General features: G+C 38.2%; 2 protein-coding genes across 2 annotated transcripts; one reads left to right on the plus strand and one right to left on the minus strand.

Moving 5' to 3' along the window:
* The first annotated feature begins 4,861 nt into the window (after positions 1-4,861).
* Positions 4,862-5,311, plus strand: LOC140877649 (uncharacterized). The gene has a single exon (XM_073281191.1). It carries the CDS (start codon positions 4,862-4,864, stop codon positions 5,309-5,311), a length of 450 nt encoding a protein of 149 aa, XP_073137292.1.
* Positions 5,312-27,057: 21,746 nt separating this feature from the next.
* LOC140877712 (uncharacterized) lies at positions 27,058-28,773 on the minus strand. Its single transcript, XM_073281269.1, has 3 exons — positions 27,736-28,773; positions 27,189-27,557; positions 27,058-27,105 (listed from the first exon to the last, which is right to left on the minus strand). Exons 1-3 carry the CDS (start codon positions 28,771-28,773, stop codon positions 27,058-27,060), a joined length of 1,455 nt encoding a protein of 484 aa, XP_073137370.1.
* Positions 28,774-72,089: the final 43,316 nt, after the last annotated feature.

A 72,089-nucleotide genomic window follows, 5' to 3' on the forward strand; every position in this document is an offset into this window, starting at 1 on the left:
AAAAATACTAACCATACACCGTTGGAAAGTGGCTGGTGCATTGCAAAGTCCAAAGGGCATTCGTCGATATGCAAAGGTGCCAAACGGGCATGTGAATGTCGTTTTTTCCTGATCCTCTGGCACGATAGCGATCTGAAAATAACCAGAATATCCATAAAGAAAACAATAGTAAGGATGACACGCTAACCTTTCAATCATTTGATCAATAAAGGGTAAAGGAAAGTGGTCCTTTCGGGTTCCGGCATTAAGCTTCCTATAGTCAATACAATCCCTCCACCCATTTTGAATATGGGTGGGAACCATCTTATCATCCTTATTCTTCACCATAGTGATTCCGGTTTTCTTGGGCACCACTTGAACCGGACTGACCCACTGACTGTCAGAAATTGGGTAGATAACCACAACTTCAAGTAGATTCAGAATTTCAGCCTTTACCACCTCCATCATCGGTGGATTCAGTTTGCGTTGCGACTGACGTGAGGGATTCACTCCTTCCTCCATTAAAATTCGATGCATGCATGTGGAGGGGCTAATTCCCTTAAAGTCTGCTATGGTCCATCCAATAGCAGTCTTGTTCTCTTGTAACACCTTGACTAATCGCTCCTCTTGATCGACTTCCAAACTGTTGGAGATGATAACCGGTAGTGTTTCTCCTTTACCAAGAAAAACATACTTCAGATGGTTTGGAAGCATCTTCACTTTGACCACTGATGCCTGCAAAACAGATGGAAGACGCCTAGTATTAGAGATTGGCAAAGATAAGTAAGAGACATTACCTGACTGAGGTAGCTCAAGTGAACTATTCAGAAGTTGCTCTATCTCTTCCACTTCTTGACTGCATCGAATCCCATCTTGCGTCTGCATAATGGGTGCTGTAATAGCCACCTCTAGCTCATCTTTCCTTGCATGCTCACAATAATCTTGGGCCAAGAAATCCACAATATCAACAGAAAACACACAATCATCACTATCAGGAAATTTCATGGCATCATAAATATTAAATTTCACAACCTCGCCATCGAATTTCATAGTAAGTGTGCCACTGTGAACATCAATTTTTGTCATGGAAGTTTTCAAAAACGGTCTGCCTAACAAAATAGGACTATTATGATCACCGTTTTTCATGTCTAACACATAAACATCTGCAGGAAACACCAATTCATTCACTTGCACCAACACATCTTCTACTACTCCCCTAGGGTATGCGTTAGACCTATCAGCTAACTGAATAACAATTCCAGTTTTGTTCAATGGGCCAAGTTTCAAGGATGAATAGATGGAATAAGGCATAACATTGATTGATGCTCCTAAATCTAGCATGGTCTTCTCAAGTCTAACATTCCCTGTGGTGCATGGGATAGAAAACATACATGGATCCTTACATTTTGCGGGCAACTTTCTTTGGATCACAGCAGATACATTCTCACCAAGTTCCACTTTTTGACAGCCCTTCAATGTCTGTTTCCTCTTTGTTGTGCACAGTTCCTTTAAGAACTTTGCGTATCGAGGCACCTGCTTAATAGCATCTAGCAACGGAATATTTACCTCACATCTACGAAAAGTTTCATAAAGGTCCTTTATCCCTTCATCTTTTCTAGACTCCTTAAGTGCTAAGGGAAAAGGGGCGACAGACTTATATTCAAAAAGTGGAGGAAACTTACCTCTTGGCGCTTCTTCCTTGGATGCTTCTCCATCAGTTTCCTTCGGCTCTTCTAGATGTTTCTCATTGGGTGAAGTCTCCACCTCTTTCTCCTTGATCTTCAACTCCTTCCCATTACTTAGAGTGATTGCACTTGCATTTTCCCTTGGATTTGGAATTGTTTGAGATGGTAGAGCATTGGAATGCTGTGCTTCTAGCTTGTTGATGGCGGTGGCGAGCTGTCCCATCTGGGTGTTCATGTTCTGGATACTTGCTCTTGTTTCCTGTTGAAAAGTTGCAGTGTTAGTGGCAAGTTCCTTAACTATATTTTCGAGAAACTTACCTGGCTTTGGTATTTGTGGTCGCTGCTGTTGTTGTTGAGGGTATGGCCTCCTATAACTTTGATTATGTGGTGGTGCTTGAGGCCCCGATTGATTTTCTTGAGGATTCCCATATCTTAGATTTGGATGATCCTTCCAACCAGGATTGAATGTGTTGGAATAAGGATCATATTTTCGCTGGGGTGGTCCAGGAAATCCTCCAGTAGCGTTGACCTGTTCAACTGATTTTTCTTGAAGTGTGGGACACATATCAGTAGCGTGTCCCACTACAGCACAAATTCCACATGCCTTTGCAGTTTGTCCATTCCCTACATCCATCTGACGCACAAGAGTTGTCAATTCAATTAATTGCTGTTCAAGGGAAGAGACATTTACCTCGTTGTTCTTCTTGGGTGGATGCTCGTTCCTGATGGTGCCGAATTGTTGAGAATTGGCAGCCATATTCTCTATCAAGTTTCTTGCTTGTACCGGAGTTTTGCCAATGAAAACTCCTCCACTGGCTGCGTCCAGCATGCTCCTGTCATGAGATAACAAACCTTCATAGCAAAATTGGATCAATTGGTTTTCACTTATCTGATGCTGCGGACAGCTAGCACAAAGCTTCTTGAACCGCTCCCAGTATTCATGCAGTGACTCCCCGGAGTATTGCTTGATCCCATAGATTTCCTTCCTGATATTTGCAGCTCTAGAGGCTGGAAAATATTTCTCCAGGAAGGTTCTTTTCATCTCCGTCCAAGTTGTGATGGAGCCAGAGGGCAAGTAGTATAGTCAATCCTTAGCAGCACTCTTCAAAGAGAAAGGAAAGGCTCTCAGCTAAATATGTTCCTCTGTCACTCCATGGGGTTTCATACTAGTGCAGACCACGTGAAACTCCATCAAGTGTTTATTGGGATCCTCACCTGCAAGACCATGAAAATAGAGTAATAAGTGAATTAAACCAGATTTAAGTTCAAATGTATCATTATTTTCTAATGTCGAAAAAGTAATGCATAAAGGCTGTTGATTGGGATCAGGAGTGCCCAATTGTCTAAGACTCAAGTTCGCATTAGCATTAGCAGTCATCTTTTCTTCAGAAAAAGCAGCTCGAGCAGCGGCTTCTTGTTGTTGCCTACGGAGTTCTCGCCTTCGTGTATGCAAAGTTCTTTCGATTTCTGGATCGTAGAAAAAATCCTCTTCAACAAGATCACCTGAAAGCATGAACTAGAGAAATCTAGAACCAAAGAAAAGAGAAGAGAGTGAGAATAATTAAATAAAACAAAAAGAAAACAAAATAAAAAGAACACAAAAAATTAACACCGTTCCCCGGAAACGGCGCCAAAATTTGGTAGCGCTTAATCGTGTCATACCCAAATTACCCGACTCAATCGGATAAATAAATAATGTAGTAGTGTGAGTAGGGATCGTTCCCACGAGGAAAGGTAAATTCAATGTGTTCTTAATAAATAAAAATGGGGGTTTGAGGTTGAGATTAACTACTAAAACTTTTAAACAATTAAAATTTACTAACATGCAAAATTACATAAAAGACTGGAGAAAGTCAATAGGAGATGAGACTTGGTATCGGTTGACTACACCCTTGATATTCATTCATTCAATCATCGATTCTCTAAAAATAATTAATCTTATTAAATATTCGTCATTGAAAATTCAATTCCTGTTTCACCGTAATTTTAGTTAATTAGAAAACAGCATTCTAAATTAACCCTTGCCAATAAATTAACCCGACAACAGAAATCTAGATTTAAATCCACGGTAGCATTCAAACTAGTAAAACTGACGAACCTAGACAACACAAACACCAGCGGTTGTATTTAGCTTAGTCAATAATTGATCCTACGAAATAATAAATTCAACAGCAGAAATTATCACGCGTAGTTGCTTCGCAAATTAGTTTATTAAAACAATTACGGATTTGAACTCTAATTTAGCTATCGCTTGCAATACAAAATCCTAAGATGGCCAATCCTAAAATCTCACAAACAAACATAAAAATAAAATATATCAAAGATTGATACTTAATAAAGAATAAACACTACAAATCGAATCTCATGAATAAAATACATCAAGGTTTCGTCTCCCTCAACCAAGTATAAAAGCTTAGCTACAACGATTCATAACTAAAGCCATAAAAATTCGAAGGAAAGAAGAAAACTAAAATTAAGAATTCAAGAATAAAACCTAGCCTCCAAAGTAATCTCCAAAAGTCTGATAATGATCCTCCAAAATCGGAATAAAAGTCTAATAAAGGCTAGGAACTAAAATAACAAAGTTACCAAAAATAATATTTTTTTTTCCGACAGACTACGCCCGCTCGATCGGTAGGATGTTGCGGATCGAGCGGCGTGAAAATCACTAACTCTCTGCCTGGCGTAAATGCGTGTCGCTCGATCGGTGAACTTCTGCGGATCGAGCGGCACAAAAATCCCAAAGCTACTGTATCCATGTAAAGGCTCCCGCTCGATCTGCAACATCCTGCGGATCGAGCGGTGAAGGAATCTTCAGAATTTCCCAGCATTTCCCTTGCTTCAAAGCTCCGTCCTAGTCCGCCAAAATATGCGACCTGACCACAAAAACGAGAATCCCATCATGCAAACACGGAAAATGCAAAACTAACAAAATGCAAAAAATAAAACATGCAACTAATGCAAAACAACAAAAAAATGACACTAACAAATGCAATAAAAATACAACTATCTGCTACCAGGGCTGTGATCAGCACGCGCCTAGTCGCAAGAGACCATACCAGGCCCCACCTTAGGGCAGACCACAATAGCAGTCGCAACCATGACCGCAAGGGCCGTGGCCAGCGGTGATTAATGCCCCAAAAACTACTAATGGAGCGGCTTGTCAGAAGTGTGGGATGATTTACTTAAGTCAATTTATGTGTGGATCCAATGTTTGCTTTCTAAGGAAGAAGCAAGGACACTATCAGAAGGACTACCCCAAGATTAAGCAGCCGATCAAGGGAAGAGTTTTTTCAATGAATCATGATCAAATGGATCCAAACTCTGCGATTGTCACAGGTATGATTAGTATTGCCAGCTTCCCTGCTCATGTTTTGATAGATACTGGAGCTACACATTCTTACATGTTTGTGAAATTTATGACTAAGTTGGTATTAGTACTGCATAAGTCTCTTTCGGGGTTTGGTGTTGTGTTGCCTTCAGGAGAAGAATTGAGGAGAAACAGTGTCGTGAGAGATTGCAAAATTCAGATACAGGGTCACAATTTATGTGAAGATTTCATTGTTTTTTATATGCCAAATTTCGACGTAATAGTTATCAAGCTACTATTGGCATTACTCTTTATGAGGAATTGTGGTAGAGCTTGATCGTGTCATGCCCAAATTACCCGACTCAATCAGATAATCACTAAAAATGTAGTAGTATGAGTAGGGATCGTTCCCACGAGGAAAGGTAAATTTAATGCGTTCTAAATAAATAAAAAGGGGTTTTGAAGTTTGGACTAACTACTAAGAAATTTAAGCAATTAAATATTCAAATTATCACTATCATGCAAGCTTGAAAATTAAACTGGAGAAATCAATAAGAGACGAGACTTGGTATCAGTCGACTACACCCTTGATATTCATTCATTCAATCATCGATTCCCTAAAAATAATTAATCCTATTAAATATTCGTCATTGAAAATCAAATTCCCGTTTCACCTTAATTTTAGTTAATTAGAAAACAGCATTCTAGATTAACCTTTACCAATAAATTAACCTAGATAACAGCAATCTAGATTTAAATCCACGGTAGCATTCAAACTAGTAAAACTAACGAACCTAGACAACATAAACAACAGCGGTTGTATTTAGCCTAGTCAATAATTGATCCTACAATTTAATAAATTCAACAGCATAAAATATCAAACGTAGTTGCTTCGCAAATTAGATTATTCAAACAATTACGGATTTGTATTCTAATTTAGCTATAGCTTGCAAAACAAAATCCTAAGATGGCCAATCCTAAAATCTCGCATACAAACATGAAATAAACCAGATCAAAATTTGATACTTAACAAGGATTAAACATTACGAATTGAATCTCGAGAATAAAATATATCAAGGTTTCGTCTCCTTCAACCAAGTATTAAAACTTAGCCACAACGATTCATGAAAATTCAAGAATAATTCAAAGAAAAGAAGAAAACTTAAGAGAAAATCGAAAAACAAAACCTAGCCTCCAAGAGAGAGTCACAAAATCTGATGATAAAATCCTCAAAAACGGAATTAAGAGTCTAATAAAGCCTAGAGTCTAAAATAACAAAGTTTCCAAAAATATAAAATTCTTCCCGGATCGCGACGCCCGCTTGATCGGTAAACATTGGCTAATCAAGCGAGCCAAAAATTCCAAGGCTACTGACTTCAAAACATGCGCGCCGCTCGATCGGTAAACTTCTGCAGATCGAGCGGCCAAAATATCCGAGCCTACTGTCTTCATCATAAAGCACCCGCTCGATCGGTAAATTCCTGCAGATCGAGCGGCCAAACATTCTTCAGAAATTCCAGCATTTCTATGACTCCAAAGTTCCTTCCAAATCTCCGCAAAAATGCACAACCTAACCACAAAACCGAGAAACCAATCATGCAAACACCGAAAATGCAATATGAACAAAATGCAAAAATAAAACACGTAAACAAATGCAAAACGACAACAAAATGACACTAACAAATGCAATAAAAACATAATTATCAAACTCCCCCACACTTAATCCTTACTCGCCCTCGAGTAAGCCATGCAAAACAAAATGAAAGAAAACAAACACATAAGTAAGGAGAATTATGCAATAATATAGCCTCAGAGAAAACCACTTATATTTAAAACAAGTTCATAGCTACTCTCAATCATCAATTATACACCTTTAGTCGAATGCAAACGTGTGTGTGTGTCATGTTACCCCAGCTACATGCAAATTCAAAAGACAAAGTTTCAAGACTGTTCGCCGACCTATAACAATTCAGTGTAAGCCTCACCATCAAGAACTCTCCTCCCAACAATCCATCAACACAACACAACTGCCTTGAGAATAATTACGCACCGTCGGATTTGCACCCGACATTTTTAAAAAATCCCAATAATTACCCGCAGACTTAGCTATAACTAGATAGGATTCGTATTTCAATCCCCTCGTCTATAGCCCGGATGGAAATACAATCCCATTAGGTCCGCAAACTTAGCTATGAAATAGTGAATAGAATTTCATTCACATCTCACGCCCGAATGGAATTGTTATATTATTTTGTCAAAAGAATAACCCCATGTAATCCGCATACTTAGTTACAAACAAGATGAATAGGATTTCAAACATCTCGCTCTCAACCCGGATGGAGTTAATTGGTTTTTAAAAAATTTGTTTCTCTTTTTCATAAAACAAAAAATTTTAAGGTGCGCCCAAGAAACTGTATGCCATATCAAAAAAAATCAAGATTCAAACACTATCAAATTTCACAAACACCTATTATCGTGCAATGGTCCAACAGCCATCCAAAAAATCTAATCCATCACTACACTTCACTGGTTAAACATGTGTGCTTAAGAATATTCAACAATCAACCTACGGTTTCTCATATCCCATCAAGAGTAATTTTTTTCAAAAATTCATAATTTTTCAACTATCTCATCATAGGCAGATAACTCATCCTCAACTTATGCATTTTGACAACATAAACAACAACTACAACAACAATACGATGCATAACAACACAAGAAAAATGCAATACAAACAAAGGAAAAAAAATGCAAAAAAAAAAAAAAACATTGCATACAATGCAACCCCCCACACTTAACCTAAGCATTGTCCTCAATGCATTACAACACAAAACATAAACAAACAACTAAACAGAATGAGATGCGAAAATTGAAAACAGAACTCCCCTGGTTTAACGGTCGGCGGCGTTTTCCTCTTCAGCCTCCGGAGGAAGGACAGGAGCGGCATACTGAAACGGGAAAGGCGGCAGATATGGCAGAGCAGCCGGAACGGCATTTGGATCAAGACCAAAGTGCAATGTGAGATTTCACAATAAAGCATCCACAGCTTGCGCATAATGAGCCGCCACCGTATTATATGCATCCTGATGATGGGCGTAGGCAGTGAGCTCACAGATGGCATCGGCTTGAGAGTGACGAGGAGGTGGAGGTGGCCTTGGCAGGGCTGGCAGTTGTTGAAAGTGGTCGTCCCTCATAAAATGCTTAACACGATACGCCCTCTTGGCTTCGATAAATGCGGCGTCGAGTGGTCGCTTAGGCTGTAACCACTCTTCATCATTACGAATGACAACTCCGGCGCGTATGCATAGAAAAAAGATGATCATGGGAAAGTAGAGGCCCACTACGACATTTTGGTCGACCGGTGGATCTCGCTATGAAGGACGCGCCCCACATTAATTGGCCATCCCATATCACGCGCGTAAAGGAGGAGAGCGCTCTCAAGATTGACCTCGCTAGAATGTAAAATCGGCATCAGACGCTGAGTCACAAAAGCATACCAAGAAGCCGAAAGCACACGTAAAGAACGCTCCTTGAAATTCACTACGGAAATGGGGTCAATCCACACAGCTCCAGGGTAAGCCAGTTGGTCAAGCAACTCATCCAAATCCGGGTCGATTTTCAGGCTTTGATAGAAAGTGTAGTAGCCCGAACCCTAATTGAGTAATTAAAGGATTAATGCTAATTAAATAAATTGGGGATTGGACGGATCGGAAGCTCCGAAGGGACGATCGGAAGCTCCGATCGGGATCGGAAGCTCCGATGAGGATCGGAGGCACCGATGATATTACGTCATCCATGACGTGTGGCTGGATCGGAAGCTCTGATCAGGACCGGAGGCTCCGATCACCCCTATCCGGAGTCATCAAGTGATATTTTGACACGTGGCAGATCAGGATCTTCGGAAGCTCCGATGGCAGGATCGGACGTTCCGATCCAGGTTCGGACGTTCCGATCGAGGATCGGAGGCTCCGATCGTTGTCTATAAATAGAAGGCCGAGACTTCATTTCTCCTTGCCAATTCCGGATTTCCTCTCTATTTCTAGTCATATTCGAGCTGTTCTAGTCTTCTTAGGCTTGGTCCGGAGGTCGGAGAGGCGTTCGATAGTCGTAGCAGAGTTGTGCCCAAGTTCTGGAGGCATCGACATCAAAGGGCTAACGACGGATGAAGGTATAGCTTTTGCTTCCTATAAATATTTAGGAGTATGCAATAGCTTAGTTAAGGCTTTTAGAGCACTTTGATGATAGTGGTATCATTTCGCTGTGTAGGCGGACTTTAGGCTTGGACTTAGAGCTGGTAGTGCCTACCTGGTATTTGAGGTACGAAAGTACTGTTCGAGATATCCTGACTGAGTATGCATGTATTATGTGACCGCATGATTTATATGCCATGATATTATGCTGCATTCATTTGCATCTTGCTGTATCTCCTTCGAGATGTCTGTTAGTAGGGTTGTACCCTATCCTGTTAGTGGATGGACTTCCATCGATTTGGGTCCGGTGTTTCCACGGTTATCTCGGTATGGGAGCCACCTCCTGAAGCGACGGCACAGCGTGCTACATACCAGGGCCGGTCTGTCTCTGTTATCTGATCCTTGACCTCGAGTCTATAGGGAGTTCACTTTGCATGCATGTATACTCATACTCTCGCACTGAGCGTTTTATGCTCACGTCTCGTACTCTGTATTTTCTGGACACCCTATTCCATGGGGCAGGTTTGCGATTGGACGAGGAGGGTGGATCCAGGAGGGGCTAGTCAGTGGTTGGCCAGCTGGAGCTTCGTCTAGGCTTTATTACTGTTGTTTTGGGTTTATACAGCTATTCGATTTGGTTGTATATTATTGGATAATTACAGATTCCTTTACTTGGGATTGTATAATGTTAATGGTTTCCGCAGTTTTATTCTGATATCTGTTTTATTAAGTTAATTGCATGCCTAAGTTCTGTTTAGTAGGTGATCCGGGTAAGGGTCACTACAGAAAGAATCATCCACCTCCAGAATTTCAAATAAAGCATTCAACTCAGGGGGTAAAAAAGAAATCAGTTTCCCCCTAACAACTGCCTTACTATCTGTCCTCTCCGCCGCATTAGCATAAAATTTGCGAACAATCGGTACTATGGCGGGGGGAGGTTGCTCGCAGAATTTTGTCCAACCCCGCTCTTGAATCATCCCGAAAATTTCACTATCGCCCAATTCTAACTCAAAACCGCATTCAGGAATGGGGGAACGATTTACCTTGGCGGTGATGTAACGATCACGAGCAGCGTCATTGACAAAGAGCCCAGTGAATTCAGCATAAGAGCGATCGACGTCTCGAGAAGATGACTCACCTTGAACGCGGGTTCGTTTAGGTCCCATGGAAAAGTAAGAAGATGATACAGATAGTAAAGATGCAATACGTCGAACACCTGACGTGCGACAAAATCCCGGTAGATCCTTGAAGAAACGTGAGATAAACAGGAAAAGAACGAAGTCCGGTAGAGGTTCCTGAGAGTATGGATGGCCTAAGAAAGGTAATCTCCGATGAGGATAAATTCCGTGAGAGGCTGACTGGCGGCGTGAGAAATTTCTCGAAGAGAGAGGAGGCCGAAAAAGATGATCTGAGATGATCGTGCCCGGAGAGTCGTGGTGTTGCCTCCAAGAAATTCCCTGCGGATTAAGAGAAAGAACAATGAATCAGACGAGAGAAATTGGTAGAAAGGGTTTTGTGGATTTAGGGATTTGGTACAAAAGAGGGGTGAGATGGGATAGAATGGAAGGGGGGAGAAGGGAAATCTGCGTTTAAATTAGTGTAAAAAGCCTGTCGCTCGATCGGCAAGATGTTGCACATCGAGCGACACCAAAAAGCCCAACTCACTGCCCGAACAAAAGCGCTCTCGCTCGATCGGTAAGATGTTGCCGATCGAGCGAGAAAAAAAATCAACTTACTGCCTAAATTTGAAAGAGCGCTCGCTCGATCGGTAAGATGTTGCCGATCGAGCGAGCCAAAAAAAAATTTTGGATTTTTCAAAAATTCGGAAAAACAAGAAAAAACTTGGAAATAAAAGTAAAATTAAGGGAAAAGAAACGAAAAACCACTGGGTTGCCTCCCAGTCAGCGCTAAATTTTCAGTCAGTTTATAGCTCGACTGCACGCCGTGATTTAGTCGACATGTGGCGGAGCATCAAGAGTGATATCATGTCGCTTTCTCTGACATGTTCTTGGACTCCTTCATAATAGTGTTTAAGCCGGTGGCCATTCACCTTGAATGTTTTGGATGTGTCCAAGCTTTGAATTTCGACTGCACCATGAGAAAAGACATTAGTTACAACAAACGGTCCATTCCAACGCGAACATAACTTACCTGGAAACAACCTGTAGTAACCCGTATCCAGAATTAGCGATTAATGAGTATATTAATCATGTAATCATGTTTAGATTAAGTAAAACATGATTAAAGAAATTTCAAAAGGGTTAACGAAGTTCATAAATGGATCCAGGACACTCGAAAATGGCTTGGAAGACCCCAAGACTCGAGTGGGATCAGAACCACCTATCCAGGATCGGAGCTTCCGATCTTGGTGACATCGGAACCAAATCGGAACCACATCGAAAGCAAGGAGATCGGATCTTCCGATCAGCAATCGGAGCTTCAGATCGACTGTCGGTGACAGGTGTGTGGTTGCATGTGGTTGAGATTGACACGTGGCATCGGAGCTTCCGATCGGAGGAACGAAGCTTCCGATCTACATGTTCGGAGCTTCCGATCAGGGAACGGAACTTTCGATCGACGTCTATAAATATAGGGTCCGAGCTCCTCATTTCTTGCCAATTCCGAATTCCTCTCCTTCGCCCTAGTAGCTCTATTTTGGGCTTTGGGTACACTTATTTTAGAGTTGGAGTGGGAAATATACTTTAATATAGTCAGACAGTGTCTGACATAGTAGCGGAGCAGTGCTCGAGGCTGTGGAGCTGCAGCAGGGGTGTACCTCTACTTGCGGAATAGTCGCCATCAGTGGGCTGACGACGGACGCAAGTATAGCTATGGTCTCCTTAAATTATTCAGGAGTATGCAATAGCTTATTTAAGGCTTTTAGAGCTTAAATATTGATGCATGGGTAATTGCATTGTAGAGCTGATATAGGCTTGGAACCTAGAGTGGGACTGCTAGGAACTGCCTGTAGTAAGGTACGCAAGTACAGACTGAGATTTCCAGCGGGTTTTGCATGCTTATATGTTGCATTTTGTATGTTATTTATTATGCAGCATGTGCATATCATATTGTGCCTGTCCATCTTGTGAGATGAGCCATGTAGGGCCGCTCAGCCCTGTCTGGACGGTTGATGTCTAGGGCCCAGTGACTGACGGGTCATGGGTGATAAGCATCTGGGGACACAGTCCACGTCCTGTAGGAATGAGCAGTGTACGCAGGGTTTGCTCCCCGGGTTGTACCACTCATGTCCTAGGCGCCATTACTGAGCAGTTATATACAGTTATCCCAGATATGGATACCCTATCATTTGCATTCATCATATTTGTATGTTTTATCCAGTGCTTTCGTATTGAGCTTAGAGCTCACGTTCAGTCTTTTTTGTGTATCTGGACACCCCATTCGACGGGGCAGGTGTAGGTGTAGGATTGAGCACCAGGAGCTTGGAGTAGCCAACGACCAGTGAAGACAGCAAGATTAGCTGTAGGTTTTGCCTTTAGGGTTTATTTATTCGATTGGGTTGTATAATCGAATTTATTTAACCGGTTGTATTCTGCTGGTCTGTTTTTATTTAAGTCTTCCGCAGCGATTTATTTAATGCATGTTTAATTATGCTCTTAACTCTGATTAGGTAGTGGATCCGGGTAGGGTCACTACACAACCGAAGTCGGGAATGATAGAGCAAAACTTTTTGACCGACTTCGAAGTGTCGTCTAGAGATCATCTTGTCGTGGAAGGCCTTTGTTTTGTCCTTGTAAATCTAGGAGCTGGCATAGGCATCATTGCGTATCTCTTCCAATTCTTGCAACTGCAGCTTTTGATGCTCGCCACTCTCATCCATCTGCATGTTAAAGTTTTTTATAGCCCAATAGGCTCTATCCTCCAATTCCACCGGCAGATGACAAGATTTTCCAAAAATTAGCCGATATGGAGACATTCCAATCGGTGTCTTGAATGCGGTCCTATACGCCCACAAGGCATCATCCAAACGCAAGTTCTAATCCTTTCTAGTAGGATTCACGGTCTTTTCTAAGATAGATTTGATCTCTCTGTTCGAAACCTCAGCTTGACCGTTGGATTGTGGATGATATGCAGTGGAGATCCTGTGCATCAGATGATACTTTTTAAGCAAACTCGCCACAGTTCGGTTGCAGAAGTATGTACCTCTATCACTGATAAGGGCTCTCTGAATTCCAAACCTAGAGAAAAGGTTATGCTTGATAAAATCTGCAAAAAGTTGAGAATCGTCAGTACGGGTGGCCTTTGCTTCCACCCATTTCAAGACATAGTCCACAACAAGTAATATATAGATAAACCCATATGAATTTGGAAAAGGTCCCATGAAGTCGATGCCCCAAACATCAAAGATCTCACAAACTAGAATAAGTTGTTGGGGCATCTCCTTTCGTTGGGAGTTGTTACCTGTCTTTTGGCATTGAGCGCACGACTTACAGAACAGGTATGCATCTCGAAATAAGGAAGGACAGAAAAATCCGTTGTCCAACACCTTCCTTTATGTCCTTTTCGCTCCGAAGTGGCCACCGCATGCATAAGAATGACAAAATGTGAATATAGGGATTACCTCGCTCGCGGGTACACATCGTCGTATGACTTGATCAGCGCAGTGTTTCCACAAGTATGGATCATCCCACACATAATACTTCGCATCGCTCCTCACCTTGTCCTTTTGCGCCCTTGAAAATTCAGAGGGAAACCCATTAGTAGCTAAATAATTCACAATGTTTGCGTACCAGGGTAATTCGGCGCTTGCTGAAAATAATTGCTCATCAGGAAATTCTTCTCGCAAATTCAGCTCCTCATCAACATCCAAAGGGCAGGTGCATTGCAAAAATCCAAAGGGCATCCGTCGATACGCAAAGGTGTCAAACGGGCATGTGAATGTCGTCTTTTCTTGATCCTATGGCGCAATAGCAATATGAAAATAACCAAAATACCCATCAAGAAAACAATAATAAGGATGGCATGCTAAACGTTCAATCATTTGATCAATAAATGGCAAAGGAAAGTGATCCTTTCGGGTTCCCGCATTTAACTTCCTATAATCTATACAAACCCTCCACCTGTTTTGAATGCGGGTGGGAACCAATTCATCATCTTTGTTTTTCACCACAGTTATCCCGGTTTTCTTGGGTACCACTTGTACTGGGCTAACCCACTTACTGCCAGAAATTGGGTAGATGACTCCAACATCAAGTAGCTTCAAAATTTCAGCCTTGACCACCTCCATCATCGGTGGATTCAACTTCCTCTGCGGTTGACTTGAGGGATTTGCTCCATCCTCCATCAAAATTTGGTGCATGCATGTGGACGGGCTAATTCCCTTGATGTCTGCTATAGTCCACCCAATGGCAGTCTTGTGTTCTTGTAGTACCTTGACTAGTTGTTCCTCTTGGTCGGCTTCCAAACTATTGGAGATTATGACTGGTAATATTTCTCCTTCACCAAGAAAAACATACTTAAGATGGGTTGGAAGTGTCTTTAGTTCGACCACTGGTGCCTGCAAAACAGATGGAAAACGCCTAGTGTTAGAGATTGGTAAAGATATGTAAGAGACATTACCTAACTGAGGTAGCTCAGGCGAACTATTCAGAATTTCCTCAATCTCCTTCACTTCCTCGCTGAATCCAATTCCATCATTCTTCTGAATGGGTGCAATAATAGCCACCTCTAGATCATCTTTTCCTGCATGCTCACAATAATCTTGTGCCAAGTAATCCACAATATCAACAGAAAACACACAATCATCACTATCAGGAAATTTCATAGAATCATAAATATTAAATTTCACAACCTCGCCACCAAATTCCATAGTAAGTGTGCCACTGTGAACATCAATTTTATTCATGGACGTTTTCAAGAATGGTATGCCTAACAAAATAGGACTATTATGATCACCGTTTTCCATGTCTAGCACATAAAAATCTGCAGGAAATACTAATTCATTTACTTGCACTAACACATCCTCCACTACTCCCCTAGGGTATGCATTAGACATATCCGCTAACTGAATAACAATTTCAGTTTTGTTCAATGGACCAAGTTTCAAGGATGCATAGATAGAATATGGCATAACATTGATTGATGCTCCTAGATCCAACATGGCCTTCTCAAGTCTAACATTCCCTATAGTGCATGGGATAGAAAACATACCTGGATCCTTGCATTTTGCGGGCAATTTTCGTTGGATCACAGCAAATACGTTCTCTCCAAGTTCCACTTTTTGACAACCCTTCAGTGTCTGCTTCCTCTTTGTTGTGCACAATTCCTTCAAAAACTTTGCGTATCGAGGTACCTGCTTAATGGAATCTAACAACGGAATATTCACCTCACATCTACGAAAAGTTTCATAAAGATCCTTTATCCCTTCATCTTTTCTAGACTCCTTAAGTGCTAAGGGAAAAGGGGCAATAGGCTTATATTAAGAAAGGGGAGGAAACTTACCTCTTGTCGCTTCTTCCATAGATGTTTCTCCATCACTCGCTTTCGGTTCTTCTTGTGGCTTCTCCTTGGTTTAAGCCTCCACTTTTTTTTCCTCGATCTTCAACTCCTTCCCATTCCTTAAAGTGATTGCACTTGCGTTTTCTCGTGGGTTCGGAATTGTCTGAGATGGTAAAGCATTGGAGTGCTGTGCTTCCAGCTTATTGATGGCGGTGGCGAGCTGTCCTATCTGGGTATTCAAGTTTTGAATACTTGTTCTGGTTTCCTATTGAAAAGCTACAGTGTTAGTAGTAAGATCTTTAACGATATTTTCAAGAAACTCACCTGGATTTGGAATTTGAGGACGCTGTTGCTGTTGAGGATACGGCGGCCTATAAGTTTGATTGTGCGGTGGTTCTTGAGTCCCCGATTGATTTGCTTGAGGGTTTCCATCTCTCAGATTCGGATGATCCTTCCAACCAGGATTGTATGTGTTGGAATTATGATCATATTTCCACTGTGGTGGTCCAGGAAATCCTCCAGTAGCATTGACCTATTCAACCAAATCTTCTTGAAGTGTGGGACACATATCAGTAGCGTGTCCCACTGCAGCACAAATTTCACATGCCTTCGCAGTTTGTCCATTCCCTACAGCCATCTGATGCACAAGAGACGTCAATTCAATTAATTGTTGCTCAAGGAAAGAGACATTTACCTCGTTGTTCTTCTTTTGTACATGCTCATTCCTGATGGTGCAAAATTGTTGAGAATTGGCAGCCATATTCTCTATCAGATTCCTCGCTTGTACCTGAGTTTTATCTACAAAAACTCCTCCACTGGCTGCGTCTAGAATACTCCTGTCATGAGGTAACAAACCTTCATAGAAAAATTGTATTAATTGATTTTCACTTATTTGGTGTTGCGGACAGCTAGCACAAAGCTTCTTGAACCGCTCCCAGTATTCATGCAGTGATTCCCCGGAGTATTGCTTGATTCCATAGATTTCTTTCCGGATGTTCGCAGCTCTAGAGGCTGGAAAGTATTTCTCCAGGAAAGTTATTTTCATCTCTGTCCAAGTCATGATAGACCCAGAGGGCAAGTAGTATAGCCAATCCTTAGCAGCACTCTTCAAAGAGAAAGGAAAAGCTCTCAGCTGAATCTGCTCCTCTGTCACTCCATGGGGTTTAATACTCGTGCAGACCACGTGAAATTCCATCAAGTGTTTATTTCGATCCTCACCTGCAAGACCATGAAAGGAAGGTAGTAAGTGAATTAATCCATACTTAAGCTCAAAAGTTGCATTATTTTCTAATGTAGGAAAAGTAATGCATAAAGGTTGTTGATTGGGGTCAGGAGTGCCCAATTGTCTTAAACTCAGGTTAGCATTGGCAGCCATCTCTTCTTTTGGAAAAGCAGCTCGAGCAGCGGCTTCTTGTTGTTGCCTTCAGAGTTCTCTCCTTTTTGCCTATGCAAAGTTCTTTCAATCTCCGGATCGTAGAGAAAGTCTTCTTCAGCAAAATCACCTGAAAGCATGAACTAGAGAGAACTAGAAACAAAGAAAAGAAAAGAGAGTGAGATTAAACAAAATAAAACAAAAAGAAAAAGAACACAAAAAATTAACACCGTACCCCGGCAACGGCGCCAAAATTTGGTAGCGCTTGATCGTGTCACGCCCAAATTACCCGACTCAATCAGATAATCACTAAAAACGTAGTAGTGTGAGTAGGGATCGTTCCTACGAGGAAAGTTAAATTTAATGTGTTCTAAATAAATAAAAAGGGGTTTTGAAGTTTGGACTAACTAATAAGAAATTTAAGCAATTAAATATTCAAATTATCACTATCATGCAAGCTTGAAAATTAAACTGGAGAAATCAATAAGAGACGAGACTTGGTATCAGTCGACTACACCCTTGATATTCATTCATTCAATCATCGATTCCCTAAAAATAATTAATCCTATTAAATATTCTTCATTGAAAATCAAATTCCTGTTTCACCTTAATTTTAGTTAATTAGAAAACAGCATTCTAGATTAACCCTTACCAATAAATTAACCCAGATAACAGCAATCTAGATTTAAATCCACGGTAGCATTCAAACTAGTAAAATTGACGAACCTAGACAACACAAACAACAGCGGTTGTATTTAGCCTAGTCAATAATTGATCCTACAATTTAATAAATTCAACAACAGAAAATATCAAACGTAGTTGCTTTGCAAATTAGATTATTCAAACAATTACGGATTTGAATTCTAATTTAGCTATAGCTTGCAAAACAAAATCCTAAGATGGCCAATCCTAAAATCTCGCAGACAAACATGAAATAAACCAGATCAAAATTTGATACTTAACAAGGATTAAACATTACGAATCGAATCTAATTAATAAAATATATCAAGGTTTCGTCTCCCTCAACCAAGTATTAAAACTTAGCCACAACGATTCATGAAAATTCAAGAATAATTCAAAGAAAAGAAGAAAACTTAGGAGAAAATCGAAGAACAAAACCTAGCCTCCAAGAGAGAGTATCAAAATCTGATTATAAAATCCTCAAAAACGGAATTAAGAGTCTAATTAAGCCTAGAGTCTAAAATAACAAAATTTCCAAAAATATAAAATTCTTCCCGGATCGCGACGCCCGCTCGATCGATAAACATTGGCCAATCGAGCGAGCCAAAAATTCCAAGGCTACTGACTTCAAAACATGCGCGTCGCTCGATCGCTAAACTTCTGCAGATCAAGCGGCCAAAATATCCGAGCCTACTGTCTTCATCATAAAGCACCCGCTCGATCGGTAAATTCCTGCAAATCGAGCGGCCAAAAATTCTTCAAAAATTCCAGCATTTCTATGACTCCAAAGTTCCTTCCAAATCTCCGCAAAAATGCACAACCTAACCACAAAACCGAGAAACCAATCATGCAAACACGAAAAATGCAATATGAACAAAATGCAAAAATAAAACAAGTAAACAAATGCAAAACGACAACAAAATGACACTAGCAAATGCAATAAAAACATAACTATCAAATTGTATGGGAAAAAGTGTAGGACTCCCTTATATTGGGATGAAGTTGGAGAAAGAGTTGTGTTGGGACCAGAGATATTGGCACAAACAGTGAGTCTGATATTTTTTATTAGAGAAAGAATGTTGGCAAGTAAGAGTCGACAGAAAAGCTATGCCAATCAGCGGAGAAGAGACTTGGAATTTGAGATAGGTGACCATGTATTCTTGAAGGTGTCACCTTGGAACGAAATGATGAGGTTTGAGAAGAGAGAAAAATTGAGTCCAAGGTATAGGACCTTTCGAGATCCTAAATAAAGTTGGGCTCGAGCTTATCGAATAGCGTTCCGAACTTGGTAGGAGTACACAACGTTTTTCATATTTCCATGCTGAGGCAGTATGTTTCGAATCCTTCCCATGTGATTCGCCACGAACCAGTACAGTGGGAGCCAAACTTGTCTTACGAGGAGATGCCGGTTCAAATCTTTGAAAGACAAGTTAGGAAGTTGAGGAACCAAGAAATAGGAATGGAGAAAATTATGTGGCGTAACCAGTTGGTAGAAGAAGCCTCATGGGAAATTGAGGATGATATGTGTAGTCTCTATCCAGATTTGTTTGGTAAGTCTAATTTCGAGGACAAAATTCTTTTAAGGAGGGTAGAGTTGTAAGGTCCAAAAGTTTACTAGCTCAATCACGAAAATTTTAAATGAATTATATGGTTTTATCAATTTTAATTATGGAATTTAAATGTTATGTTAAATTTATGTGATTCTATGATATGTCTGATATTTAATGTTTTGCAAGTTAGTTTAATATTTTCAGGTTTGGGATTAATATTGGACTGAAAGAACGAGACTAGCCATCAAATGAAGTCAAAGGAAAAATATTTTATGTTATGTAAGTTTAACGATGTATCACAATTTAAATATTTGAGGGGAGGAAAAACTTTAAAAGTTAGTGTTTGAGACTAACAGGCCGACTTCTAAGCCCATTGGTCACTAACTGATTAGGCTTCAAAAGTTTTTTTTCATTATTTTTTCTCCTAGACGCTACCGCCTTCTCCCCTTTTGCCCCCTTAACATTCAAAAGCTGAGTTCAAAAGCTAGGGAAAGTGTTGGGTTGCTAATTGTCCCTGCTGGTAGAGCGGTCAAACCATGGATCTTGGGATGCTGTGTGGTTTAAAAGATTTGAGTTGCACCATTACAACTAGCTATAGCTTGTGGTAAAGTGGCAAGCGCTTGGTCCTACAATTTTTATCAAAGCCAAGATCATGGGTTCGATTTCTATTGATTGCAAGGAGTGCAATTATTGGGAGGGAGATTGTTGGGGTGCAATAATTGTCCCTGCTGGTATAGCGGCCAAACCATGGCGCTTGGGCTGTTGTGCGGTTTAAAATATTTGAGTTGCACTATTACCACCAATTATAGCTTTTGGTAAAGCGGTAAGCGCTCGGTCCTACAGCAAGATTCTTCACTTTTTGAGGCTAGATCGTTCCCAAGGTGCAGGTTAAATCCAAACTTCAGCAATCAGACAAGTTTTTATGTTTTGAAATCACCATTCAAGGGTATAGGTATTTTTAATATGAAAATTCATGTGTATTTATGTGTATATGTTGTATTATTCATGATTTATGAGAGTTTTTAAGATTCATGATAAAAATTGTGAAGCGTGATTCGTTTTTGACATTTTTGGGTGCAAAAGTTTAATGAAGTTTAGATTTGAGATGTTATTGTAGAATTTTGGTGTGTTTATGGTGTATGTGGAGTTTTGAATCAAACTTTTGAATGATGAGATGTTTTGGATGGATTTATACCAATTTTTTATGCTCTCTCGGGTGTATACTCGTTCTTTTCAAAGTGTGGATGAGTAGTTTCTCGAAAATGTGTCGAAAGGGGTTGAAAGAGGTCGGGATGATCGCTTTTTTGTCCAAGTCGTGCCGCTCCGACCTGCCTGGAAACCCCAGGCGGATTGCCTCATGCTCAGGCACGATTTTCTTGCGCCTACCTGCGCTGGGGTGCTATGCGCTGGGGCGGAAATAATTTTCCGTCCTGGCGGGAAATGTTCTGTACAGAACATTTTTTTTGGCATTTAAAGTCCAAAATTCAATTTTATGATCTTTTAAGCTATTTTAATTGTTTTTAAGATGTTTTATTGGAAAAGGTTTAAAATTCAGATGTTCGGGACAGACGGAACGACTCATGTTGATCGATTAAGCTATGTAATGCATCTATATGTACTTTTCTTCATGGTAGCAATGTTTACTATGAAAGTCATGAAATCTTATAAACTACTATATGCATGAATGAGTTTACATGAGTTTTAGCATGCATGACGTTTAACACAAAAATTTTAAGAGCATGAAATGATGAAGTTATGACATGATGATGTATGAAAATATTTTGATGTTGTATGTGACTTTGTGGTAGCAATACAGGATTTTCACTCCGGGATGAGCTCCGAGGAGCTTTTTCAAATTATGTGGTCACGGGACGAAAATACAGGATTGAACTCCTGGGATGAGCTTCGGGAGGGCCCTTCCAAATGACGTTCTAATGAGATGGAATGTTAAGACTAGCGCCCTAGGAAGAGCTCCGGGAAGGCCTTTCCAAATAATGAAAGTTTAAATGATATTCGATGCCATATGATACACTACAACAAAAATTGCTTTTCGCAGCGCGCAAATTGGCTTTCCGCAGCGCACAATGCATGCTTCACAAATCAAAGCTGTTGATAATAGACATTTATTGGCAGCGCAGAATGTACGCTGCCGATAGTTACATCCGCAGCGCATAATACACGCTGCGATTTGTCATTTCCGCAGCGCAAAATGTACGCTGCAGATAATTACATCCGCAGCGTACATTACGCGCTGCGGAAATGACAAATCGCAGCGTGTATTATGCGTTGCGGATGTAACAGCCACAGCGTTCTATGCAAGCTTCGGAAAGTAAAATATCAACAGCACATATTGCATGCTGCGGAAAGAAGTATTAACAGCTCGCAATGCATGTCGTAAAAAAATTATGGACAGCGTGCAAGCAAACACTTCGAAAACATATCCATAGCTTTCCATAGCCTACAATGTGCGCTGTGATTTATTTTTTACAGCAACAATGAAAAAATAATTGTGCAAGAATATTGATCATTAATATCGTTCTATGATTCAAATGTAACAAAAAATTCAACCTATAAAAATAAAAACTAAGTAAAAATATTCGACCGATAAAAATAAAAAACTAAATAAAAATATTCATATTTCATTCATGAAAACCATAAAAATAAGACTTTTGCACAAATTATGTGCAAACTTAGCACTAATATATATAAAGTTGCTAAAACTAACTTATTTGTCCATCCTACCAACATATATAGAAGTCTTAACATAAAAAACAAGACACAAAATCCCTCATAAATGTATATCAATCACACAAGACAATAAATTTTGATAGCCATGCTACTGTACTTCCTATTGCATCCTCAAGAAAACGCATTTTGTCGTTTGGTCGAATCAAGTCCACCTTCTCCTCAAAAACTCTATCAACCCAAACTTTCCAACAAGATCCACCAAGAGCAACATGATGCACTTTTGCATTTGGATCTGTAGATGCAATTCTACCTTCTGCAACAGTTAATCCTTCAACACACCAATGCAACAGCTTACATTTAGTATTATCACGAATTTCTCCACGACTCGCATTCTTCAAATTTGACTATAAATAAAAAAATAAAAATTTATTAATTTTACCATGCCTAATATTAATATATCGCAACAACTTAGTGGTTTAGATGTTTGTTACCTGAACAGTAGCTAGATGTTTGTTAACATTATCAAAATCACCATTTTTTTTTGCACCAATATTGTTGATATCACTACTGCTACCAAATTCATTCCCAACACCGCTAACAACGCCGCCACTAGCAACCTAATTTTACAAAAAAAATCTTTCAAACAATTTCATCATGATAATCCAAGAATTTAAGTGTGCATACCATATATATTATATATGTTGTTTGATTACTAACCTGTTCTTGATGATTTAGTTGGCCCATGTTTTGTAAAAACATGGACCTCATTTCTTGCATCATTTCTTCTTTCATTCCTTGCCTCATTTCTTGCATCTCATGTTGAAGATTATTCACCATACCTTGAAGTTGTTTGACATTTCCATTTTGTTGTATAGAAGCTCCAACCAAAGATGGTGTAACTCCAAAGCCCATTCCTCGCACCCGACCTCGAGCTTCCTTACCAAACACGATGCTAATTGCATCTTTTGCAATGTTTGACGTGTTTTGAGATTCTAGTGGGCATTGTTCTATTTCTTTCTGCAAATAACAAAGATAATTTATGAGAAAACAAAAAATTCAGGTTTTCCATATTTTATTTTGACATTATGCGAAAAAAGTAATTTTTTTTACCATTTTCTCTCCAGCAGCTTGACTACAAGGTTCTCCATTTTTTATCTTGTGACCTTCAATCCATACTCGAGATCTTGTAATTTTTGTATCTGTTGAACTTTCTTTTTCCTTAAATATAGAAATATATATATATAATCATCATACACAAAATTCAAAATATTTATCATTAATTACATAATAAAATTAAATAATATTTACCATGATGTGAGCCAGACGAGCATAACCTCTTCGGCTCATTGTGTGAATGTGATCTTTTTTTACTCTCATTGCTCTAAATTTGGCACTCTTTCCTGATATTTAACAAACAAAGAAACCAAGACATTAATATAAAGATTAGAAAAACATACAATTAAATTGAAATCTGAAAATTGCATAGTATATGAAGCTAGACAAAGAAATAAGTTCTGAAACAAAAGATAAGACACTGCACAAAGAAGGTAGATGCTTCTCAATGAAAAATGCAAATAATGCAGAAAGTAGTTAAATGGAGGTACATACCAAATTTATTTAAAGTCCATATCAGATAATAATTTCTCCACCAAAACAACAACAAACACAAGAAAATATTTTCCAGCAGCTCAAATTCAGTCATAACTCATCATATGACCTTTCTCATGAGACGCTGCAGCAGCATCACCATGATCTTCCGCAACAGTTTCTGCACTCTCCTTCACAACCTCATTATTGTCATCCCGAAATCCAGAAGTACTCACCTCCTGATTTGGCAGCTCACTATCCCACAACGCAGAGGTTTCTTCTTTATTATCCAACCCATGTTCCCCAAATACACCATCGACCCACTGACCATTCCATAAACCATCATAAGTTTTCCTCCTTAGACAGATATTAGGCATAAATACATCCCTTGCAAGGACAGAGTCATTTGCCAAATTATCAACAACAAGATTAATAGCAAGAACAGACTCCTTGACAATATCCTCAACATCAAGATCAGCCAAAAAAGGATCAAAACTGTTAGAACACAACTATCCCTTCTCAGGGCTTCGCATCACCATCACACCCTCATCCACCTTTTCTTTTCCCTTCCTTGTCCCAATTTTAACCCATTCCAGACGAGGAAAATCCTGCTTTTTAGGAATTTTTGAGGTAGCACCTTGAGCACGTGTATTACTTATAACAGTTCGTAAATATTTCGGCAAAGTTTTTGGTGTAGGCTTCGGATTCTTACCATTCTCATAGCAAGAATCAGCATCATGCCAAACATGACAGCACTCTTGACAGTATTTTGGAAGAGTTTCATATATAACACGTTGCTCTACAACATTTTGGCCTATTCCAATAAATATTTTGTGATGAAGAGATTCCAGTAAATCAACCTCAATGCATACCCTAGCCAAAGTGAGGCGTTTGGCCTTCGAAGTCATAACTCACAATACAGAGATCTGCCCCTGTTCCAGCAGCTTTAGGTAATATTTTCCAGCAGCTACTTCATATCATTTAACAAAAGTCCATTTACAAAGAAAGAGAATTCTATCACAAATGTAGTAAATTATTATCACACATCAAATCCTATATAAAAAAATGCACAAAACTGAATATGCATGATTCAATAAAAAAAATGATGAGCAACAAGGATAATTAAAGAGCTTCTGATCACAAATACCAGCATGCCCATCATCATCACCATATAAGACTTATTCTCAAATATTTGGGTTGAATACATCAAATGTGTAGAAGACCATCAAGTTGTAGTTTATACATCAGAAATTCTAGCAGTAGCAAGAATCCAAAAAAAAAAAACAAGAAAATTCTTCTAGTTCTTTTTATAAAAAATAAATGCTTACTTGAAAGGTAGGTTACAGTGTCTTCTTTATAAATATTTCCCATTGATTTTGGTCCATATATTCAGGCTTCAAAATACTGAGATCTCTTGAAGCCCCTCGACCTGCATCAACCTCTCGTACAAGTATTTGAAGCTTAGACTTTCTATCACGCAACAATTTGGCTAACTTTTGAAATACTACTTTTTTTTCCCAATCCTCAACTTTAAAATGCATCTGTACATAAAAAAAAAGTAAAGAAAATATGTCTAGATTTTCTTATAGAATTAAAAGTGAAAAATTCATTTATTGAAGATATTACCTGAAGACAACTCCACATCTTTTCCTTCACTTCTTCTTCTATATTATTCCATCCATCTAATGTGTAAGGCACAAATTCTTTTATCATGCAACCTAGAAAAGAAGCGTACTTAACTGAATTATCTCCAACCGGTTCTCCGAACTCATTACGCTCTAGCTCTTTGCATTTCTGTTGGCCAATACCCACTTTCAACTTTGATGGACCTCGTCCCTTTTTCTTTATTGTTTCCTCAACTGGTTCTTTACCATTTAAATCATGTGATAAATTAGGCGGAGTGTCCGAGTTCCTTTTTGATAAACTATCAGCTATATTTTCCTGTAAAATAGCAAAAGAAGATGTTGAAATATGCAAGTTTAATTTATTAAAATAAACAAAGATTTAAAATAAAATACAATGTCACCTGAATTTGATCTACAGATGCTTTGTTGCGTTTTTTCCCAATTTTGCTCATCTTTTGAATGCTATGTAAAGACCTGATCAAACATGTAATATGACAAGAAACATCGCTGAAAATAAAACATGCAAAAAAATATATTGCAAAAAACAAACTTGAGAAGAACATTTATCAATCCAAATAATTAAATAAAATTTCTAAAACTAAAAATCCCAATCATGTCTCAGTCACATCAATTCCCTCACACTCATTCCTTGAGTAAGGTTCTTTCTCAGTAATGTTAATCTCAAGTTGAGACACATCAAGAGGTGTTGATGACGTATATGCATCCTCTTCCAACACATCCATAATAGTACCTCGAGGCGGTGCTTTTAACAACACATACCAATTTGATTCATCATTGTCCCTAGAATAGAATACTTGCTTTGCTTGTGATGCTAGAATGAAAGGATCACTTTCAAAAGTTCTTATTCCTTGGTGTAAGTTGACCAATGTAAAACCATCCTCCATTTTTATACCAGTGCTGGGATTGGCCCAATCACACCTAAAAACAGGCACTTGAAAAGAATAGTAGTCCAGTAAAATAATATCTCTTATAACCCCATAGTAGGATAGTCTTCCTACTGTGTGCGAAGAATCATTACCACCAGATTGACAAATAGTGTCGGCTACAATTGAAACACCACTGTCTTGTGTCGACCTTTCAATATCAATTGTGTGGAACCGATGTCCATTTATAATATAACCTGTATAAGATGTAACATGCTTTCTTGGACCATTGGCTAGCCATTGAATTCGGCCTGAGGAGTTACCACAAACATGTTTTGATAACCAGTGAGCAAATGTTTCCATATACTGCTTCTGTAACAAAGTTTCATTGTTTACAAGACGATGATCTGTTTGTTTAAGCTCCTCAATGTGCATCCTATTTAATTTAAATATTTTAAAAAGAGATGTTAGAATATACAAATTATGTAATATATCAAGTGTAATAGAGTATGAAATTAACTATACTCACTGTAAGTAAGATTCAACTTCTGCAGTATTAAACAACACATATCGATGTGCAACTTGCAACACATTTTCTTCTAAAATCTTTTCTTTTCCCTGAGAAATTGGGCGACCTTCGACTAATCCATTTTCCAAATCCTCATTCCGATTATAACGGACACCAATACTAGCAGCTTTTTTTTATATAAGCACTACAAAATCGCATTCGTTCATCTGCGAGGTAACACTCAGCTATGCAACCCTCTGGCCTTGCTCGGTTCTTCACATACCCTTTAAGTGTTTTCATAAATCTAAATCACAAAAAAATTACCATTAAACAAGTACTGATAGAAAAATCTAATTTGTTTCATAATATAAAGTTTGTCAAAAAGATAAATTAATATTTATTTTTATTACCTTTCAAATGGATACATCCAACGGAAGTGAACTGGCCCACACAAGCGAGCCTCTCTTGCTAAATGAATTGTCAAATGAACCGATATGGTAAAGAAAGCTGGTGGAAAGTACCTTTCCAACATGCATAGAGTTTCAGCAATACTCTCCTCGAGTTGCTCTAAAAGGTTCCTGTCTAACACTCTTTGACATAATTCATTGTAAAATGCACTCAGCATAAGTAGAGCATTACGTGGACCTTTTGGTAAAAGATTTCTTAATGCTACAGATAGCAATTGTTGCATTAGAACATGACAATCATGAGATTTCAGCCCAATAAGCTTATGGTCTGCTAAAGAAACACAATTACCAATATTTGAACTGTATCCATCTGGTAACTTTATTTTCTTCAGCCTCGAGCAAAATACATCCATCTCTTTTTTTGACAATGTGTACGGTGCAGCAGGCAAGTGATATGTATTTTCTCCTTTTTCTTGAGGATGTAATTCTTTTCTAATTTGTAAGTCCATCAAGTCTTTGCGAGCATTAATACCATCTTTTGATTTATTCTTCACGTTTAACAATGTTCCTATGATATTCTCGCAGACGTTCTTTTCAACATGCATGACATCTAAGTTATGACGTAGCATCAGCCCCTGCAAGTAACCATAAACACATTTCATCCTCTTAGTTCAAGATTAAGAACAATTCATGAAAAGAAATAACATATTTATAAATGTAATATAATGAAGATGGTGCAAAATAACTTACGCTTCAATATGGCAAATCGAAAAAGATTGATTTTTTCTTCCACATTTGAACTGGTTTCTGTACCTTCTCTGAGCTATCTAGCTTCTTCCTTTTCCTTGTATCATTAATTGTCTTTCTTTTCTGCTTTTTCCCCCAATCATTTTCAATGTCTTTTACTGCCGTCAGAATTTCCAACCCATTCAAAAGTTCAGGTTTTCCTTTACTCTCTTTTTTTCCGTTAAACCACTTTTTTTTCTGACGAAATGGATGACCATGAGCAAGATATCTCCTATGACCCATATATGCAAACTTTTTACTGTACTTAAGCCACATAGAGCATACATCTTCACCACATATTGGGCAAGCAAATCTGCCTTTTGTGGTACATCCTGATAGATTTCCATAAGCTGGAAAATCATTGATTGTCCACATCAAAATAGCCTTCAAGTTGAACATTGACTTGCTAAATGCATCATATGCCTCCACACCCGTGTCCCACAACTTCTTCAAATCTTCCACAAGGGGCTCTAGGTATACATCTATATCATTTCCTGGTTGCTTTGGGCCAGGAATCAGTAATGTCAACATAAGATTTTCCTTCGCCATGCACGCCAATGGAGGAAGGTTGTAATTTACCAAAATAACCGGCCAACAACTATATCTAGAACTAAGGTCACCAAAAGGATTGAATCCATCTGTCGCAAGACCAAGCCGGAGATTTCTAGGATCCGATGCAAAATCTGGCCACTTATGATTTATTGTATCCCAAGCTACTGAATCAACTGGATGTCGCATCATATGATCTTGACTTTTGTGGTCAGCGTGCCAAATCAAGTCTTCAGCCATTTCTTTTAATTTAAACATCCTTTTCAATCTTGGTATCACTGGAAAATATCGTAGCACTTTTTCAGGAACTCCTTTATGAATTTTGGCGGTGACTTTGTCCGCCTTCCATCTAGAGGAACCACACTTTGGACATGAGTCCAAATCTTTAAGCTCATTTCTGAATAAACAACAATCGTTTGGACAAGCATGAATTTTCTCATATCCTAGAACAAATGGTTTTAAAAACTTTCTTGTTGAGTAAACAGAGTCTGGAAGCGTGTGTTTCTCTGGAAGCATGTCACCTAAGATCTAAAGGAGCTCATTGAAACTCTGGTCAGTATGGCCATTAGTAGACTTGTAATTGTATAGTGAGACAATTGCTGACAACTTTGTATAAGTTGTACAACCAGGGAAAAGAGGAGTTTCTGCATCTTCTAATAAATCATGAAACTCATAATCTCCTGCCTCAGCCATAGTGTGTCCAACATCTTCATTCGGCACGAAGGAATCTCTGAATAAGTTATATGCATCTCTAGTTTTATCTTCTTCTACTTGAACTCCATTTGAACTACCTTCACCTTGAAGTTGTGAGTTATATATTTCACCATGAAAGACCCATGTAGTGTAAGAAGGATCGATCCCCTTAATGATTAAATGATCATACACTTGGTCAAATTTCAAATACTTCTTATTTTTACATTTCTTGCAAGGACATAAGATAACTTCACGTGTTTTGGCATAGATCCTAGCTTGTGCAATAAATTTTTTAACTCCTTCTTCATACTCTGGTACAAGCCTTGAAGGTAGATTCATCCATTCCTTATCCATTTCGTAATGACCCAAACCCGGAGATGATGACTAAATATGGACAACTAAATAATAAATAATCAAATAAAGATTTGAAAACAATTCAAATTACCTAATTCTCACTGTGTAAAGTTTTGAATCAATACACTAAAATATTATTATTTATAAAAAATTTGAAAGATTTCACTATATTATATGGTTAAGAAATTTGACTATTGAGTGGTTCGGTTCAAAGTTTTACTTGTTAAAAAAGTGTAGGAAGTAAAAAAATTAAAGGCAACAATTTTTTAGGAAAATAGTTTCATAACTCTAAAAGTTTTTCATAAAATAATCCATTTGAGTCTCATGAGCAACATAGAATGCAGAGTGTTTACCAATGAATTCGACTTAAATATAAGCAATTATATTATTTAAATCTCTCCATAAATTTTCACTTAAAAATTATTTGAACAATATCAAATAACTACACAAAAAGCAAGCAAAAAGTATAGTAAAAAAAATAGGGGAAGAAACACTTAAGTGACACAATGATTTATCTCTCTATATATAAAAAAAACAGAACACACGACTACTGAATGAATAATGACCAGATTTAGCAAGAGCCTTAGATTTACAAAGCAGGACTGAACATCGCATTTGCAACTAAATGTTTAAGGCAAAAAAAATCAGGAAATAACACGACACTATAAAATTAAAACTGAATATACTAAATCATGCATTTACTCACGAAAAAAGCTAGCATGTATTCGCACAAGTGACATGTACACTCAGAACTATGCAATAGCACTTATTTATCACCAAGGAACATTTCGAATAGAAGGTCCTCAGCTGATATGTTGTAAAATCCCTAGGAATCCTCAAGCCCCTGCACCCAATAAATTATCAAATTAATATATATATATATATATATATATTAATGTATAAATAATATTCCTCATCTGTATATAATATAATGTCATACTTTTGAAAAAGATCGGGTCAATGTTGTGAGCTTTGACTTCTGACCTTAGCTGGTTGAACAAGGAAAAGAATTGCAAATTAAATTTTTTTTCCTTCAACATCTTAATTAATTACGAAAGTTTTGAGTTTTTAATCATGGTTACTTCATCATAGAACTTTCCATAAGAAGAAACACACTCTGATGTTTATCCAATCATCTATATGTAAGCTAATGAATCTTGCAATTAAAGTCACACTAAAAGCAGAAGCTAGCAGAGAAAGTCAGAAATTTTGATTATTTTACCATCCATTATACAAACCAATACCGGACATCTTTTTCAAATTTCCAATTACAGTAAACATTTACTCAACTAGAAAAAAAAATCTAGATTGGATACATATGAAGTATTCAGCAAGGAGACACATGCGATTAATCATATCTAAGTGTTAAAAGGATAACAAAAGCTGCTGCACAGATTTGATCTACCCCAAAGTATAGATTTCTGTTTCATGGTAAGTTCACAACAAATGAATATTCATAATCGCCCTCATACTCTGGGATGGAAAATTAAAAACCACAGGTTTATAAAGACGAATTTTTCCAAATAGATAAAACTGAAGTTTGCATTTGTAACACTATGTAATAGATTAAAAAACTCCCTAGGATTATGGCAAAGCGCAATTGAATGCTGCAATGGTAAACTAACAATTTTTTGAAACTGTTTAGACCAAAACTTCTTTAGATAGCTAATACAAAATATCTTTGGCATACATCATGTCATGCCCAATATCAATGTTTTAAAGATAAACTTCTTCATATGTAGAGTTAGACATAACTAAACCATTTTCTGTTTTTGGAGGGCCAACAAGACAGAAATGCTGCTTCTGTCAGCAATGCAACAACAGTCACATTGTGCAGGATAGATGACCATCATATGGCTTTTCATAAGATTCTAAATCATACTTCATGTACAGAAAGCTGAAGTTTGTGTCGAGTAACACGTCATTCTCAAAGCTGGACACAACACTTCTAGCTTTGAATCATTTAAAAAATTGTGTGAATCTCGTAGTAATTAATGAATTAAGTACTTTTTCTAGTTTGAGTTAAACAATTAGAAACAGATTAATTGGCATGCACCATAAACTTACAAGTCTCACACGGTCAAATTAAAACCAAAAAATTGAATATAACATAAAAATAATATTCTTATACCAGTATCTCATCGATCCATGAACACTACGCATGAACAACATATATCACTATGAACCAGTGAAATCTATCACATATCCGACTATCACAAACTGAAATTTACACCAAAACTTGAACACTAGTGATAAAACTCATTGACGGTTATCGAAAGAGACCACAACATACTACAACCAATCAACAGGAACTCACACCCGATTTGACAACCGATTTGCAGAAAAAGAGAAAAAAAAAACTCACAAACGATTGAAAGGGGCAAAGGCAAAACTCACAGTGACAGAGGAGCGATCACTTACGGCTGCAAATTTGGGCATTCAGCGGATTCTTGGACTTGGGGTTCTTCTTCTATCGCGACTTCAGATTTAGGCAAAGACTGATTGAGGCGCAAGAGAATTTCGATTCTGGGACAGATCGAGTGAGGCGCAAAGTGGTGATATTGTTTAGAGGGAAAGAAAATAATTAGAAGAGGGAATCCGAAAAAATAAGGCGCCGAGTTGTGAATAGAGTGAATGAAATTTGGGTAGGTTTTAATAGCTTGCTTTTCACGCTGTAGACAATAATCTAAATCTAACGAGATTTGGGTAGATTTTTAAAAGCTTGTTTTTTTACGCTGCAGAAAATAATCTAAATCTATTGGCAGCATGCAATTAATGTAAGCTACTCTATATATTAACTTAAAATTATTGGCAGCGTGTAATTAATATAAGCTGCCGTATGTATACAATTTAATAACATCAACAGCACACTTTTATAAGTATGCTACAAATAATAATATTAACAGCGTGTTTTTATTCTGCGCTGTTAATGCAACGCTGCGAAAAGTCAAATTTCTTGTAGTTATAGTTGTACAATGAATCCGTGATCATGGGAAACCAACGACGTGCTCATAACGATGGTTGCCACAAATGCATATATCTCATCACCCTTAAATGACAAGCTTTTATGGCACATTCATGTTATGCCACTGCATTAAGTTTCAAGTTTTATATACGAGTTTTTTATGCATATTTTTGTTAAGTCTTTAGACTTACTATACTTGAATAATGCAGATATTGATGCTCTAGATGATTATATTGACGAGTATGGAGTCGAACTTGAAGAAGAGCAAACGGTCAGTCGAACAGAATATCATGGGCACGTTGTCGAGAGAAATATTTTACTGTGCATGTTTTATGTTATTTGGAAGGAAAAAAAGTTTCACTTATTTTAAATGTTGGTTTTGGTTGACAATGATTTCGAAAATTATATAAATAAATCATTGGTGCACATTTTTTTCTCTTTTAATAAATATTTTATTTCTTCAAATTTTCCTAGAAGTTTAAAGTATGTATGTTAGTGGCGTTTTTTAGTTTTGGGACTCTACACTCCGCCTCCGACATCAATTGTCAATGAAATTGATCCTGAACGTGCATGGAATTTATCCAGAACCATTATTCTATCATTATAATGAAATAAATAAATTTCAGAATGATAAAGTAAAAGACAAAAAAATCATAGAGAAAATTGGAATAACAACACTTTAATATTCTTATTGATAGGAGAAAAGCTACCTTGGTACAACCGGGACTTGCAATCACAACACATTGAACATGCTAAAATCAACATGTTTAAGGAATGCCTAAATCAAGAAAACAAAATCATTGATCCTATTTAGTAATGTTTTTTGAAATAGACACAAAATGAATACAAAAAAAGAAAGCACTCAAATTTACCACTAAAAAATTGTCGAAAAACTTGTTCAGTGCCTATCAAAACAAACATCCATCTCTCAATAACGATTAAAGTGCTATAATCCCAGGAAAGAAGCTAGCAGATTTAATCAAAAAACTTTTTTTGGGAAACATCTAAGTGTCATACTTTGTCATAACTTGCAATGTCTGAAACGGAATTCACATTCTGGGCTGATGCCTACGCTTACCCAACAGTCCAGAAACTGGAACCATCAAGATGCCAAGTCTGAATAGAAGATTTCATTGTTCTGAAACACTATTTCCACAAAATCGTGCAGAGTAATTAAAGTTTAGAACATAGGTTCCCACAACTGCAGGACTAGCGGGAGGGCTGTCTTTGGTTGAATTTGAGGTGAAAACACCAATGATATATATTGTAGTAATCGGCGAGCTTCAATGGGGTTTCTGGGTTTGGTGATCATACCAGATGGCTGGCTTGTTTCATCGACCAGTGAAATTGGCAAATCGAAGCAACAAGTAATGTCCTAGAAGCTGCAGTTCTGGAGCCTTGAAGATGAAGTATTGCAGTCGCAGTGAGTATCGGGCTCACAAAATGGGTGGAGGCGACAATGAAATAATCTGTGGGATCGATGGCGCCATTTATCGTCACCCAGAATGTGCTTGATTGTCCCACATGAATGTCGAGTGAGTCGTACATTTCTAGAAGAGTGTGTGATCCTTCAACAATTTTAATTAGTTGTAATATCCTTTATTAAAAAATATAGCATCTATTGTTGGAAAACTGGCGAGTTCCCAGACCAATTACGATTGATACCCGGTGCAGCGGAAGTTTAAAATTTTTTTTTTTTCATGGAACGTTTCCATGGTATGGGTATCAACCGTTCATCGATTGAATTACGTGTGTGTAAAATTTAAATAACAATTAAATAAATTTTACCTCAAATCTCGCAACGAGATTAATGGACACCAACAGAACAATTCTGCTCTTGTTGTCTCTCCCTGGAACCGATGAACGCCTTCAATCAGGTCCACGAACAGAGGTTTAATCCCTCTGATAGATTGCACTAGAAAATCTATCAGAAGTTTTCTGCGAAGAGAATACACGAATTTGATTCGTTATTCCTTACTGCGATTCAAAATCACAGACCGGAATTTCTCTGTGACAGAGCAAGGGGGGCGGCCGAAAACGTTTTTGAGAGGGGCTAGGGTTTCGAAAATCCTGTCTCAAAAATTATGACCTATTGTGTGTAATTTCTGTACTGAAACAACTTATTTATAATGCAGGCCACTAACACCTTAGGGCCCATTAGTCATAAGCTGGGGCCCGACAAGCAAAGCCCACTCGTTCAGAAATTAATATAAAATTCATCGTGACTCCGATTGATGAAACGATTTCACCAATGTGCACAGAAACCATTTCTGCACGTTTTAAAGTCAAAATAAATTTTCCTGAATCCGAATTCAGTGGTTTCCAAAAATGTCCATCCCTATGTCATTTTAGGAAATCCTACTCCCTTTCTCTTATTTAAGAAGTCCAACTCCTTAGTTCATTAAATTTAACTCTTTAAATTTAACTATCTCAACGGGGATTAAAACTCCATTACACTGTGTGACCCTCAATGGTTCAGGGATACAGCTAGCCGTGGGCTCACAACTCCTTGTGACTCGGAACAACACTTTCCGACTTGCCCAACGAATCATGGTAAAGCGCCTAGCAACATCGCCCCATGATTCCCTAGGTATCACTGATAGTGCCTACAAGAACCAGTAGATTTTGGTTAGCGTACAGTACGGTCCCTTTATCCAAATATCCCGATCGAATCAACAACCATTGGTATATCGAGAGTCGCTCAAGATTCGATAACTATGCAATGCATCTTGAAGATCAAATTAGTGACATCGCATGTGCTACTAAGAAACCATTTCTTAAATCACATCAAGTACTCTGGCCAGAGATTTGTCACACTAATATCTCCTCAGATCGCATAGGATATCCACACTCGCAAGTATGTGGTGAATCCTTGACAACAATGCATTGACTCCTATATGTGTCGTAACTGTACCCAATCTCGACACCTGATGACCCCCTCAGAGTCGGTAAACGAGTCAAAGCACAGTACTAGCATATAGAGTCTCCATGATGTTTCAAGTCGTAAGGACTAATGGTGAAACGACCCTAACTCTATAATAAATAAATATGCGGAAATTTTTTTTTTTTTTTTTATACTTACTAAATAAAATATGTACATATATGCCCATACATATATGCACAGAATAAAAATATTTAAAATGAATAAACAATTAAATACTTAAATAAAAATGCATTCTTAAAAATATAATAAATATCTGAGTCAAACATTAATTAAAAATATACTGCATAAGTAAATAAAAGTTTGCATGCACTGAAAATAATAAAAATATGTATCATGCTGTCAACACAAAAACATGCATAGCGACTCAGAATATTTCACGGTCACGGGGCCACTGCATGCATGCTCATACGTCCTCGCCTCCGGTGGGTACAATGTCATCCTCAACGTACTCACCTGCACCATACCAGTGTAGTGAGCCTAGAGGCCCAACATGATAACATAACAAGGGTTTAAAAATAATTTAAACCAAATAATACTAATACATACATATACATGAATGAGCATGCTTAAAAATTACATAACATACTTAACTTAAATAAACATACATAACATAATACATAACATATTTGAGCAATTCATTTTCTAACATCGCATGGTTGTATCCGTAGTGTAACCTTAAATCATACATTAAATACTGATCAGCGTGGAAACCTACGTACGTGGCCGGTGACGAATCACCTCTTAAATTGGCAGTAAACTGCCCTTCAATCATATGGGGACGAATCCCCCTTAAATTGTCACACTACTTCAACTTCCAACATAAAATATTTTTATTGCTCAATTTAAACATTAAATCATGCATAAAATATTATTTCATGAATGCATGTACTTGAATAAAATGTGTGTCCATCATATATATTTAATTTAATTTCTTACTAACATATAAATATTAAAATAACTTAAATGCATATAAATAATTAAATATATATTCAGGACACATGAAAATTTTCTCATGGATGGTCCTGGACTGCTGGCCCTACACACAAGCCCATTAACTTAAATCTGGCCCATTAACATACTTAAGCCCATTATTTCAAACCTTAAGCCCAAATAATTATTCTAAGCTCAATTAAATTAATAAAGCCCATTAAAATACACTAAGCCCAATAACAACTTAAACTGGCCCAATGGGCCCAAAAACCCAAAGACTGGCCCAATAACTTTTATGGGCTCAAAAGCCCATAAAATTAATGGACTAACTTAATTAAAATTTTAAAAGTCCAAATAAAATTATTTGGGAGTCCAAATAATTTTATTTCAATTTATTTGACTCAAAAACGCATAATTTTGTAAAATACATTAAAAATAAAATACTCGAGCCCGGCCCACCAAACTCGGACCCGAACTCACTGACCCGACCCACTACCTAACCGACCCGACCCAAGTCCCATAACCCGACCCGGATCGCTGCAGAACCCAAATTCCCGAACCCCTCTCCCTTAAGCCTCTCGGCCGTGAGCAGCAGGCCCTCTTGGCCTGCTGCCGGCCGGCTCCGGCCGCCCCTGGCCGGAGCGCCGCCGCCCGGACGTAGCCCACGTCCGGGCGGAGCTAACCCATGCCTAGCCCCAGCCCCATGCACGACTGAACAGTGAACCCGAAGCCTCTGAACCCCTAACCCTAGCTGTGCTCGGCCGAAGTCTATGATGAACAAGGCGACCTCCTGGGTTCGTTTGGCTCGAACCACTCGAGCCAACCGAACCCAGACCACCCACTCGCACCCCAGGGAAGCCAGCCGTCAGTCTAACCAAACCATGGAGAGGAAAAACGTGAGATATGCATCAAAATCGAATCACAAGGCACTACATCAATAAAGAAACCATTTTTTTCTGAAAATTTCTTAAACCAATTCGGATGCCTACCTTATCAGTCGGATATACATACTGATATAGAGAAAAATTTAAGAAAGGAACATGCCTTTCACCGTAGGACGAAGAGAAACGAGCGTGAGACGACTTCCGGGATGACGGGACGACGAGCAACTTGAAGCTTCGAAGAAAAATGGCTATGGAGTCACCTTGGAGCTTGCCAGGTCGAAGATGGTGAGGTTTTTCTGTGGGGGAGGCGGCTGAAGAGTGGAATGATCGGCTAAGGGGGAGGGTTTGGGTAGAAATTTAGGTTTTAATAATTAAGGAAATAGGTTTTAGGTTAATTAATAATACTAGGAAAGTATAATATAAATTTAAACATTCTAAATAAAAGTTCAAATCAGAAAATTAGATTAACATTTATAAAATCCCGAAATTAAAATTTAGGGGAGTTTTAAAGATAATTAAAAATCATAATTTTGGCTAATTTTGGATAAAAATGACCCCTAAAATTAAATAAAATTAAATACTTAAAATTTTGAGATATTAAAACTCAAAATAATATTTTAAGGCTCTAAAAAGGCTCATAAAATAATTTGGGTGAAAAGTTGTTATCTCGTCCGTCCACGGTCCCGTCTACGCGATTAATTAATAAAAATACTAAAAATCATAAAAATCACTAATTATGGGTTAAATGCTTAAAAATAAATTAAATCATGCATAAATAATTCACATAATTATTTAACCCATAAATCATAAATTTAAATAATTAAATATCCTAATTATGCAGGCAGATTTACGTATTTAAAAATACCGGGTGTTACAATTCTCCCCCCCTTAAATTGAATTTCGTCCTCGAAATTAAAGTACTTACCCGAACAACTCCGGGTAGCGAGTCCTCATGTCTGCCTCGGTCTCCCAAGTAGCTTCCTCCTCTGAGTGATTCAGCCACTGGACTCTGACCATCGGTATGACCCGCGTCCTAAGTCTCCGCTCCTCTCTAGCCAAAATCCGCACTGGTCTCTCCTCGTAAACAAGATCTGGCGGCAACTGTAAGGGCTCAAAATCCAACACATGCGACGGATTGGAGACATATCTCCGAAGCATGGATACATGGAAAACGTTGTGCACTGCCGCTAGCCCTGGAGGTAGAGCTAAACGATAGGCCAACGTGCCAACTCGCTCCAAGATCTCGAATGGCCCTATATATCTCGGATTCAGCTTGCCTCTCCGCCCAAAACGCGCTATTCCTTTCATAGGTGACACCTTCAAGAATACGTGATCACCTACAGCGAACTCCAAATCGCGTCGTCTGGCATCTGCATAACTCTTCTGCCGACTCTGCGCAGTCCTCATCCTCTCTCGAATCTGCGTCACGATGTCAGCTGTCTGCTGCACAATCTCTGGACCCAACAAAATCCTCTCACCAACCTCATCCCAATGCACCGGAGATCTGCATCTCCTCCCATAAAGTGCTGCATAAGGAGCCATACCTATAGACGACTGAAAACTGTTGTTATAGGTAAACTCCACTAATGGCAGTCTAGTCTCCCAAGATCCTCGAAAATCGATGACACAAGCTCTCAGAAGATCCTCGAGAACCTGGATCACTCTCTCGGACTGCCCATCTGTCTGGGGATGAAATGCTGTACTGAACAAAAGTCTAGTCCCCATAGCCGTGTGCAGACTCTTCCAAAATGCAGATGTGAATCTCGGATCTCTGTCTGACACAATAGACACTGGTATGCCATGCAGTCTAACAATCTCTCTAATGTAAAGCTCTGCATACTGCGTCAAAGTATAGTTAGTCCTCACCGGCAAGAAATGTGCTGACTTGGTGAGTCTATCCACAATCACCCAAATCGCTGTGCAACCTCTGGCACTCCTCGGTAAGCCAACCACAAAGTCCATCGTAATATTCTCCCATTTCCATTCCGGAATAGGAAGAGGTCTAAGAAGTCCCGCTGGACGCTGATGCTCTGCTTTGACTTGCTGACAAGTCAAGCACTCTGACACCACTCTCCCGATGTCACTCTTCATCCCGGGCCACCAATACAATAACTGTAAGTCTCGGTACATCTTCGTACTTCCGGGGTGAATGGAGTACGGAGATGCATGAGCCTCTGCTAGAATCTCGGCTCGCAACTGATCGACGTTCGGTACCCACATCCTACCACGGTACTGAACGATGCCATCCTCCACTGTATACAAGAGATTACCTCTAGCCTCATCTCTCTGTCTCCATCGCTGTAACTCCTCATCAGTGGACTGTCCCTCTCTAATCCGATTTCTCAAAACTGGCTGCACCGTCAACACTGACAAGCTCGGTGCATGGCCACTCGGATAGCACTCCAAACCAAATCTCTGAATCTCGGTCTGTAGTGGTAACTGCACAGTCAAACATGTTACCACTGATGACTTCCGACTCAAAGCATCTGCCACTACATTAGCCTTACCCGGATGGTAGCTAATGTCACAGTCGTAGTCCTTAACAAGCTCAAGCCATCTGCGCTGCCTCATGTTCAACTCCTTCTGGGTGAAGAAGTACTTGAGGCTCTTGTGGTCGGTGAAAATCTTGCACTTCTCGCCGTAAAGATAGTGCCTCCAGATTTTCAAAGCGAAAACCACTGCTGCTAACTCCAAGTCATGCGTCGGGTAATTCTGCTCGTGAATCTTTAGCTGCCTCGACGCATACGCAATAACCTTACCACACTGCATAAGCACTGCGCCTAAACCCAGTTTAGACGCGTCGGTGTACACCACTAACTCCTCGTGTGGTACTGTCATCGCTAACACTAGTGCTGTAGTGAGTGCTTCCTTCAGCTGATCGAAGCTCCTCTGACAGTCTGAACTCCATATAAACTTCGCATTCTTCTTGGTCAAGGAAGTCAAGGGTACTGCAATAGAGGAAAAACCCTTGATGAACTTCCTGTAGTATCCGGCCAAACCCAAGAAACTGCGAATCTCTGAAGCATTCTTCGGAATACTCCAATTCTGCACTGCCTCCACCTTAGACTGATCGACTGCAACTCCATCTCTCGAAATAATGTGGCCAAGAAATGCCACCTGCTCAAGCCAAAACTCGCACTTGCTGAACTTGGCATACAACCGATGCTCCCTCAAAGTCTGCAATGCGGTCTGAAGGTGCTGTCTATGCTCCTCGATGCTCCTAGAATAGATCAAAATATCATCAATAAAGACTATGATGAACTGATCCAGATATGGCTGAAAGACTCGGTTCATGAGATCCATGAAAACCGCTGGAGCATTGGTCAACCCAAATGGCATCACCAAGAACTCGTAATGCCCATATCGTGTCCGGAAAGCAGTCTTGGACACATCTGCATCCCTAACACGCAACTGATGGTAACCAGATCGCAGATCGATCTTGGAGAACACTGAAGCTCCCTGCAACTGGTCAAACAAGTCCTCTATCCTCGGCAGTGGATACTTGTTCTTCACTGTGACTCTGTTAAGCTCTCGGTAATCGATGCACAGTCTCATACTGCCATCCTTCTTCTTCACAAACAACACCGGAGCTCCCCAAGGAGAAAAGCTAGGTCGAACGAAGCCTTTCTCTAACAACTCCTGTATCTGCTCCTTCAACTCTTTCATCTCGGTAGGAGCAAGCCTGTACGGTGCCTTAGAGATAGGCACGGTGTCTGGCACTAAGTCAATACTGAACTCCACCTCTCTCACTGGTGGAATTCCTGCCACATCCTCCGGAAAGACATCCGGAAAGTCACGAACCACCTCTAACTCTGATAATGATCTGCTAGATGGCTCTGAAGTCGTGACAATACTCGCTAGAAACCCCTGGCAACCCCGTCTCAACAACTTCCTCGCCTGAATATAGGATATCACCTGAGGAATATCACTGCTCTGAGATGCATAAAAAGTGAACGGGTCGCCCCCTGTAGGTCTCACTGACACTGATCTCCGACGAAAATCAATCGAAGCTCCATTGACTGTCAACCAGTCCATACCCAAAATAAGATCAAAACCACTCAAAGGCAAGACTACTACATCTGCTCGAATGGAGTGTCCCTGCAGCTCTAACTTCAGTCCTCGAATAACCTTCGAGGTAGACATAATCTGCCCTGACGGCATAGTAACATCATACCCGCTGTCACTACTCTCAGGTGTGATGCCTACCCGTCTGATAAACTCCAGGGAGATAAACGAATGCGTAGCCCCTGAATCTAGCAACGCAAACGTGGAGTTGCCCCCAACTAGAATTCTCCCTGCACGCAGAAAATTCCCAACAGTTTCATACCACTTCTAATTTTTTCCCAAACGAGTCACTACAAGTTCTTAATTCTAATCACAAGTAAAACATGCTTCCTATTCTAACATGCAGTTAAATGACCCAAATAACAAGAATTTCAAATTAAATACTAAATCTTTAACCAAAGGAGAATTTATGAAAATACTAGGGATAGGATGTACCGGTGATCAAGGAGGTGTCAGGATCGACCTCCTCAGCCTGCATCACGAACACCCTACCAGCGGTGTTCTTCTTCCTGGGGCAGTTAGCAATCTGATGCCCCGGCTCTCTGCAGTGGAAGCAAACTCCTGCTCCCAATAGGCAAGGTCCCGAATGCATCTTCTGGCACTTCGGGCAAGTGGGATGAGCTATGGCATTAGGGGCCCCGCCCCTCTGCTGCTGCTGCGGCCTCTGCTGCTGTGGCCTCTGCTGCTGATTCGGGCCCTTAGCCGGCCCTGTATACTGCTTCTTCGCAGGTGGCTGCGAAGATGGTCGCTGATACCCTGTCTGCACAAACTGCCTCTTACCCTGCTGCTCTCTCTGGATCGCTCTCCGACCCTCCTCAGAACGCAAAGCCCTGCTGACTGCAGACTCATATGTAAACACGTCTGCCATGCGCACGTCATGCCTGATCTCAGCCTTCAGGCCCTCAACAAACTGTCGCAGCTTCTCCTGCGGACTATCAGCAATCATGGGCACAAAACGACAGCCCCTCTCAAACTGGCTTATGTACTCCACCACAGATCTGTCCCCCTGACGGAGACTCATGAACTCTCGGATCATGCGACTGCGCACGTCCTCAGTGAAATATTTGGCGTAGAAGATACGCCTGAACTCAGCCCATGTCAGAGTAGGTAGATGGACTCCTCGTACTGCACCTTCCCACCATGAGGCTGCATCGCCTCGCATCATGTAAGTAGCACAGCTCACCCTGTCGGCGTCTGTGATCCCCATATAGTCAAAGATGGACTCCAAAGATCGAATCCATCCCTCAGCCACCAACGGATCGGTGGTCCCCAGAAACTCCTTAGGCCCCTTCTTCTGGAACCTCTCGGCGACGTCCTCCTCGTGGGACAACCTGGGACGGGCTGCCTGCTGCTCCAGCAAGGCAGTAATACCCGCCATCATCGTGGCACTGGCCTGCTCCAGTGCTGTCATGGGGTGCTGCTGAGGTGGCGGTGGAGGTGGAGGTGGAGGTCCCCCACGTCGGTTCACTGGTCTGGGAGGCATTCTGCACCACCACATATTTATTTACGTAAATCGCCTTGCATAACTAAGTGTTTAAAAATTAAGGCTAACTTAAATTCTAGAAATTAAATCATGCTATAAACATTTAAAACTTACAGACCGGTAGCGTGGATTTCTGAGCTCGCATAGCAGTGAGGACCCCTCCGAGGACCGTGCTTTGATACCAACTGAAACGACCCTAACTCTATAATAAATAAATATGCGGAAATTTTTTTTTTTTTTTTTATACTTACTAAATAAAATATGTACATATATGCCCATACATATATGCACAGAATAAAAATATTTAAAATGAATAAACAATTAAATACTTAAATAAAAATGCATTCTTAAAAATATAATAAATATCTGAGTCAAACATTAATTAAAAATATACTGCATAAGTAAATAAAAGTTTGCATGCACTGAAAATAATAAAAATATGTATCATGCTGTCAACACAAAAACATGCATAGCGACTCAGAATATTTCACGGTCACGGGGCCACTGCATGCATGCTCATACGTCCTCGCCTCCGGTGGGTACAATGTCATCCTCAACGTACTCACCTGCACCATACCAGTGTAGTGAGCCTAGAGGCCCAACATGATAACATAACAAGGGTTTAAAAATAATTTAAACCAAATAATACTAATACATACATATACATGAATGAGCATGCTTAAAAATTACATAACATACTTAACTTAAATAAACATACATAACATAATACATAACATATTTGAGCAATTCATTTTCTAACATCGCATGGTTGTATCCGTAGTGTAACCTTAAATCATACATTAAATACTGATCAGCGTGGAAACCTACGTACGTGGCCGGTGACGAATCACCTCTTAAATTGGCAGTAAACTGCCCTTCAATCATATGGGGACGAATCCCCCTTAAATTGTCACACTACTTCAACTTCCAACATAAAATATTTTTATTGCTCAATTTAAACATTAAATCATGCATAAAATATTATTTCATGAATGCATGTACTTGAATAAAATGTGTGTCCATCATATATATTTAATTTAATTTCTTACTAACATATAAATATTAAAATAACTTAAATGCATATAAATAATTAAATATATATTCAGGACACATGAAAATTTTCTCATGGATGGTCCTGGACTGCTGGCCCTACACACAAGCCCATTAACTTAAATCTGGCCCATTAACATACTTAAGCCCATTATTTCAAACCTTAAGCCCAAATAATTATTCTAAGCTCAATTAAATTAATAAAGCCCATTAAAATACACTAAGCCCAATAACAACTTAAACTGGCCCAATGGGCCCAAAAACCCAAAGACTGGCCCAATAACTTTTATGGGCTCAAAAGCCCATAAAATTAATGGACTAACTTAATTAAAATTTTAAAAGTCCAAATAAAATTATTTGGGAGTCCAAATAATTTTATTTCAATTTATTTGACTCAAAAACGCATAATTTTGTAAAATACATTAAAAATAAAATACTCGAGCCCGGCCCACCAAACTCGGACCCGAACTCACTGACCCGACCCACTACCTAACCGACCCGACCCAAGTCCCATAACCCGACCCGGATCGCTGCAGAACCCAAATTCCGAACCCCTCTCCCTTAAGCCTCTCGGCCGTGAGCAGCAGGCCCTCTTGGCCTGCTGCCGGCCGGCTCCGGCCGCCCCTGGCCGGAGCGCCGCCGCCCGGACGTAGCCCACGTCCGGGCGGAGCTAACCCATGCCTAGCCCCAGCCCCATGCACGACTGAACAGTGAACCCGAAGCCTCTGAACCCCTAACCCTAGCTGTGCTCGGCCGAAGTCTATGATGAACAAGGCGACCTCCTGGGTTCGTTTGGCTCGAACCACTCGAGCCAACCGAACCCAGACCACCCACTCGCACCCCAGGGAAGCCAGCCGTCAGTCTAACCAAACCATGGAGAGGAAAAACGTGAGATATGCATCAAAATCGAATCACAAGGCACTACATCAATAAAGAAACCATTTTTTTCTGAAAATTTCTTAAACCAATTCGGATGCCTACCTTATCAGTCGGATATACATACTGATATAGAGAAAAATTTAAGAAAGGAACATGCCTTTCACCGTAGGACGAAGAGAAACGAGCGTGAGACGACTTCCGGGATGACGGGACGACGAGCAACTTGAAGCTTCGAAGAAAAATGGCTATGGAGTCACCTTGGAGCTTGCCAGGTCGAAGATGGTGAGGTTTTTCTGTGGGGGAGGCGGCTGAAGAGTGGAATGATCGGCTAAGGGGGAGGGTTTGGGTAGAAATTTAGGTTTTAATAATTAAGGAAATAGGTTTTAGGTTAATTAATAATACTAGGAAAGTATAATATAAATTTAAACATTCTAAATAAAAGTTCAAATCAGAAAATTAGATTAACATTTATAAAATCCCGAAATTAAAATTTAGGGGAGTTTTAAAGATAATTAAAAATCATAATTTTGGCTAATTTTGGATAAAAATGACCCCTAAAATTAAATAAAATTAAATACTTAAAATTTTGAGATATTAAAACTCAAAATAATATTTTAAGGCTCTAAAAAGGCTCATAAAATAATTTGGGTGAAAAGTTGTTATCTCGTCCGTCCACGGTCCCGTCTACGCGATTAATTAATAAAAATACTAAAAATCATAAAAATCACTAATTATGGGTTAAATGCTTAAAAATAAATTAAATCATGCATAAATAATTCACATAATTATTTAACCCATAAATCATAAATTTAAATAATTAAATATCCTAATTATGCAGGCAGATTTACGTATTTAAAAATACCGGGTGTTACAAATGGTGTACAACCAAAACCGCGGACTTAATCCACTCGATAAGTGATAACCACTTGGAAAGTCCGGATAGGGTAGTTCGATTATTCATCCTATGAATATCCATTTGCATGCTTCGAACATCTCCATGTTCCCTACCAATGAAATGTGGTACTCCGCATCGCAAATGCTAGTCTCAAACTCGAGCGATCCTTATCCTTATTATCGGACGGCTCAATCGACTAGGAACGGTTTTAGAACATACAGTGACTATAAGATGTATTTCATGATAGACATCTCCATGTTCTACCACATCTTACATACACTATAGTATATTCAAGGTCTTTATCAAAACAACAATAGTATATCATAATATAACAATATGAAGTAATATAAAGTCATTGCCATAAAAGTGTAAATAATATTAAACAAAAGATTGTTTATACAAAGAGTCATCAAAGCCCATAGCCACACAGTTGGCTCACTGGGCACCCACTCTTACATCTATAATCAAAAATTAAACATATATCAATCATACAATTCGAATTAATAAAAAATCCCCAAATGCAAAACCCTAATTTTCGAAAACCATTGTCGTAGACCATAAAAACCCACTCATAGACAACGGTTTTAAAACATATATAAAACAGCGGTTTTTTAAAAATCATTGTTTTTTTTCCATTAAAATATGATCAACAACAACAGTTTTAGTAAAAATCGTTGTTAAAGGTCAAAATACAACAATTTTTTTGAAAAACCATAGTCTTTTAGGTGTTGTTAACTTGTTGAAACATGAATTTGTTGTAGTGCTGGTAAACTGAAATCGAGGTAAACTGAACCGAGGTGAACTAAGTTGAACAATTGACCAAGATCAATCCAGTAGCTAAACTATTTTAGAAATCGTAACTAATGCATTAACTCAGAATTATGGCAAATAATGGCAATTAAGGGGGAGCCAAACAGTTAAAATCTTCTCTATAAATAGCACTCATATTTCTAAGGTCTGCTACACGAATTCTGAGCAAAACATCTAAAGAGTGAGTGAGGAAATTCAGTTTAGCAGAAGCAGCCAGTTGAGCATACCAGTTTAGTAGCCAATTACGTTGAGCAAGACAACCAAAATTTGTTTATCAAATCTACAGTAAGTGGGCGTTTTGTTTTAAAGTAATGAAATTTTGTTTTGTTTTGATTCCAGCATGTAAATATACGATTTGATTCATGAACATGCACTCTGTGATTTTCTTGTGTACCAAAACTTATGAACTAGTGGTAGGAATATATATTATGCTACTATGAATCTTTGAATCTCTGGTCTCACTCCATAGAGGAATATCATATAAGGGACTGATATCAGTTAGCCACAAACATTGCAATCAACTTGGTACACTACCTAAAGTTTACGTTTTTTTAATTTCTGGAAGAATAAGTCTTTGTCTCGATACTCTGTTATATTTAGGGGTGGGTTTTCGGTATACCATATAAAAATATTACTATGAAAAAAATTCATACTGATACCGATATCAAAATTCCGAAATTTTGGTATGGAAAAAATTCATACTAACACCGTATAGATATCGAAAAAAAATTCGATATACCAAAATAATGTATATATATCGAAATAATTTTGGTACGGTATTCCAAAAAGTCGGTATTTTGGTTCGGTAACCTAGCCCTAGTTATATTCTGTATATGTATGTATAAGAAATCATATTAAAATTATGTTAAACGAATGCTGAGAATTTTTTCCATTTATTGAATGACACCCATATCACTCACCCACCCGAATCACCCATCTCAGATAAGAACGAAGAAGAACACGGGGATGATGAGAAAAACCAGTTCTGGGGTTGATGAAGAAGACCACAAACTGTTGATACTTAGTTTATGTTTACTTTTGTTTCCATTTAGTTGTATTAAGTCGTTGCGTATTTATTTAGTCGTTTTTAGTTAAGAATAGTAAATACAATTTAAATCTCGATTTTATGAAATACTATGTAATTTCAGTTTCATTAATGAGTAAACTGGTTATTCCGAAAGTCTGTACTCTGAGGCTTATTGTTTAATGTGAAAATGTTAAATAACGCCGATGTCAACTAGGCTCAGTTTCGGGACGTGACAGTTGTAACTCATCAAACGGGGGCTGACAGAACACATGAATAATAAGATACACACACATACACACACAAATATATATATATATATATATACGAAATTTTCGAAAGGTAATGTCACATGACATGTTGCAACAAAGATCAAAACATGACATGTTCAAAATTCGAAACAAAGCTTCAAAACATATCAATACAAGGCATAATTCATTGATAGCACTGAAATTCATCTTTTTATTCATGGTTTACTGTAATTCTCTGATATGTAATCTCTCTGATGGGTGAGGTCATAGAACATTTATCATAACCCACTGCATGATCAGGACCTTAAATTATCATATTTCAAAAATTTCTTTCCCCACTCCTAAATGTAATCCTAACGATGTTTTTCAAACTCATGGCGTGATATCAAATCATAATCATAATAGAACAAGTATAAGAAAAGAAACGAAGCATAACAAAACATATAGAGATTCAATCAAATTTTAAATTATAATCAAATTCGTTTTAAAACAATACATAAGCCCATTTACTATATTCCGGACATTATCAAAACTTTCTAGTAGCGTCGAATTCGCAAGGGGTTGAAATCGTTCTTCCATTTAGGTGAATTTCCTCATGTGAGTATGGCCAAAGCCCAATTAATCTAACCCATATATAACGAGCTCATATGGATAATAAAAATGTGTGTCTTGCCTTAGTTTCATTGGCAGGATTGAAATGCTGCTGCTGGGGTAGAACAAATAGTGAGAAGCTACGTGTTCTACTGAAAGACTTAAAAGACGTCTACCGGTCCAGTAGTGAGTTCAGCAGTGTTAGCCGCTGAACTCTCCTTTTTCTCTGAGTGTCCAGAAGTCAACCAACAAGATATGGTTGTGCAAAAAAGGTCATTTGGGAGATTTGACTAACATCATCTGAATCTAATGGAGTATGATAATGATTATAAAAGCAGTAGATGACACAAAGATTGTTTTAGGATTTTTGGAGACTCAACTTCTCCTACGTCACCTCTTCTTCTGCTTCTTCTAAAAGGTACCACTAGAATACTTTGAGTACTACAACCATTGCAACACCCCACCTCAGCTAAGACTTATTCTACTGCCTACATCTGAGACTCATAGTATCTATGAATCAGCTCTCTACTATGTGGGAACCTCGGGTTGTTAATCTTTTCTTAGGGAAAATTATTCATAACACATCATTGACTCAAACTTGAAACAAATTATAAATTTTTTTCTTTTTTTTAAATACGACTCTGTGCACAGGTTCGTGCATGGATTCATGCATTAACCTGTAGGCACATTTCTAGGCTTCCAAGTACACGGACCCTGTGCCACCTCCGTGTCCGGGTCCGTGCTAATCAATACACTAAAATCCCAAGTTTCTATTTTCTACAAGGACCCTATGCACCCTCTGTGCCCAGGTCCGTGCACAGAATTTAAAATTCTCCAAGTTTCTGCCTCCATCCGAAAGCACACGGACCCTGGCATGGATGTATGCACGGGGTCCGTGCCTTGATTTTCTTCCAAACATTACAAAAACCGAGAGTACACGGACCCATGCACGGAGGCATGTACAGGGTCTATGCCCTGTTATAAAAATCAACATTATGAACATTCAAATCTGAGAAAAAATGGCAAATGCAATATCTCAATCTATATCAAGCAGCTAGATAATATACATGCATTTGCATACATCTAAACTTCAATCTAAATATCTGAAATACATGAAATCTCAAGTATAAGCCAATACTCGACAACAATATATACAAAGGATCTTGTTTTTCTAACATGTTTGTAAACTTCATAAAATACATCATTACTGCTATAACCCGAGTCACCACATGCAAATATTCATCTCGATCTCTCTTGGTCGTCTTTGACTCGATTCTTCCCCACTTATTGTCATGCACACATACAAAACACAGCAATAGCCGGATAACTCCGGTGAAAATATAATTCCCAGTATAAATAACATAACATGAAATATCATAATCATGAATGCAATGCATGTTTCAAGGATAGGATATCAAATTTGATATCAATAAAATCTCGGTTCTTGGGATCCTGGGGAATAAAATCTCAATCAAACCACCGACACTCCCACTCGAGGTGGCGTCAAGTATCTTAACTCCCATGACTTTGGTACAACTATAATGAGTCATCTAGCTCTGGAAGTAAATCTATCTTCCATGCCACTCAATTACAGCTCTCCAAACGTCATTCGCAATGTAGTTCATTCGACCCTTTATGCTTTTCAGGTTAGGGTTCAAGATGAATGAAATATAATCTTGATGCATTAAATCATACAAATCTGTAAAATGCATTAAATCATACAAATCTGTAAAACATCTTGAACATGTAATCACATAATCAATCAAAGCATCAAGTGATAACTAAATCACAAAAGGCACATAAACATTCAAGAGCAAATAAGTATGTGATTTCAAAAGGGAATACTGATAAGTGTGTTGTGTATGCATTATTTTGTGTCACTTTTATGTAGATTTTGCATGCATTTTACTTTATTTTGTGTGTTTTATTGGTATTTTATTGTATGTGGATGTGTTCTACTCTCCTGGTTGAATTTTGTAGGATAATGGAGTTTTTAGGTACAACTGTGCTGAAGACTCGCGCGCGCGCGAGAGCAGAGCAAAATTCTAGAAGCATCAAAGTCAAGGTGTGTGGGCGGATTCCTTCCTCGCGCGCGCGCGAGAGTTTACGAAGCCACTGTTTATTTACATTGCGGGTGCGCGAGAACCATCTCAGGCAAGCGCGCGTGGTCGAGAGCGTGTGTGCTCGAGAATTTTAGGTTGAGGAGGATTATAATTGGCGCGGACCCTATAAATAGAAGTTTTATGATCTTTTTGAAGACTTTTGGTCTTTTTGATTACGCACGAAGGCTGAAGGCGGCTGCTTGAACAATTCTCCAGTTTTTCCTCTTTTCTCATATTTTTTAGTTTATGATTTTAGACTTGATTTGATTAATTATGTTTATTAGTGAGTTGTAGTTTTTCTTCGATCAAGGTCACATGATTGGGCCAGACAATTTATGTAGAAAACTTGATTTGTTTATTTGAGATTTTCAGACTTGATTTGATTTTACTCGTTATCAAATTTATATTTATCTTGTGAATTTCCTGGCCAGTTATTTGCTTGCATGTTAATTGATTCCAATTCGACAGAGGAGGTTTTAATTTTGATCACTTCGATATTCAACATGTTGTAAAACCAACTAGAAATAGAATTTGATTTCAATGTGCGGTTTAGTTGTTTACTGAATTCTCACAGTAATTCATGCATTCAAATTTGATTAGAATTACGAAAGATTAATCCGTCAATATTTGAATAGGTTTGATTGTTCTAGAAATAGTCCTTTGAACAAATTAGGAGGATTTCTGTGAATTAAGATTAATTCTGATGTCTTAAATCGACTTCTTGTTACATGAATTGTCTGGTACCTATGTGAGTCCTTGAACGAGCTTTTTCCAAATTTGAATTAAATCCAAATTTTCTTGCTGCGTTTTAGTTAATTTAATTTTATTTGCAATTTTAATTATTAGTTTAAAATCTGAATCACTTTTATTCATTAGTCTAGATTAAGTAGGAATAAATATATTTTGGTATTCATATTTATACAGTCCCTGTGGGTTCGACATCTGGACCTTTGTCCACTATATTATAACTTGACATGGTACGCTTGCCAGTTGATTTTTATCATACCGATTTTAGCTGTCAAGTTTTTGGCGCCATTTTCGGGGACTGTTTGATATCAGAATTTTTATTTCGCTTGAGATTAGACATTATTTATTTTCTTAAATTCTGACTATAATTTCTTTGTGATTTTCAGGTACCTTCTGTTGTGCATGCATAGCATTCGATCTCGGGAATTATTACCACTTGATTTAGAGATCGAACGCATGCTTAACAGGATTGGAAAAGCCAAGAATTATATCAATCTGGAATTAGAGTCAGAATCTGAATCAGCGGTAGAGATGGCGGACAACCGTACAGTTTGGGATCTGATTAGGCCGCCAGTTGAAGGTTATGGAACTAGCATAGTTCGCCCCGCTGTTGAGGCGAACAATTTTGAGCTGAAACCCTCTACTATTCAGCTGATCCAACTGCAAGCAAGAATTGGAGGTACATCTGTGGAGGACCCCTACGCTCATCTGGAGCATTTTCTGTCGATCTGCGACACGTTCAAAGTGAATGGGGTAACATCTGATGCAGTGCGACTGCGGTTATTCCCATTCTCTCTACAAGGCAAAGTTGTTGAGTGGCTAGATGATTTGCCTACTGGTTCAATTACTACATGGGATCAACTTGTTCAGACTTTTCTGAACAAGTATTTTCCTCCCACGAAGATAGCAAAACTATTTTCTGACATCATCTCATTTAGGAAGAAGGAAGCTGAATCTCTACGTGCGGCTTGGACCCGATTCAAAAAGATGTTTAAGATGTGTCCTCAACATAATCTTACTCAGAGCCATCAGACTCAAACCTTCTACAATGGGGCGGATCAATCTGTTCGATCCATGTTGGATGTTGTTGCTAACGGAAGCCTATTCAGGAAGACACCGGTAGAGGCATGGGAAATCATTGGAAATATGGCTGAAAGAAACATTGGATGGCCAGATGCTAAGAAGGAGAAAAAGGCTGGAGTACTAGAAGTCGATGCACTGACAGCACTGAATGCCAAAATCGATGCTCTTACTCATCAGATGGCAGTTATGCAGACAGCTTCAGCAAATCAAGTGCAAGCTCAACAGCCCGAGGAACATCAAGTATTTGAGGTTGATGCGGCGAATTTCATGGGAAATCAAGGGAGACAGCCATACAATCCGTACAGCAATACTTACAATCTTGGCTGGAAGAATCATCCAAACTTCTCATGGAAAGCTGCAGATCCCACGGCCAACACATCAAAGCCAGTCGAGAAGAAGCCATCTTTTTAATAAATCATGATGAAATATGTAGCGGGTACTGAGACTCGTCTTCAGAATCAGGAGGCAATGTTGCAGAAGTTGGAAAATCAGATGGCTCAAATAGCAACCCAACTGTCTACTCGTCCTACTGGAGCTTTACCGAGTGACACTGAAACAAACCCCAAGAGCGTGAATGCTATCATGGTCATGACTCGAGCACAATATGAAAAATCTAAGCAGATGGAAGAAAAGAAAAATATGGAGGGGACGAAAATTTCAGAAGTCAAGGAGGATGTACGCGCAGAAAATTTCTCCACGGCAGGTAAGAAAGGTAAGACTTCAAAATTTGAAGTTAATAATTATGTTGATATTTCTACTTTACCTTACCCTCAAAGAGCTCAGCAACTGTTATTTGATTTTCAATTTAAAAAGTTTCTTGAAATTTTCAAGAAACTACATATTAACATACCTTTTGCAGACGCTTTAGCTCAGATGCCGAACTATGCAAAATTTCTAAAGGACTTGCTGAAAAATAAAAAGAAGTTGAATGATGTGACGAAGGTCACAATGAATGAGAAGTGTTCGACTGTGCTTCAGAAGGAACTCTCACAAAAATTTCACGATCCAGGGAGTTTCTCCATACCTTGTCATATTGGAAAATTCTCAGTCGATAATTTTTTGTGTGACTTAGGATCGAGTATAAATTTGATGTCTCATGCACTTGCTAAGAAATTGGGTATATGCAACATTGAACCGACAAATATTTCTCTTAAATTTGCTGATGGATCTAGTAAATACCCAAGGGGGATAGTTGAGAATGTTCTAGTAAAGATTGATAAGTTTATTTATCCTATTGATTTTGTTATTCTTGACATGAATGCAGATTGTGAGGTGCCTCTGATTTTAGGGCGTCCATTTTTATCCATGAGTAGGGCGTTAGTAGATGTTGAAAAGGGAGAGTTAATGTTGAGGTTGAATGATGAGAACATTATTTTTCATATGTTTAAATCGGATACCGATAGCTCAATTTTAAAATCTTGCTCGGCGGTCAATTTTATTGATGTGATCCTCGATATTGGGGAGTGTCAGCAGGTTCAGCTCTCCGAAGGAATTTTTCCCTTGAAGAATATATATAGGGGTGAAGCATACCATGGCAGGAGTGATCTGAGTTTTTCCAAGTGGGTGGATGAACCACCTTGAATGTTGCCAGTCAATAAAGGAGCAGTCGGGCTATAGACTATAAATTTAGCGCTGGCTGGGAGGCAACCCAGTATTTATTTTTATAGTTTATTTTTTTATATTTTTATTTTGGTTTAGTTTTTTATTTTTTATTTTTTGTTTTTTGTTTTAATGTTAATTGTTCTTTTGCAGAGCCAGAAAGCCCCTGTTATATTGAACCGCGCGCGCGAGCCTTTTTTCTCGCGCGTGAGCAGTTCAGAAGTCCAGAAGGCCATAGAATTGGCCGCGCGTGTGCGAGACTCCTTCTCACGCGTGCACAGCATAACTATCCAAAAGCCGCAGAATACCGTCTCGCGCGCGCGCGAGTTAGTTAGACTGAAAAAAAAACGGGACTCCTCAAATTTTTCCCCATTCTCCTCTTCATCTTCTCTCTTCTCTCCCATAAACCCTAAATCCCCAATTCCCTACTCTCCAAATTCTCACTAAATTCCTGTCAAATTTGCCCATATTTTGCAGATATTTGGAGTTTCTAGCCAATATTCAAGTAGGTGTCCGCTAATTTCTGTCAAACCATCGAGAATCCTCCTATTTCGCGCTCCTCACCACCACACCGCTGCTCATCGCCTCTGATTTTGGCCGACCACCACCATGCCATTCAAAAGAGTTCGTTCGTCCGGCCCTGCCGTCGCTAGCTCATCTTCATCCGCCGCACACTCCAATCGATTCGTCTCTCGGGAAGCCCAAGAGAGGTATGAACATGCTAGACTCAATCGTAATCCAATCGCTGAGCATGGATTATCTCTGGATTGTCATGAATTTGTTGCCTTGAGGATTAATAAGAGTAAATGGAATATATTTTGCAAAGTTCCCGAACCCGCCATTGTCCTGGTGGTTAGGGAATTTTATGCTAATGCCCCAGCCCGAGATGATTCTAAAGCCTTTGTCAGAGGGAAACTTGTTCCATTTGATGCTGAGACATTGAATAGGTTGTTAGATAAACCTGCTGCTGATGATAGTCAGTTTAGGAATTTTAAGGTGAATCCAGATTATAATCTAATTCTGCGAGAGATGTGTTATGCAGGTGCACAGTGGAACGATCCTCTCTGGTTCACTCATTTTCCGGAGCGATTTCTGAAGCTTGAGCTGGTTTTATGGTATGCTTTCATAGCCCGGTGGCTTTTGCCAGTGCTACACACTGTTGAAGTGCAGGCGGATCGGGCTATTCTTGTGTATGCGATTATGAAGCGATGGCCGATTGATGTGGTTACTCTCATCCACGATTCCATTGTCTACTCGATGCAAACTCCGTCGGTGGGCCTCTACTTTCCTCACACCATCACCTCCCTTGGTCGTTATGCGGGTGTGCCGATCAGTCCAGATGAGGAATGGCTGCCACCTTTTAAGACAGTGGATGAGAAGCTCTCCACCTCCAAGCAAGCGAAGCACAATTTAGAGTTTTATAGCGGCAACCCTCATGTTGGGAGTTCTTCTAGCATTCATCTGCCGCCAGCACCTCCTCGCAGTACCGCCCAGGACATGGCCATTGAGAGCACTGCCTTCAACCATTATGTCATGGACTATTTTCAAGCCACTTCCACTCATCTCCATAATGTGGAAGATATGATGCAAAGCATGGCGAGTCAGTTGGGGCTGGATACATCTGGCTTCCATGTGGCACCTTATTATCCGCCACCATTCCCGTTCCAGTCTGACATGCCGGCACAATTTGCTCCAGTTGCACCTCAGGATACCTCCATCCCAGACGAAGAAGAAGATTAGTCACCAGGGGAGTTCATTTTGTTTTGTATTTTGTTTCGTATTTTGTTTGTTGCATTTGCTTGTGTTTTCTTTTGTCGTTTATTTACTCTGAAGCATTGAGGGCAATGATTTAGATAATTATGGGGGGTGTTTAGTTATCATGTTTTGTTTTCATTATGTTTGCATTCAATTTTTTTCGTTAGTTGCATATAGTTCGAATTCATAGCATGTCATTGTGTTGCTTATGTGTTGAGTCAAGAAAGAATTGGATAGCATGGCCAATGATGAGATTTTCTTTGCTTTGTTTTGAAATTGTAGTCCATGACCGTCTGCCTTTTTGACCAATTTTAACTGGTGAAACCAATTAGATGAATGATCTCTGATATACTCTGTGATTTGTGCTAGAATCTAAGTTTAAAAAAAACAAACATAGAGATGATTGAGGCGTTGTTTGGATTTTTGGGCCTAATTTTCTTTGAATTAATTATCTCTAGTTGCCCTTTTTGAGCCTACACTTATATGAGTACATGAGGTACATATTCTGAAATTTGTTGATAATCATCATTCACTGTTGATGATTGTTTGTTTCTGCACTGATTGAATTTGTATGATTTTATTGTGAATTGAAACTTGTCAAGAACTAGTTCAAACACTCTTCGAGACGCAATACGGGAATAACTGTGATTAGGAATGATTTAGGCAATTTTTATGTGAATAGTTTGAGCCTTTCAAGCTACCCATTGATACATTCTATCCCTAGTACCTTGTTTGAGCTTTAATGAAATCGAATGACATGCGTGATAATGTGTGGTAAACCACCATTCGGCATCTTTTCCAGATCCTGCACTCACTACCTAATAATAGCTTAAACACCAAGTCTCACCTTAAAAGGAGTAAGTTGAATGTATGAATTGTATATCCTCCTGAATTTGAATTTGAAGAGTGGAATGGTGTGAAAAAAGAAGAAAAAAAAAAGAGAAAAGGTACTGGTGAAAAAGAAAAATAAAATTGATAGAATGAGTTGAAAAGGAAAATCTGAAAAACAAAGTGAATCAATGGTTTGATGAGGTGATTTGGAATGAAACAAGAAGAAGGAGGTGAATAATAATGGTTAGTCGTAATTTACTCCTTTCCTTGAACTGTTATCCTTCATTTGTAGCCATAAGCCAGGCCTAACATTACAAGCTTATTAAGTCTTCTTGACAGAGTCACAGTTGCCCAATATACTAGTGGAGAAGAGTTGTGAGAATTTAGCATATGGACTGTTGATAAACACTGTTGATGAGTATGAATTTTTAATCAAAACACGCACGCACTATTTCTCTTTGTATTAAACTGATTGTGAGTGTTTTGATACCATCTATTTGATCATGTGTTACTTTGAAAAGTCCTCATGATCTATGAATGTGTGGATTGAACTTGGATTAAAGTAATTATAAACATGAGTTGAAAAGATTGTAAGTTTATGTGGTGAACTAGTTTATTTTTAAACTTTCAAGTGTTAGTAGGTTTGATGTCATTGGATTTGAATTTTTTTAAAAAATTATTGCTGAGGCCATTGCTCCATAGTATTTCTTGATTCTTGTTTGTGTGTTTGTTTAGTCTTGCTCGAGGGCGAGCAAGATTCAAGTATGAGGGTGTTGATAAGTGTGTTGTGTATGTATTATTTTGTGTCATTTTTATGATTATTTCGCATGAATTTTACTTTATTTCGTGTTTTTTATTCGTATTTTATTGTATGTGCATGTGTTCTACTCTTCTGGTTGAATTTTGTAGGATAATGGAGTTTTTAGGTACCAACTGTGCTGAAGACATGCTCGCGCGCGAGACTCTCTCTTGCTCGAGCGCAGAGAAAAATTCCAGAAGCATCAAAGTCGAGGCGCGCGCGGGCGAGATTCCTTCTCGCGCGCGCGCAGAAGGAAGTTCCAGAGACTTGAAGAAGGGGCGCGCACGCGCGAAAGTTTACGAAGCCACTGTTTATTTACATTGCGCGCACAAGAGAACCATCCCAGGCGCGCGCGTGTGGTCGGGAGCGTGTGTGCTCGAGAATTTTAGGTTGAAGAGGATTCTAATTGGTGCGGACCCTATAAATAGAAGTTTTATGATCTTTTTGAAGACTTTTTGATCTTTTTGATTACGCACGAAGGCTAAAGGTGGCTGCTTGAACAATTCTCCAGTTTTTCCTCTTTTCTCGTATTTTTTAGTTTATGATTTTAGACTTGGATTGATTAATTATGTTTATTAGTGAGTAGTAGTTTTTCTTAGATCAAGGTCACATGATTGGGCCAGACAATTTATGTAGAAAACTTGATTTGTTTATTTGAGATTTTCAGACTTGATTTGATTTTATTGGTTATCGAATTTATATTTGTCTTGTGAATTTCCTAGCCAGTTATTTGCATACATGTTAATTGATTCCAATACGACAGAGGAGGTTTCAATTTTGATCACTTCAATATTCAACATGTTGTAAAACCAACTAGAAAAAGAATTTGGTTTCAATGTGCGGTTTAGGTGTTTACTGAATTCTCACAGTAATTCATGCATTCAAATTTGATTAGAATTACGAAAGATTAATCCGTCAATATTTGAATAGGTTTGATTGTTCTAGAAATAGTCCTTTGAACAAATTAGGAGAATTCATGTGAATTAAGATTAAGTCTGATGTCTTAAATCGACTGCTTGCTACATGAATTGTCTCGTACCTATGTAATTTCTTGATCGAGCTTTTCCCAAATTTGAATTAAATCCAAATTTTCTTGTTGCGTTTTAGTTAATTTTATTTTATTTTCAATTTTAATTATTAGTTTAAAATCTGGATCACTTTTATTCATTAGTCTAGATTAAGTAGGAATAAATATATTTTGGTATTCATATTTATACAGTCCATGTGGGTTCGACATTTGGACCTTTTTCCACTATATTATAACTTGACCTGGTACGCTTGCCAGTTGATTTTTATCATACCGATTTTAGCGGTCAAATACTCGAGAATCATATCGATCTCAAGTGTTCTATCCAATTTGGATTTGTTATCAATTTATACCTCTCTTCTTGTTCTACACCTCTTTAATTCTTGTAGCTGTGAACAACAAGAAACACGTAAACTTCTGCACTTCATTCCAAAATCTGTTCATTCCAATCTTGCTCGTTCGAGGTATTCTTGATTTAACTTTGATCCAATCTTCAACTGTTCGAACTCATCAATTCGACTTTGTAATATTCAACTTCAATTCGAAATGAATATTTCAAGCAAGTTTAATATCAACTTCCAGCTTTTACTCATTGTCTATCTAATTCAAAGCTTAATCAATTCGAAATCTCGAACCGGCGGCATAACGGTTCCGAACCGGTAATTCTAAAAGAATTCACATTATCATTTCTATGTATATCAACTAAAATCAATCTCTTTCCAACCTCAATCACACGTACAAGATAGCCCCAAAAATTCAAATTATCATAAAATCTTCGAAAAATCATAAACATGTTCAAAAGACGATCTTTTTTCGATCCGTCTTAGATATGCTATCGTCGTTGATAAGTTCATTTTGTATGCATTAGTTTGTGATATTTTTATATATATTTTTGTGTGCATTCATTTTATTTTTATGTGTTTTTATGTTTTTTAGTTCATGTGTGTGTATTTCACTCCTTGGGTTAATTTTGTAGGAAAATATATTTTTGAAGAGTGAATTACGGACCAGCTTTGTTCAAAAACTCAAATTTAATTTTAGAAAAGCTCCAAATCCAATATATACCGGTCAGATTAAAGTTCAAGATGTTTTGAAGCTGCTGTCCAAATTTTAGGTCAATCCAAAGGCTAGATCTTAAGATATGAATTTTTCACAAACGTCGCTCTGAGCAGGTTGAAGGTTGCGCTGATGGTGAGAGTTGTTGCGCGTTTGCACAACAATAGGCGCAAACAAACATGGAGAAGGCTCAATCGCGCATCAAGGATTGTGTTTGGCGCTAAAGAGATGAGTTCAGCGCTTGACAAGGCGCAATCGCGCAAAGATGGAAGAAAGGATGCGCAGATGCGCATGAGAATAGCGCAATCGCGCTGCTTCATCAAATTTAGAACGCGCGCGGGCGAGGGGAATGGCTCGCTCGAGCGCGGTATAGAATTCCAGAGAATTGGGGCGTGCGCGTGAGAATTATTTGAGGCCTCTGATTTTTTAGCTGACGCGCGAGCAAGATGGTTTTGGCGCTCGCGCGCGTGTCGCAGAATTTTAAAAATCCGAGAAATTATATATCGCATAGGATTTAATTATGAGGGTTCCCAAACACTATAAATAGATGTTTTAAATATTTTAGAAGGGTTTCTGACGAGATTCCAGATTTCAGAGAGGCGGCTAGGCTACGGCTTGGGAGAAGAATTATTTTCTTTTCTTTTATTTTTATTTTGCAAATTCATGATTAAAACTTTTGTTTGAATTATGAATTTGATTCTTGAGTAGTTTTTCTCTTTCGATCAAGGCTACGTGATTGGGCCAGACAATTTATGTAGAAAACTCGTTTGTTTATTTGAGATTTTTAGACTTGATTTGATTTTATTAATTATCGAATTTATATTTTTCTTACAAATTTCTTGGCCAGTTATTTGTTTGCTTGTTAATCGATTCCAAGTCGACAGAGGAGGTCTCGATTTTGATCACTTCGATAATCAACATAGTGTAAAACTGATTAGAAATAGAATTCGGTTTCATTGTGCGGTTTAGGTTTTTACTGAATTTTCACAGCAATTTATGCATTCAAATTTGATTAGAATTACGAAAGATTAATTCATCAATATTTGAATAGGTTTGACTGTTCTAGAAATAGTCCTTCGAACAAATTAGGAAAATTCCCGTGAATTACGATTAAGTCTGATATCTTAGATTGACTGCTTGTTACATTAATTGTCTGGTACCTAAGTGAGTCCTTGATCGAAGCTTTTCCCAAATTTGAATCAATCCAAAATTTTCTGCTGTGTTTTTATTTAATTAAATCTTTTTGCAATTTTATTTATTAGTTTAAAATCTGAATCCTTCCTCTTAATTAGTCTAGATTAGGTAGAAATAAATATATTTTGGTAATCATTTTATGCAGTCCCTGTGGGTTCGACACTTGGACCTTTGTCCACTATATTATTACTTGACCTGGTACGCTTGCCAGTTGAATTTATTCAAACCGATTAACACGGTCAAGTTTTTGGCGCCGTTGTCGGGGACTGTGTTGATATCATAATTTTTATTTCGCTTGAGATTAGACTGTTTTTATTTTATTTTATTAAGATTCTGAATTCCTCTCTTTTCTTTGTATATTTCAGGTGCAGGTGGTAGTAGAGATGGCGGACAACCATACTGTTTGGGATATTATCCGTCCGCCAACCGAAGGCTATGGATCTAGCATAGTTCGCCCCGGTGTTGAGGCGAACAGCTTTGAGCTTAAACCCTCCACTATTCAGATGATCTGCGACACCTTCAGAGTTAATGGGGTAACCTCTGATGCAATGAGACTACGGTTATTCCCCTTCTCTCTGCAATGTGAAGCTTTGGAGTGGCTTGATGATCTGCCAGCGGGTTCCATCACTACATGGAACCAACTTGTTCAAACTTTTCTGAACAAGTATTTCCCTCCTACGAAGATGGCAAAGTTATTTTCAGATATTATCTCATTCAAGCAAAAGGAGGGGGAATCTCTACATGCGGCGTGGACCAGGTTCAAAAAGATGTTGAGGACATGTCCTCAGCGTAATCTTACTCAAAGCCAGCAGACCCAGACATTCTACAATGGAACCGATCAGTCGGTTCGATCTATGCTGGATGCTGCTGCTAATGGATGTTTATTCAGGAAGACGCCAGCTGAAGCCTGGGAGATCATTGGAAATATGGCGGAGAGTAACATTGGATGGCCGGATGTAAAGAAGGAAAAGAAGGCCGGAGTTCTAGAGGTCGATGCTTTGATGGCCCTGAATGCTAAGATCGACGCTCTAACACATCAAGTGGCACTCATGAAAACAGCGCCATCACAAGGGAATCTGAAAGAAGATCAGCAGTTGTTTGAAGTTGATGCTGTAAATTTTATGGGAAATCAAGGACGACAGCCGTACAACTTCTACAACAACAATTATAATCAGAATTGACAGCCCAAGCAAGAGGAGAAGAAGCCGAGCTTCGAGGAAATAATGATGAAATATGTGGCGGGTACTGAGGCTCGCTTACAAAATCAAGAAGCTATGATGCAGAGGTTGGAAAATCAGATGGGTCAAATTGCTTCCCAATTGTCAAATCGTCCGACTGGATCTCTACCGAGCAACACTGAGCTCAATCCCAAAAGCGTGAATGCAATTATGGTAGTGACGAGATCACAATCTGAACAGTCGGAAAAGCAGATGGACGAAGAAGAGACCATGGAGGGGCCGAAAAATGTAGAAGTTATGGAGGATGTGCGTGTTGAAAAGTCCTCCAAGGCAGGTAAGAAAGGTAAGACTTCAAAATTTGAAGTTAATGAAAATGTTGATATATCTGCTTTACCTTTCCCCCTTAGGGCTAAGCAACTGTTGTTTGATTCTCAATTTAAAAAGTTTCTTGAAATTTTCAAGAAACTGCATATTAACATTCCTTTTGCAGACGCTTTAGCTCAGATGCCGAGATATGCTAAATTTTTGAAGGACTTGCTGAAAAATAAGAAGAAATTAACTGATCTTACGCAAGTCACAATGAAGGAGGAGTGCTCGGCGGTGTTGCAAAAGAAGCTTCCAACAAAATTTCATGATCCAGGGAGTTTTTCTATACCCTGTCATATTGGAAGTCTGTCTTTTGATAATGTGTTGTGTGATCTAGGATCGAGTATAAATTTAATGCCATATTTTATTGCTCGAAAACTAGGTGTTGAAAATATAGAACCTGCTTCTATCTCCCTTAAATTTGCTGATGGATCTATTAAATACCCGAGGGGGATAGTGGAGAATGTCTTAGTCAAGATAGATCAATTTATTTATCCTGTAGATTTTGTTATTCTTGATATGGAGGAGGATTTAGAGGTGCCTCTGATTTTAGGACGTCCTTTTCTTGCTACTAGTAGGGCGTTGATTGATGTTGAGAGAGGAGAGTTAGTGTTGAGACTGAATGATGAACAAGTAGTTTTTACTATGTCTAAGTCGGCTACTGAGAGCCCAATTTTGAAAGCTTGTTCTGCTATTCGTTTTATTGATATGATTGATGTTGTTGGTGATGCATGTCAGCAGGTGCAGTTGTCTGCAGGAATTGGTCAAGTGCACAAATTCTTTAATGGTGTAGCATGCAAGTGCCGGACTGATTTGAGTTTTTCACAGACGGTGGATAAACCACCTTGAATTTCGCCACTCAAGAGAAGAGTATAGTCGGGCTATAGACTATAAATTTAGCGCTGACTGGGAGGCAACCCAGTGTTTTTGCTTTTGATTTTTATTTTGTTTTCGATTTTTGTTTTGTTTTTATTTGATTTTTGTTTCTTTCCCATGCCAGTTGGTCGTGCCTGCCGTACTCTAGAATGCTGATACCGTCCCGAAGGATTCTGTCAAGAAGGAAGAGAATGAATCAAAAACCCGGGGAGTGTTATTTTTATTCTCATTGTGTTTTTGTTCGTCTTTGCATTTGTGTGTTTGTTATGTATTATGTTCATTGTTCTGAAGCATTGAGGGCAATGCTTTGGATAAGTATGGGGGGTAGACTAGTATTGCATTATCTATGTATTTGTGTTGCATCTGTCATGTTTCGTGTTTCTTTTCATATTGTTTGTTTTTGTTCGTTTTTGTTGTCTTGCATGAGTTGGATGAATCATAATAGCCAATGATGATGAAGTTTATTTGAAAAAATGGTTTTTTTTTAAAAAAATTTTGCTCTTGACTGGACATGAGAAACTGTAGGTTGAACCGTGAATATTTTTAAGCACTAATGTTAGACCAGTGAATTGTAGCGAAAGATTTGATGAAGTTTCTGTCTGTTTGACCATTGCACGGCAATAGGTGGTTTGTGGATCTTGATTGTGTTCTATAAATTTTGATGAGACTCTAGTTTACACTTATGATCTTGGGCGCACCTAGAGAAAAAAAAAATTTACAATTCCATCCGGGCCTTGAAAGGATTAAAATCCTATAAAAGAATAAATTTAAGGCTAAGTATGCGGGTTAAATGGGATTGATGCTCCATCCGGGCTATAGACGAGGGGATTAGAAAGACAAAATAGAATGATTTTTCGTATCCTAGCCAGTTATAGCTAAGTCAACGGGTAATTATTGGGACTAAAGCAATACCGGGTGCAAAATCCGGAGGTGTGTAATTCATTATCTCAAGGGAGGTGGGTATGTCTAGAGGTCGTTGGAAGGAATGGGCACTTGAAGAGTGAAACTTGCACGGATTTGTCATAGGTCGCTAAGCAGATTTGAGACGAATTTGGTCTAAGTTGCAGGAAACTGGAATGACATTTCACACACACACGTTTACGTAAAACCGAAAGTGTATTATGAAAAGTTGAGAGCATGTCGGTGATTTTGTTTTCTGATTGAACTTCTCGGAGGCTTTGCACATTTATGAATCGTCCTTATTTATGTTTTTGTTTGCATTTTATTTTTGCATGTTTTGTTCGAGGGCGAGCAAGAGTTAAGTATGGGGATGTTGATAAGTTCATTTTGTATGCATTAGTTTGTGATATTTTTATATATATTTTTCTGTGCATTCATTTTATTTTTATGTGTTTTTATGTGTTTTAGTTCATGTGTGTGTATTTCACTCTTTGGGTTAATTCTGTAGGAAAATATTTTTTTGAAGAGTGAATTACGGACCAGCTTTGTTAAAAAAATCACATTTAATTTTAGAAAGCTCGAAATCCGATCTCCACCAGTCAGATTAAAGTTCAAGATTTTTAAAGTTGTTGTCCAAATTTCAGGTCAATCCGACGGCTAGATCTTAAGATATGAATTTTTCAAAAACGTCGCTCGGAGCAGGTTGAAGGTTGCGCTGATGGTGAGAGTTGTTGCGTGTTTTCACAACAATAGGCGCAAACAAACATGGAGAAGGCGCAATCGCGCATCAAGGATTGTGTTTGGCGCTAAAGAGATGAGTTCAGCGCTTGACAAGGCGCAATCGCGCAAACATGGAAGAAAGGATGCGCAGATGTGCATGAGAATAGCGCAATCGCGCTGCTTCATCAAATTTAGAACGCGCGCGGGTGAGGGTAATGGCTCGCTCGAGCGCGGTATAGAATTCCAGAGAATTGGGGAGTGCGCGCGAGAATGCTTTGAGGCCTCTGATTTTTTAGCTGGCGCACGAGCGAGATGGTTTTGGCGCTCGCGCGCGTGTCGCAGAATTTTAAAAATCCGAGAAATTATATTTCGCGTAGGATTTAATTATGAGGGTTCCCAAACACTATAAATAGATGTTTTAAATATTTTAGAAGGGTTCCTGAACGGATTCCAGATTTCAGAGAGGCGGCTAGGCTACGGCTTGGGAGAAGAATTCTTTTCTTTTCTTTTATTTTTATTTTGCAAATTCATGATTAAAACTTTTGTTTGAATTATGAATTTGATTCTTGAGTAGTTTTTCTCTTTCGATCAAAGCCACGTGATTGGGCCAGAAAATTTATGTAGAAAACTCGTTTGTTTATTTGAGATTTTTAGACTTGATTTGATTTTATTAATTATCGAATTTATATTTGTCTTACAAATTTCTTGGCCAGTTATTTGTTTGCTTGTTAATCGATTCCAAGTCGACAGAGGAGGTCTCGATTTTGATCACTTCGATAATCAACATAGTGTAAAACTAACTAGAAATAGAATTCGGTTTCATTATGCGATTTAGGTTTTTACTGAATTTTCACAGCAATTTATGCATTCAAATTTGATTAGAATTACGAAAGATTAGTCATCAATATTTGAATAGGTTTGACCGTTCTAAAAATAGTCCTTCGAACAAATTAGGAAAATTCCCGTGAATTACGATTAAGTCTGATATCTTAGATTGACTGCTTGTTACATGAATTGTCTTGTACCTACGTGAGTCCTTGATCGAAGCTTTTTCCAAATTTGAATTAATCCAAAATTTTCTGCTGTGTTTTTATTTAATTAAATCTTTTTGCAATTTTATTTATTAGTTTAAAATCTGAATCCTTCCTCTTAATTAGTCTAGATTAGGTAGAAATAAATATATTTTGGTAATCATTTTTATACAGTCCCTGTGGGTTCGACACTTGGACCTTTGTCCACTATATTATTACTTGACCTGGTACGCTTTCCAGTTGAATTTATTCACACCGATTAACGCGGTCAGTCGTATATACTAGAACATGTTTATACAATCAAATATTAATTCTAACAACATCTTAAAATAAAAAATTTATAAATCTTAATGAAACTTACGTCAAAACATAAACTCGGAGCTGTGATCGCAAATATGCAATCAATCTTGAATTCTACCGGGCGTTTCAATTTTAATCGGAACTTGAAGTGCAAGAAAAGGTTGAAATCTCCTTTCTCTATTTGCTCTCGGTTTCTTGGCTGAAATCTGAGCGCAAACATGACATTTCAGATTTAAAGCCCACGTGTGATTCCCACTTGCAAGGGAAATTGCATTTTAGTCCCTAAACTTCTCAATAATTGCAATTCCATCCTTCTTCAATTCTTTGCGTCTAATTAAATATTTTTTTATATCCAAACTCATAATTTAAATCTTAAATCTCATAAATAGTCAATCCAAAAATTTTATTCTTTTAATTTAAGAATTTCGGAATTTAAAATCTTAAATCTTAAAATTAAATATTTTCGACCCGAAATTTAAATTTCTAATTTCATCAATTCTCAAATTAATATTTTCTCAAATTTGGAATTTAAATCTCAATTTCAAAAATTAATAACTTAATATATTTTTAAATATTTTCGGGCCTTACATATTGATTCTTACAAGATCGTTTTGCTCAGTTCACACAATTGATTAGTTTACAGAGATTGTATAACTCAACACATAACATGTAGTGATCCTAAAAGATCTGTTATATCTTGATGTGTGTGCTAGTGTTTTTCGGCTTTTGTAAATGATCTTCTTTTGTAAGCGTTGAAATCTTTGATATGAATCTTGATGTGTAACATTAGCAAACACGATTACAAATTGAATCGCACCCTCTAATCAATAAACAAAAGATCCAAAGTTTTGCTCAATCTTTGAAACAAATAAAATTGATAAGATTTTGGATTTCCACCTTTAATCGATGGAACGATTAACAACAGAAATCATGACAATCGAAATCAAAGAAAACCTTCAGATAACTTGTATCTGACAATTTTCAGTGATAAATCAATCGACAAATGCTTCCAAGTAATTAAACTGGAAAAAGTTTGATTTGAAAAGCCAAAGCAAAGCTTTGAATAAAATTCTAGAGAGAATTTTAATAATTTGGGTATAAACTGAATCTGAATTATTATTAATGAAAATAAACAAAGTATTTATAGTTTACAATCAAAAATAAAAGATAATGCAAAATATTTCCTAAAGATATCAAAGAAATCATCTAGAAAGTTTCCTAGTAAGTTTAAAATACTCAAAATAATCAAAAGTTATCAAAAACCCACGCACACACACAACACGCCAAAATGTGTGTTTTTCTCGGAAAAACTCGCTCGCTCGAGCAGACACAACCCGCGCTCGAGCGAGAGGTACTCTGTCCCGCAAATTCACTTGAGCTCGCTCGAGCGGACACAACCCGCGCTCGAGCGAGAAATCCTCTGTCGGAAAAATTTAAGGAGCTCGCTCGAACGGAAGAATAGTGCGCTCGTGCGAGAATCCTTTTGTCCGAATTTTATTTTCTTAATTTTTTTGGCTTCCAACACTTCAAGGGCGCATAGACAACTCCCAAATTGATCTTCAAGTGCTCCCATTCCATCTTGATAATTTAACATCAACATTTGAAGTGCCTTCTTGAATTTATTAGCTCGGCTCCTCGTTATTTGCCCACGTGGCAACTCCAATGGATCGCGAACTCCCCTTGTCACTTGATCCACATGGAAACTATCCATGATCGCATCATCCTTCCCTTCTTGAAAAAGATTTGTCCTCAAATCTCGTTCGTCACCTACATCAAACAAAGATAAGTCAGAAACATTAAATGTAGTACTCACATTATACTCACATGGAAAATTTAGTTTGTAGGCATTGTCATTGATTTGCTCCACAACTTGGAAAGGACCATCTCCTCGAGGTAAAAACTTTGAACGCCTCTTCTCTGGAAAACGCTCTTTTCTCAAATGCAACCAAACCCAATCACCGGGTTCAAAGACAACCTTCTTCCTTCCCTTGTTCGCATACTTGGTATACTGCAAATTCTTTTTCTCGATATTCTCACGCATTTTTTCATGCAAGCTCCTCACAAATTCAGCTTTCTTCTTCCCATCCATATTAACCCTTTCACTCATAGGTGATGACATCAAATCCAACGGTGTCAATGGGTTAAAGCCATAAATAACTTCAAAAGGTGAATAATTCGTAGTAGAATGTACACTACGATTATAAACAAATTCAATAAATGGCAAACAATCTTCCCAATTTTTCAAGTTCTTTTAAATAATAGAGCTCAACAATGTCTCTAAAGTTCTATTAACTACCTCAGTTTGTCCATCAGTTTGTGGATGACAACTAGTAGAAAACAACAACTTAATTTCAAGTTTACACCACAATGTTTTCCAAAAGTAACTCAAAAACCGAGTATCCCTATCAGAAACAATACTTCTAGGAATGTCATGCAATCTCACAATCTCATTAAAGAACAAATCTGCAACATGCGATGAAATTACCTAAACTACCACTGAATTGTTTTTTAAAATATATATAGTTTATACTTTAATTTATTTCTTTACTATAAAATAATATTAATACATATATACATATATGCCCATACATATATATATATATATATATATATATATATATATATATCATACTTCAAATAATTTTGCATTCCCTAATATACACTATATAAATATATATAAATATATTACATGCAAATAAATGCATAAAATTAATCACTAAATCATGATAAAATATCATGCATAAAAATCCAATAACTAAATTCTTAAATAATATTTCGTCCATAAATTTCATGCAACTTGTTGAACATAAATATGTAAAATATTAAATCTACATATGCATACTCTCAAAATTCAAAATAATAAAACATGTGCGGAATATTTGTTTTGACTCTCAACAAATAAATATCATAAATGAGCTATGGTCATGGGTACTAGCTGTTTGGATGCTCATACGCCCTCGCCGCCAGTCGGGACCATATTTTCTTCATTATTCTCATACTGACCTGCACCATTTAAATCTAGTGAGTCTAGACTCAACACGTTCTATCCATATGTAACAACATGAAACCACACACAAGCACACATCATATAAAATACATGAATATACTTATATGTGCATGATCTTTAAAATATATGCATATAAACATGTATAAATTAATCATAAACATGATCATCATACTATATCATAAACAACATACTTAATAAGTTTCATAAATTGACATGTCTTAATTTCTTAGTTCCCAACAGGTCATATCCATATCGGTGGCCTCATACTTAACAATTTATCAATCATAAAAACCAAAGTACGTGGCGGTGGGGTTTCCACCTCTGTGTTGTCACTTCACCATCACTCAATACTTGATATGAATCCTCAATGTTAGCTCGAATCATAGTGACTTCCAATTCCTTGAAATAATCTTCAACACTCTTGGAGCCTTGTTTCAAATTCTGCAACCGCCTAAACATATCACGCTGGTAAAAATTCGGCACAAATCTCTTCCGTAAAATTTGCTTCATCTCATCTCATGTCTCGATAGGACGCTCTCGATTCCTCCTCCTAGAAGTAACAAATTGATCCCACCAAATGAGATCATAATCCACAAACTCAAAAACCGCCAATTTTATTTTTTTCGCATCATTGTAGTTGTGACAATCAAACACTGATTCTACTCTCATCTCTCACTCTAAATAAGCATCCGGATCAGATTTTCCATGGAATGAAGGAATTTTCATCTTAATCCCACTAATATTTCCATCCTCTCTTCCCCCCTCAATGAATCTTCCTCTCACCGCTCCCCTTCTATTTCTTTCACCCTCATGAGCCCTCCTATTTCTACCCCAATTTTCACCAAAACTCTCATCATCCTCACTATCGCCAACTTCAAGTTTACTTATTCTCTCATGCACAGTCTCCAATTCGGCCCTCATTGCTTTCCTCACCATCTTAGACAAATCATCTATTTGGGTCTTGAAAAACCCTTGGCTAGAACTATCATCTCCCTCTTTATTAGAACTCATTGTTTCTGCAAGAAAAGGTTAGTAATAAAATTACCTCACACCAATTCTCACTAGTCACTCCAAAAGAATTCACTCAAGCACTCTTTTTTTCACTCAAAATATGGAATAGCTATGCTTTGTGTAGAAGTAACTCAAACTCTCAAGTTCACGACTTGTAGACAGTTGAAGATCGACTCTCGAAGATTGACAAAAACCAGAAGAAAAAAATTATGGACTTGAATTTTTGACTTGTATCCAATGATGAACAGGAACAAAGTAATTGACCACAAGTTACCTTGCTTATTCTATTTTTATTTTTTTTTGAAGCTTTCGGTCCTTTCTATAATTTTTCTTTTGACCGATTTTTTGTGAATTTATAACTTGTAGCACAAGAAACGAGACTTGGATAACAAGTTTAAAAAAAACGACTTTAAAATTTGAATTAGAATAGATTCAGGTGAAGAACAAAAGATGAAGAACGTAGAACAGGAAGAACACGAAGAACGAAAAGATATGATACTTACTTGATTCAAAACATTGGCTTTGATACCAAATGATATGAATCCTCGTTGTATGAAAGGCAAACACGACTATATTAAAATCGTACCCTCAATCCAATAACAAAAAGAAAACAAAGAATTTGCCCGATCTTGAAACAAGTAACGAATTTTGAAAAATCCACCTCTAGTTTACAATGAAACTAGCAACAGATATTCACGAGGATAAAACAACTGATCACAACGGGACCTTCAAAAAACTTGTCTCTGACAACCCACGAGGATAATCAATCGACAAACGCCACAAAGATATGAACTTTGATAAGTTTGATTTGAGTAAAGCACAAAGCTTCAGTAAAAATTCTAGAGAGAATTTTATGTGTTTGAATAATCAAAATATGAATTCTATTAAAAATAATGAATGTTAAAGTATTTATATTACATCCCAAAATATTAAAAGATAACGAAAAATAAATCAAAAGATATCAAAGATATCTCTTAAAAGTTTCCTACTAAAAATAAAAGACTCAAAATAAGCAAAATAATGCCAAAATATTAAGATTCCCGAACACATACACAAACACCATCGGTGCATGTAAAAGACGAAGGGGCTGGCGCGCAGGATTAAGGCATGGGCGCGCCTAAGTTTCGCAAAATCTTCGTCAATTTGGCACTCGTACGCGCGGGCGCGCCTCAATTTAGTAAAATAAGGCGCAGGCGTGTGGAGTCTCAGGCGCGGGCGCGCCACAACTTTGTGCTTGGTCTTCAATTTCTTCACTTTCTTGATCTCCTTTAGCCTCAATAAGATTATAACAGCCTCCAAATTAAATATCAAGAAGTCCAACGCCCTCTTGCGACTTCATCATCAAGGATTGAAGTGCTTTCTTGAATTTATGAGCTCGGCCTCTCGTAACTGGTCCTCTTGGCAACTCCAACGGATCCTTAGCCACTTGATTAACATGCGAGTCATCCATGATCGCATCAATACTGGATCCATAAGCTCATCATAACATAAACATTAACAGGAAGCTCACCGGGCCCAGGTATCCCGGCCTCATACCACATCACTTTCCACCTTAACTTTAACTTCCATAAAAATATTATTTTTCTTAACATGTCTTTAAACATAACATAAAAATTCTTACATGATGCATGAACTTAAAAATTCTTATCATTTCTTTATTTCATGAAAATTTGCCCGTAAATATATATTTAATTTATTTTTTAAAAAATCATATTTATATATCTAATAAAAATGCATGCATGAATTAAATATATATTTACGGTCCTTTATTTTTCCAAGGACTTGTTCGAGCTGCTGACCACTTAACTTAAACCCATAAATTCCTAGATTGACTCAATAAGCATTTAGCCCAGTAAGACTTGGCCCATATATTATCATGGACCCCCAGGCCCATGGAAAACTAATGGGCTCACTAAAAACATTATTTAATCCCATTTACTTATTTAACTCAAAATTAATGTAATAATTTATTAACTAGCCCATTAGCCTAAAAAATAGACTGTTAAATTACTAAACCCGACACAACTTGGCCCAATAATTCTCATGGATCACACGGCCCATGAAAAATTAGTGGTCTCACTTCATTAATTAATTAAGCTCATATTTAAAATTAAACTAGTCTAATTAATTAATTAAGTCAAGCTCAAACTCATTTATTATTAACTTAATCTCTTATTTAATTTAAAATACAAATACCCGAGCCCAACTAATTTAACCCAGAACAGGACCAAACTAACTCAACCCATTATATTTTAGACCCGATCCAGACCCGAAAACCCAAGCCCGACCCACTTAAACACAAGACACAACCCAAGACTTCCTCTCCCTGAGCCCAACTCGTGGCAGCCCTGCGCAGTTTCAGAAAATCTATTTGTGTTGCTTTCTCAAGCCACCTTTGGACATGAAATTACCTTCCATACTTAGCCAACATC

This window comes from Henckelia pumila, chromosome 1 (assembly GCF_033568475.1).
Source record: "Henckelia pumila isolate YLH828 chromosome 1, ASM3356847v2, whole genome shotgun sequence".
Taxonomy (NCBI): Eukaryota; Viridiplantae; Streptophyta; class Magnoliopsida; order Lamiales; family Gesneriaceae; genus Henckelia; species Henckelia pumila.

Bases quoted from the DNA above. Each gene is read 5' to 3' on its own strand.
- LOC140877712 (XM_073281269.1), bottom strand. From the start codon at position 28,773: ATGCTTCCAGAGAAACACACGCTTCCAGACTCTGTTTACTCAACAAGA. The intron at 27,558-27,735 runs GTACAGAAACCA...GGTTACTTGCAG, and splicing joins AGCTAGATAGCTCAGAGAAG to GGGCTGATGCTACGTCATAA. The intron at 27,106-27,188 runs GTAGCATTAAGA...ATTATGTCAAAG, and splicing joins TAATGCAACAATTGCTATCT to AGTGTTAGACAGGAACCTTT.
- LOC140877649 (XM_073281191.1), top strand. From the start codon at position 4,862: ATGTGTGGATCCAATGTTTGCTTTCTAAGGAAGAAGCAAGGACACTAT.